Source organism: Lissotriton helveticus, chromosome 1_1 (assembly GCF_964261635.1).
Source record: "Lissotriton helveticus chromosome 1_1, aLisHel1.1, whole genome shotgun sequence".
In the NCBI taxonomy this organism is placed as follows: Eukaryota; Metazoa; Chordata; class Amphibia; order Caudata; family Salamandridae; genus Lissotriton; species Lissotriton helveticus.
Genome location: NC_136057.1, coordinates 240245111 through 240317199, shown reverse-complemented (window position 1 = coordinate 240317199; position 72089 = coordinate 240245111).

Here is a 72089-nt window from a genome sequence, read left to right as displayed (position 1 = left end):
CGAAGCGAAGCTGATTGGCTCTCCGGTGTCTGTAAACATTCCAAACAGTCCGTAGCGGCCGCCATCTTGTCTCTCGGTAGGATCGAGAGACAAGAGGAGGCCAAAGCGAAGGGGCAAATGACCATAAGGGGGCATAGTAGATCCTCGCTGATCCCCTAGGTTTGATGTGGAGGTTTTAAAAGGGCCCCGCGGGGCAAAAAAAATAAATAATAATAATAATCGAACGGCTGAATGGATTTGCACGAAACTTGGTAAAATATTAGGGACTGGTAGCCCGATGTGCCTTTGCTAGGTCTCAATATATGTGCTTCAGTGCATTTTGAGAAATTAACGTTCAAAAACAAGATATATATCTGTAACAGCGCTCCGCTTCGCGGAGATAAAATTATATCTGTATTACCTAGCTGTTGCTAACACCAGTTAGCGACGGCTAGTAGGAGATAGCGACCATCTTGGGCCCCACTTTGCATGTGAGTGATATTTATCACTAATGACATGCAAAGTGGGCATGCCAAGATGTTAGCGACTGGAAACAGTCGCTAACATCGCTATCTCCTATTATCAACTTTTGGAAATATTCGAGATAAGCGCGAATATCTCCAAAAAGTAACAGCTGCCCTGAGCAGTTCTTAGCCATGTTATCCTATGGGAGGTGGATAACATGGCTAAGAGGATTAGCTCGGTAATGCATGAATATCGCTGAGTTTTCAGCGATATTAATGCATTGCGGTCGGTTTTTATCGTATTTGCGATAAACTTTGATAATAGCAACGTTTATCTGCGATAATTTCTGACGGTAAAAAAATCTTTGCAATGCATCGTTAGGGATAAATATCGCTTAACTTTGGTAATATGCCCCAACGTCTGTTAACGTTCGATTCGAAGGAAATCAGGAAGTGTTGAAAAACATTGTCTGCGCCATCTTGTCTTTTTTCAAATGCCACACTTTTGTCGTGCACGGCAGCCATTTTAGATGCCTTGACCAGACCCACTCTGTGCACGCTGTCGATCCTTAGCATGGCTCCCCACCCTCGCAAGCATCTCCCCCAGGCAGTGGTCACCCCCGCTCTCTGTCTTATGCATGGGTAATAAACCTCCCCCCATCTGCGCTGCTCTTTCCTGAGAATCACACCCTGTGCCCGCCCGACACCTCCCTTTCGCCCTATTCACTACTGCACCCTCTGACACTCCTTTTCCTCTGTGTCCGATTGTCCAGGCTGGTCCTAGGGTATCAGCTAGCCCTGCAGATGTAGTTTATGGCCACAGCTGTAAAGATTCACCCCTCTTCAAAGGAGTTATAGTAGATCAAGGCCCACACTCGATGAGATCCGTCACAGCAGAAGCGTTGCTATTATCTGAAAACCATCCTGTATTGTGATTGGGGAGGGGACCGAGCGTGAAGCGGAAGATTCCAGGGATGACTCTTTGTACATCAAAGTTTTTACAATTATGTGTCACATTAAAAATATATAGCACTCCGACAAAGTAGTAAGATTATAAAACTTTAATAATTTATAAATATATACAAGAAAACAAAAATAGTAATAACATATAAACATTTTTAGGGAAAAACAACGAAGTAGCGGTCGGCTGTGCGAATAGTCCCAACGCAGCACAACGTCCAGATTTCCGGCGTGGGGCGGGTCATCAGTAGCAAACTGTTGTGCGAATAGTTCCAAGGCAGCAGAACGCGCTGAAATCTACATGACACGAAAGTGATGTCTAGTAAGTTGCCACCCAGCAAATAACGGCGTGGGGCGTCGCGGGGGGTGGGTCTTCAGTAGCAAACTGTTGTGCGAATAGTTCCAAGGCAGCAGAACGATGGCACCAAGGTGATGTCCAGTAAGTTGCCGCGCTGGTTTTGGTATCCTACAATGCTGCTCCGAATAACGGCGTGGAGCGCCCCGGGGGAGGCGGCGTGAACGGGCCTCTCCAGGTGGAGTGTCATCTGTTGTAGTGGGGCGCCCCTTTACCGTTTCAGTTGCCATTCCGTCCGTTTTTGGTCCACTGTGTCAAAAGCCGCAATTCAGCTGAGTTGCGCCCACTCTTGCGGTGCAGCGATAGTCGGCTGCCACAGGACTCTCAAAATGGCGGCAGGCTCTTTCCTTTTTGGGCCTGGTCCACTGAAATGGCCCTGGGACACCTTGGAAATCGGACGCTTGTCTGCTAGGTCTTGGACCCCATTCTCGAAAGCGTCCCCTCCGCTTTGAGAATTCATCAAAAGTTTTGGGGGCCCCGACTCCTGCAGGCTTCTGGTGGGGAGCGGCTGCCATGATTGCTCGCGGAATGACCACGACGGAGCTACGAGATGGTGGTGCTCTCATGCTGACGCCAGCTTCAGTCTGAAACATCCAGAAACAAGGTGGGGCTTTCATCGTTTGGAAAAAAAAAAAGTTTTCATCCAATGAAAAGTGTTGTTTTTAGGTCATATGATCAAGCCTTCCATCATTAGGAAACCAAAAGTAAAATGAACCAATGAAAAGTTTTATAAACAAGTCACATGACCTGTTATGCGGCATAGGGTATAAAATGCGGAGAAAATACGTTGGCACGTGAGGCGGCGTCAGTAGCGGACCGATGTGCGAATAGGCCGAAGGCAACACAGCGCGCCAAGATCCGGATGGCACCGAGGTGGTGTCCAGCAAGTTGCAGCACTGGTGTGGCCATCCTACAATGTTGAAAGTCGGCGTGGGGCGCCCCGTTGGCCTGTGAGTTTGCGTCAGTAGCGGACCGATGTGCGAATAGGCCGAAGGCAGCACAACGCGCCAAGATCCGGATGGCACCGAGGTGGTGTCTAGTAAGTTGCCGCACTGGTGTGGCCATCCTACAATGCTGAAAGTCGGCGTGGGGCGCCCTGTTGGCCTGTGAGATGGTGTCAGTAGCGGACTGATGTGCGAATGGGGCCAAAGGCAGCGCAACAATATTTTCTGACGAGAAGACACCACAAGGCGCTGAGATGCCAAGATCCGGATGGCACCGAGGTGATGTCTAAGTTGCGGACTGATGTGCGAATGGGGCCAAAGGTAGCGTAACAATATTTTCTGTATGGAAGATACCACTAGGCGTTGAGATGCCAAGATTCGGATGGCACCGAGGTGATGTCTAGCAAGTTGCTGCACTGGTGTGGTCATCCTACAATGCTGAAACTCGGCGTGGGTCGCCCCATTAGCCTGTGAGATGGCGTCAGTAGCGGACCGATGTGCGAATAGGCCGAAGGCAGCACAACGCGCCAAGATCCGGATGTCACAGTGGTGGTTTCATAGTTGAGAGGCACTTCATCTGCAGTGGGGCGCCGAGATCCGGATGGCACCGAGGTGATGTCTAGCAAGTTGCTGTACTGGTGTGGTCATCCTACAATGCTGAAAGTCGGCGTGGGGCGCCCCATTAGCCTGTGAGATGGCGTCAGTAGCGGACTGATGTGCGAATGGGGCCAAAGGCAGCACAACGCGCCAAGATCCGGATGGCACCGAGGTGGTGTCCAGCAACTTGCCGCACTGGTGTGGCCATCCTACAATGCTGCGCCGAAAGTCGGCGTGGGGCGCCCCGTTGGTCTGTGAGTTCGCGTCAGTCAGTGGGGGCTGTTTGAGGATCTGACTGCATTGGAAAGCAATGTGATGCTGTGCGTCGCCCCCAAGATGGAGGTTCCTCGGCTGCAGTGGGGCGCCCCTTGGTGTTTCACTCGCTATGCAGCTGAGTTGCGTGCGCACTTGTGGCGAATAGGCCGAAGGCAGCACAACGCGCCGAGATCTGGATGGCACCGAGGTGGTGTCCAGCAATTTGCCGCACTGGTGTGGCCATCCTACAATGCTGCGCCGAAAGTCGGCGTGGGGTGCCCCGTTGGCCTGTGAGGTGGCGTCAGTAGCGGACCGATGTGTGAATAGGCCGGAACCAGCACAAGGCGCCAAGATCCGGATGGCACCGAGGTGGTGTCATAGTTGAGAGTTCTGAGCAGCGCTTGTAACACTGTCTGAAGCTTATTTGCACCTGCTGCAGCTTCACTATTGCCCTGGTGTGGCCTAAGATCGCCCATGACATAGGCGGCCACCTCCCGGGGTCCGGCGGAACTTTTTTCCTTTTCCTTTCTGCATCTTGTCCCAAATTCGTTTGACCTGAAGACACGACCAGGTCCCTGAATGTGTGCAGGGGGACGCTATTGATTGAATCAAAATGGCGGCTTCACACAAAGCTGACTCAAGCGTTTTCTGGTGGTTTCATAGTTGAGAGGCACTTCATCTGCAGTGGGGCGCCGAGATCCGGATGGCACCGAGGTGATGTCTAGCAAGTTGCTGTACTTGTGTGGTCATCCTACAATGCTGAAACTCGGCGTGGGTCGCCCCATTAGCCTGTGAGATAGCTGTTCTTTGGATTTGGGCCTGGTCCACTAAAATGGCCCTGGGACACCTAAGAACTCGAACGCTCGATTTTTTTTTCCTTTCCTGTACATGCAAAAAAAGGTAAATGCCCGGTATGTTACACGCTTCATCTGCCACGATGAACTCTCCAGAGGAACCGAAAAAATATATAGTTGTGGTAACTATACCATGCATCGTCATATGGAGAGGTGGCACCAATTAATTATAGTGCTGCATAAAAGAGAGATTTGGAGGAGAACCCCTGACCTGCTAGTACATTCATCAAAGAAGTGGCACTGAGAGCTTCAGAGGCAAGGGAAACGGTCCCAAATATTTAGAAGAACTTTGGAAAGATTAAAATGACATGTTTAGATTGTGGTAAATTAATTTCATGTGGGCAGATGAGTGTTACTCTAATAAATACAGCATATGAACATCATCATAGTCGATGGTTGGTAGAGACATTTTGACTATATCCTGGACCTGCCCGTCCTCGCCCAAAATGGCGCCGGAATAAATGGGACTCGTAACTCCTTGTTGTGTACTGGTTGCAGAACCTTGAAATCACGAGATACGTATGCAGTTTTGAAGCACATGGCGGGCGGGGACGAGAATTGATTGAATATTTCGACATCCCTATTGATATTAAGTTCTGATGTGTTATTGATTACTGTACTGTTGAAAGTTTGAATTAACGTCACCCATGGTACTTGCCCGCAAATGTATATCTAGATAATTTTATTGTAACTGGCCCTGTCGTATTTTAATTATAAAATGTACGTCCACCGATTCCGTAACTGTTAGACACCTTAGTTCTTGCAACCTAATGGCCCGCCCGTTACGTTCCTCTACAGTGTAAATGTCTACTCATCACATACGATTACAGTTTGCTCCGTGGCCGGCCCACGTGGTTATAGGCTCGTATTTGTATAATGAAATTTTCACAATAAAGGTTTTTAAAAGAAAACATGGTAGTAGTATATACATTGGTAAAGTTTGTAATAATAGTCACTGTTTTAGAATCATTAAAAGGCAAGTGAAATAAAGCAGACCAATTACATGAAGGGTAAAAGGTATAATACGAAGGAACGCAGTAAAGATAAATGGTCAAGGGCTGTTGTGTTTTCTATTCCTGCAACATAAAGTGATCGATAAGAATCTCATATTCAGGCGTATCGGCGACTAAGACAGCAGGTCGACCCTCTTTTGCTCAACGGCTCCATCATGGGACGAAGAAACGCTCTTTTTCTCGAAAAAAGAATATATTTTACTTGCAGGACAGTTGTAAAATTTCCGGGAAAGTACATTAGCCTGGAACATTATAACATATATTTAAGAAAAAATAATGTTCGGAAGTAATGAAAAGCGTAATTTTTAGGTCATATGAGCAAGCCTTTCATCATTACAATAAGAAAAGTAAAATGAACCAATGAAAAGTTTTATTAACAAGTCACATGACTTGTTATGCTTACGTTACGCGCTGCGCGCCCCGGATGACTTCCGGATGCGCTAACGCGGCGCGTCATATGACGCATTACGCGACAACGCAGGTCCAGAATATAGTCAAAATGTCTCCACCAACCAGCGGTCGGAACACAACTCCTTTCAGCAGGCTAAATAGTTCTGTTAAATGAGAACAGAAGGGACAGGCAACAAGAACCATCAGTGAAAGAGGGGAGGGCTAGTTCTTCTCTACCGGGTTACATTGGGGCGCTACCGGAACTGATCGAATTGGTAGTCTACAGTGTTTCTGGATGTTTCAGACTGAAGCTGGGGTTAGCATGAGAGCAGTATCATTTCGTAGCTCCGTCGTGGCCATTCCGCAACCAATCATGGCAGCCGCTCTTTATCGTTATTTTGGGCGGGGTGGGTGGTGGAGCCGAGCTGTTTTGCAGCCATCATTGTGTGGAGTTCAGTTCATCTCACTAGTTTTGTATTTGTCATGAGGGGTTGTTCCTAATGTTTCTATTTTAGCGAGGTCAAAAAGAGATCCCATTAGTGGCCTACTGATTTTGCTCGATTCCTTTTCTTTTTTTTTACACGATTTTTCGTTATCTGCAAAGACTAAACAGAGTATTGCGACTCTGTGTTTGTTTGTAAATAGAGAATGAACCAAAGAGAACTAATTCTAAAACAGTAAATACTTGGATAACAATCAATCAAATGGAGAGAGAAGCAGGCACGACGGATTACAACGGGGGCAAAGGCCTGCGTTAACTACCTTTCACTATCTGCAAAGAGAGAGTACTCCTAATAGAAATGAGGGGGGGGGGCACCATTCAAAGCAGATCAGTGTGCATAAACACGAAAATGTTTTCACTTACCACGTACTTGACATTCGACAGCTTATGATATTTGCTATTAAAAAACCATTGAAATTCACTGAAAAAACCATAGGTTATAGACCATATATAGTTAGGAATTAGCATTTACAAAACCTTGAAAATTCACTGAAAAAACCATAGGTTATAGACCATATATAGTTAGGAATTAGCATTTAAAAAACCTTATTTTACTCACACAAAACCATTGAAATTCCATATATAGTTAGTTGCACTAACTATATATCGCGCACCTGCAATCCACTGCTGATCATGTCACATATTACATCATTCATGACATGGTCAGTGACATCACTGATGACATCACTGATGACATCTCAAATGACATCACTGATGACATCACTGATGACAACATCCAGTGACTGTATGTTTCTGTAAAGTTAAAATATATCTTACATATTGAAGAATGAGTGGATGTATAAGTGTCTGGATGAAGGATTTAGTAGGTGCGTGACTGACTGTATGAGTGAGTGATTAAATGTGTCTCACTGAATGCATGGGTTAGTGACTAAACTGTCTTAATTTGTGCATCATTATGTCTGTTGTTCTGTAAACTGCTGCATGTGTTGATCATTAGCTATACGAGAGGCTATATGTGTTATTAATTGCTTGCCCAAGTATTTCTATGGGAGATTGAGTTTGTGTGGGGGTGGCTGGAAGGTGTGTGACTCTATGCATAGATGTGTGAACAGTTTATTCACTAGGTGTATGAGTTCAAGAGTGCATGTGGAAACAGCTACATGGGCAGTTGACTGTGTGCATGAGTGTATTGATGAGTGAATGGATATCTCAATGCTACATGTCATAGTAAGTACATATGTAAAACACAGTACATGTGAGAGTTGGCATATATAAATAACTGTGCATGAGAGCCACTGAATGAGTGAGTGGTTGTATCGATCATTGTGAACTTGTATCAGGGATTGTATAAGAGAGTAAATATGTGTTAGTATATGTTTCAATATGTAAGGTGTGTTTAACTGTATAGTTGAAGAAATGGAGGTGAGATTGTTTCTTTGCATGACTGACTGGGTGTGTGAGTAACTCCATGGATGAGTGGCAGTGTGTGAGTGTCTGTATACACTGAGTGTATCTAAGGTTATATTAGAGTCTGAAGAGGTTTATCGTATTAGCACAAGAATGATGTCAAATGAGATGTCATCAGTGATGTCATCAGTGATGTCATTTGAGATGTCATCAGTGATGTCATCAGTGATGTCACTGACCATGTCATGAATGATGTAATATGTGACATGATCAGCAGTGGATTGCAGGTGCGCGATATATAGTTAGTGCAACTAACTATATATGGAATTTCAATGGTTTTGTGTGAGTAAAATAAGGTTTTTTAAATGCTAATTCCTAACTATATATGGTCTATAACCTATGGTTTTTTCAGTGAATTTTCAAGGTTTTGTAAATGCTAATTCCTAACTATATATGGTCTATAACCTATGGTTTTTTCAGTGAATATATATATATATATATATGCACAGAAATCCTTTCAAACGAAAAGAAAGCAGCGACCCAGGAGGAAAAGTTGGAGACACTGGTTTAATGACACAATTGCGAATGCAATTCGGCAGCCATTCTGCCTTCTTCAGCGCCCAAAGCGTCCTACCAGCGAGATGTCATGCTGCAGGTAAGTCCCTCTTTTAAGCGCCTGCTAATGCAAGCCAGCTCCACCCCTGGCGATAGTTCCCACACCTGTGTAGAATCCCGCGTGTGGTGCAGGACTACAGATCCCAGAATGCAACCAAGTGGGGCCTGGAACCTAGGTGCAGGGAGATACCGTAAATGGTGAAATGTCAAAAGCGGGGGGGCAGGGAACAGCGCGAGCCTCTGGAATTGCTGTGATGGAAATACCGCTTTGGTGTGCCAGTCGTCCGGTGCCTCCTCTAGTCCCCCAATACCGTCACAGCCACAATCACCAAAGAGTCATTGAAGCAGGGGATGAGCCACAGTGTGCTCTACCCAGCATGAAATTGTCCATTCCAAAACTGCTTGCTTTTCTCCTCGGCTTCGGTGGCGGGCTTCCAACCATTCCAACTACCGCTGGCAAAATAAACCGGACTACAAGAGTCCGAAGTTCCAGTGAAGCTGGTCGCCCAAAGCGTGACGGGGGTCATCTGCAAAAGCGCCTCTGGATAGCGCTGTAGTATGTGCACAGAAATCCTTTCAAACGAAAAGAAAGCAGCGACCCATAAACATATTATTAAATAAACATATTTAATATTTTTACCGTAGCATAGCAAAATGGTTAAAATTTATTGTAACAACTCTAGTGAGTTCAACAGTAGCAAAAGCGTTGGATAGCGTAGAGGCAACATTTACTATTCCCACTCCAGTGGGTGCAACAGTAGGGAAAGCGTTGGATAGCGTAGGGGTAAAAATTACTATTCCAACTCCAGTGAGTGCAACAGTAGAAAAAGTAAAAACTTCATAAATAAATATAATTAATAGAATTACTATTCCCACTCCAGTGGGAGCAACAGTAGGGAAAGCGTTGGATAGCGTAGGGGTAAAAATTACTATTCTCACTCCAGTGGGTGCAACAGTAGGGAAAGCGTTGGATAGCGTAGGGGTTAAAATTACTATTCCCACTCCAGTGGGTGCAACAGTAGGGAAAACGCTGGATAGCGTAGGGGTTAAAATTACTATTCCCACTCCAGTGGGTGCAACAGTAGGGAAAGCGTTGGATAGCGTAGGGGTTAAAATTACTATTCCCACTCCAGTGGGTGCAACAGTAGAGAAAGCGCTGGATAGCGTAGGGGTAAAACTTACTATTCCCACTCCAGTGGGTGCAACAGTAGGGAAAGCGCTGGATAGCGTAGGGATTAAAATTACTATCCCCACTCCAGTGGGTGCAACAGTAGGGAAAACGCTGGCTAGCGTAGGGGTTAAAATTACTATTCCCACTCCAGTGGGTGCAACAGTAGGGAAAGCGCTGGATAGCGTAGGGATTAAAATTACTATCCCCACTCCAGTGGGTGCAACAGTAGGGAAAGTGCTGGATAGCATAGGGGGTAAAATTACTATTCCCACTCCAGTGGGTGCAACAGTAGGGAAAGCGCTGGATAGCGTAGGGGTAAAGATTACTATTCCCACTCCATTGGGTGCAACAGTAGGGAAAGCGTTGGATAGCGTAGGGGTTAAAATTACTATTCCCACTCCAGTGGGTGCAACAGTAGGGAAAGCGTTGGATAGCGTAGGGGTAAAAATGACTATTCCCACTCCAAAGAGTGCAACAGTAGGGAAAGCGATGGATAGCGTAGGGGTAAAAATTACTATTCCCACTCCAGTGAGTGCAACAGTAGAAAAAGTAAAAACTTCATAAATAAATATTATTACCAAGTAAATTTAATTTCCAATACCAATTACTTTTATTTACCAATTAAATTTTATTTAATGGACAAATATTAATTAATTAACTATTTTAATTAATTTACATAATTAATTAATTATTATTAAATTACTTCCAACCCTATCCCCCTATAAACTCACAACCCACTACAGAAAATAATTTACTAAATATTAATTATTTATCAATTAAATATTTATAATTAACTACCAATTATATTTTAAATAATTACCAATTAATAATTATTTAACAATTATTATTAATTTACATAAATAATTAATTATAATTAAATTACTTCCCACCCTATTCCCCTATAAACCCACAAGCCGCTACAGAAAATAATTTACTAAAAATTAATTATTTATCAATTAATCAATTATTATTAATTACCAATTATATTTTAATTAATTACCAATTAATAATGAATTACCAATTATTAGTAGTTTACATAATTAATTAATTATATTTAAATTACTTCCCACCCTATTCCCCTATAAACCCACAAACCGCTACAGATTTATATTACACAATTATTACAAATTATTAAAAACTTACCTTATTTTCGATTTTTTTGTTGTCTATATTCTATCTAGTCGATATTATGTCTAGTCTATATTTTTGATTCGATATTTTGGCTATTAATATCGATATTACTCGATATTTTTGTAGTCTATATTATGTCTGGTCAATATTTTGTCTAGTCTATATTTTTACCTCGATATTATGTCCAGTCGATATTTAGGAATCGATATTATGTCTGTTTACCGTCTCTGACATGATCGACCAGTAGTTTATGGTCGTCCGTGTCAAAGGCCGCGGAGAGATCAAGCAGGACAAGAGCCTGCGGGGAGCCACCATCGACCTTATTACGGAGAGTTTCTAACACTGTAAGGATCACTGCCTCTGTGGAATGAGCCGGGTAGAACCCTGCTTGATGAGAATCAAGAAATTCAGATTCTTCCACAAAGTCAGTGATAAGCTTCTAGGACCTTAGCAAGGTAAGGAAGAAAAGAGATTGGACGATAATTCGTTAACATTTGAGGATCTGCCCCAGGCTTCTTCAAAAGGGGAATGACAATAGCCTCCTTGAAGATAGCGGGGAAAATACCCTGGAATAAAGACTGATTCAGGAGATTAAGTGCAGGGCTGGAAAGGATAGTAAACATTTCTTTAAAAATACTAGGAGGGCAACAATCAGTGGGAGAGCCAGTTTTAACCTTAGAGAGCAGGCCTGCAAAGGTAGGCTCGTGAATTCTGGGTAATTGCATAAAGGTGCTATGATTTTGAGTTGTGGTCAGCCTAGAAGCCAGATTTTTACAGGCTGGAATGCTGGACTTTATTTTTACAATTTTATCAATGAAGAAGGAGTTCAGAGAATTACAAAAGTTTGGGAAAGGGTCATATTTAATAGAGATTCTCTCGGGGTTGGACAGCTCATTTACTATGTAGAAAATCTCTTTCGTACAATTAGTTGTGGACAAAATTTATGATAAGTGTGCTGCCTTGGCGATCAAGATGGATTTTGTATATATAGAGACATTTATCTTCGGGTAGATAATTGATAATTGCGTGTCCATGTTTTCTCCAATTGCCGTAAGGCTAATTTCTGTTTTTTCAACTCCATGGTGCTGAATTTGGTCTTCCTCTTGCGCTCTGCCTTCTGGCTCTCAGTGCTGTTTGCCATGTCTCACAGGGATCCTGCTAACACTGCTGCTCACTGTGTTTGCTCAGCTCAAGCAGCTTTCCAGAAAGTACTGATGAGTTGCACCTGCCTGGGTTGCCACTCCCTGTGGGGGAGGGTGCTTCCAGCTCATTGGCTGATGTCTTCAGTGTCAGTTAACCTGCTCGACGAATCGGCATTCTCCGATTTGGTATTTTCCGATTCGGAATATACCGAATATGTTCGGTAAATACCGAATCGGTATGTATTATGCGTTCCTATTGGCCTTTTGGCCCATGGGGCGTATTGCTATTTCCGATTCGGCGTTTACCGAATCGGTAGGATCCGCATTTTTATTTACCGATTCGGACGTGTCCGATCCGGGCTATACCGATTCGGTACTTGGCGAATCGGTACGTATCGACTCACGATACCGATTGCTACCGAATCGGTATTGTTCCGAATAATTTTAACTACATATCATTTTCCGATTTTGAAATACCGATTCGGTACGGATCGGTATTTTAAAATCGGTAAATGCGTTTTACCTACTTCGGGCCCCTAGTTGTTTGTGAAAAACTAAGTTACAATCATTATCTCCAATCATATTAAATGCCTCATACAGATCTTTCTGCACACTAGAAACATGTGTACATTTAGAAGTCTTATGTCCCCTGTGATTATATTTATTGATAGTAGTATTTGTTTCTTTAAAAGAGTAGCACACAAACCGACCCCTAACATCTAAAATCTTGACACCTTAAGCATCTCTGAAAATTAGAGATGGGAGTAAAAGTGTTGTAGAAGATTAAAAGGCTATATAGGATAGAACGTAGGGGAGGCAGGTCTTCAGTGCTTAAATACCCGCACTGAGTGGATTATTTAACAAAAAGGCAGACAGTGAGGACATCGGCATGTGTGCGATTAATGTGTTACCAATCACAAACTTCATACATGTTTTTCCAAAATCACAACACCAATTATTGAGTGTGCCAAATATAGTGATGACAACCTATTCCTGAGAATATTCGACTGCACAAGCTTATTTTTTAATATTATTGAATAACTGGCCTAGTCCCACAAACATTTTAAAAATGAAAGGGGAAATAAATCTGCATACCAGATGAATATGACAGGATTTTTTTGAGAGATTTTATCTAGTGCACAAGGAAATCTGAATACCTCTGCATGTTTAGTCATTAAGATTTCTCTGGTTTCTCTGCGGTACTTGTATTTAATTCTACATGCAATCTCATTATAATCCAGTGCAGTTTGTCTCAATTTTCTAGATTTACAGGGACTCCAAGTATCTTGGCAAAAAATCTACAGTGATGTAAAAATGCATGCATGAACCCTTTTTCATGAGTACTAAAGGGAAAAATTATTACCTAAAAATAAACATACTCCTTCAACCTAAACAAAATAGGAAACAGTCCATTTACACTCCCATCATGCCTTTGACTGGAGCATATTTTTGGGCGTTCGCAGGATAGGAAACTACCTGCAACATGTTTTGTGTACGTAACTGTACACAAGGGGGTTTGTCATTTACTTTTCCAGGATACCCCATCCAGAATCATCAACAATGTTACCCCTGACCAAAAACTTCTTCAATTCTCCATTTTTGTAGGAAGTATGCATTTCTAAGTGCAAAGTACACACATCTAATTCAGCTAAAACAGAATCTGGGAAATGGGATGATAAATTTACATTTGTGAACTGCTATTAATGTGCTGCAAAATGGTTTACTGAGACTCATCCATCCTTGCTTTATCCCTTGCTCTACCTTGTGCGGTGCTCTGTTGCTTTTTAGCTTGGTTTGCACCATTGAAATACTCGCCTGCAGAGAACCAAATCCTAATCAAAGCTTATTAAGTGTTGACTGCTACATTTAGTTGTGCATCTGAAATCAATGCACCCTGCACATATTCTACAGTCTCTTGTTGCACATCTCACACCATCACTGTACCTGACTGTCAGTAATCTTTTTCAAGCACAAGATATGCCATCAACCAGTGTCCCTACACCAATGCAAGTACAAGCAGAACTGTTTGACTTAGTATAATAAAGTGAAGATGTAGCGAGATGCCTGTCAGAATCTATCAAATGTTAAACTAAGGTATATGTCACTGAAAGAAAATGAAAAGGAGAAGCAGAGTAACTGAAAAATAAATAATGACTTGGTGGTAGAGTAAACTGCCAGTATCTGGGTACTAATTGAAATGCTAAGTAGATGATTATGTGAAACCTTGAATACATCAATGAAAGAGAAATGCTTAGAGGATTCAATACATTTTTATCATGGGAGGCACAATTTACATTTTAGCTGCAGAGTTTTGTGAAATGTACATATCTTGCAATTTGCAAAAAATCCCAAAATGAACATACCTGTGAAAATGCACTTGTTTTGAATCCTTTGAAAGGTGATTTTTTTGCTGAGCTATTTTCAGAAGAATCCACACATTTGGTAGAGGAAAAACACTGGGCTTGATTTAGAGTTTGCCACAAACATAACAGTTATCCTGGTTGCCTCATTACAAGTGCATTATAACCTATGGGAGTTTTAATAAGGTGGATGTGACACAACCTTTCCAGGACCTCTACATCAGGCCCATTGTCACTTCAATAATACATTTAAAACAGGACAGTGAGAAAACACAGCTGTCATCAAACAAATAAAGATGTGAACTCTGTTGGAAATTTATTGGTTTCCTTATGCACTCTCTTGCTTTCTGTTTTATTCAGTTTTACAACTGAGATACAAGTTCACCTCTCATTTATACCTCTCATTCTTTTTTTGGAATGGTTCTTTTTTATGAGGCAATGCTAACTGGAAACTGGACCTGGGTGGCAGAGTTCATTCTCTCTGGACTCACAGATGACCCAACTCTTCAGGTTCCACTCTTAATTACCTTCCTCATCAACGATATTATAACCTTTTTGGGCAATGTGAGAATGATGGCTTTGATCATGATCTCTCCTCAGCTTCACACGCCTATGTACCTCCTGCTCTTCAATTTGTCCTTTGTCGATATCTGTTATTCACCCCTAAAATATTTGCAAACTTTTTAGAAAAGTGAAAGACAATTTAATTTTCAGGTTACCTAATACAAGTTTTTCTAGCATATACCGTTGTAAGTGCAGAAGTGTTTCTTCTCGCATTGATGGCCTATGATCGCTACACTGCAGTCTGTAATCCATTTCTGTATTCAGTTATCATGAACAGCAAAGCCTGTACCTATCTTCTTGATTGTGAATATTCAGTTGCTATCCTCTTTGCACTGACACAAACCACATTCTCTTTCACCATGCCCTTCTGCAAATTAGATGCAATCAAACTTTACCACTGTGAAGCTCCTGCAGTCTTAAGGATGGCTTGTGCTGCTGCCTCTCTGAACGAGACAGTGACAATTTGTTTGGTCGGTTACCTCTTAATGATAAGCCTCATTATCGTCCTTTTCTCGTACACTTACATTGTGTTTGCCATTCTGAAGATAAACTCCCGAGAAGGGAGATGAACAACCTTCAGCACTTGCTCCTCCCACTTTATCTGCGTCATCATCATGTTTGGCACTCTTCTCTTCAGGCATGAACAACCTACCTCAAGTAACTTAATGGCCCAGAACAGAGTGGCATCGGAGTTGTATGTAGTCATAATTTCTATGTTGAACCTGCTCATTTATAGCTTAAGAAACATAGGGGTCAAAGACGCACTTAAAAAAGTGACAAAGAGAATAGGATCTAAAATTCTTTAAATGTCATGGTAAAACACTTATGGTCTCACCTCTTCCTGTATTACACCTTGCAGTGTATGCACAACATGTTATGTTACTGGACAACAAGCATAAACAGCCTTTACAAAATCCTCTGCCAAACGACTGTTGATAGAAAGTGTTTCTATGGACCACTAGCAGTAGTGGCCCACGTAAAATACTTACACATACTGTTAGCATCAAATTTCAATGTAATTGCTGCTAAAGATACAATTTATTGAGTCTAGTCACCTGTGAGAATCATCCTTTTAATACTGGACAACTAAAGTCTTAAAATGTTGAAGATTTTGATTAATAAGTGACTTCACTAAATTCTCCAAAGTATTTGTCATCACCGATAAATGCTTGTGTGCAGTATTATAGCTCAAAAAATATTTATATACATCTTTTATTGTACACTACAGTTTGGAGTACTAACTAGTGTATTGGGCTGTTGCCTTTAGGTGGGTTGAAATGAGTCTCTGTTGGGTATACATCATTGTTTATTTCTACACAAAGCTTTAGGGATGTGTTTTCAGGTCTTCTGCTCTGTTAACCTGTATCTGCTCTTTATTGATTGCACCTGGCACACTTTTTATCGTTCATCAAACATCCATTGACTTAATTTTGTGTTCAGCCTGTTTTACCTTCCTTGTACTTTGAGTTGCCCTATTGGCAGTAGAACCCTTGACCTCAGCACAGAGCATTTATTCATGTTATATGGTAATGGATCTGCTTGAGGTTCTGAAGTAAAGAGCACTCCATACAAAGTTTCTAGGGCTAGACTATGACCGCCTGCTAGAGCCAATCTAACTTGACCTCATGTGGACTGTTGCTGACATGGCAAATTCATGCTCTTTCTGCGGATGGTCAGAAGTTACCAACATTGAAAAAGAACACAGAGGTGTGTTTTCTCCACTGGAGTTGTCATGCTTAAGGCTTAAATGAAATGCAAAGAAACAGTTTTATGGCATCAAAGTAAACAAAATAAGCCAGCATTTTTGCAATCACAGGCCTCAAGGCGGGCCTCAAAATGGTGCAAGCCACCATCTCTGCCAGAGAGATTATGGCTGAGGCATGGGACATGCAGCCTGCAGATGATGTCCCTGCAAAAGCAGAGTTTTAATGTGCATGCGTGGGAGGGAAAAACTTACCTCTGTGCACCACAGAAAGTGGAGGTGGCTTCCACCACAGCTTAAACAGCAAAGCAGTGGTGGGCCACCAAGGTGGTAAATGCAGCAGCACAAGAATATAGTTTTACGGGGAAGGGAATCCCTGACACTTAGCGACAGGCAAGGAAGTCCAAGCGGGCAGCATCGTCGAGGTTGCCTGACCTTTTAATGGCCTGTATGACTCCATCAAAGAGGAATTGCAGTCATGGCTCACCAGGGGCATTGATGGGGCAACCCAACTCCAGGAGTAGTCTGGCATGTTGATCCATAGCAGGAAGACCCCAAAAGGCATCCACGGCAATGAATCAGGGCTGAGAGGCTCTTGGAGAAAAGATGAGCGGGGCGCCTTATAGGCGGAACCAACAGGATTTTATAAGGAGCCAAGCAGCCAGGAGTCAGTGGGCTATAAAAGGCAGGAAGCACGCATGTAGAGGAGACATCTCATGATGTGAGGGTGCCAAGAGGGTGTTGAGGATTTCAGTTTAGAAGGGCCAGATGGTGAAAATAGTGCATGACTAAGAACAGGATGGTCAGGAAACTCATGGTGTCAGTGCGCTCTATAAATGTCATTTAATAATAATAATAATAATAATGGTGCTCCACCAACTGAAGGAGATGCTGGTCTTGAGGAAACAACTGAAATGTTTGACAGGCAAGTGTAGGATGGGACTTCAAAGATGAGCAGTGTTCAGGTCATCATAAAGGGAGTCTGCAGAACAGTGAATGCCAGAGGTGTCCTCATGACTAACAGGCATGAGTCATGGAAAAGGGTGAGTGAAGATTGTTGAATAGATTGTGGGAGAGTTCAAGACCACAACAGAGAGTGAAGGGAGCGCATTGTTGAGGGTGGCTAACAAAGCGTCTATCAATAGGGTGTCACTGGTGATGGAACAGCTGAGCAGAGAAAGGCACATGTAGGTAAAGGGCCCATGAGGCATCAGAGAGAGTAAGATGAAATGATCATGAGCCTTCGCCCTGGAGGATGGGAAAAAGGCTCAGTGGATGCTGGGCCAGTCAGGAACCCCTGAGGAGGGAGAAACTTATACGCCTGTACTGGGAATGGGTGGACCAACGTGACATTAGTCGAACTAATATGGACAAATTGACAACTGAGTTCTACTCACATAAGCAAAGTAGATACTAACCTCCAGATTAATCATTGTCCCGTTTTGCGAGTCCTTAATAGCAATTATTAAGGAATCACTATTAAGGACTTGCAAAACGGGATTCATGTAGAAATCGCAAAACAATTTGCGATTCCTACAGCTTCCTTATTTGCGATTAGCAAATTGCTAATCGCAAATAAGCAAAGGCCTAAAGGCCCATAGGAATGAATGGGGAGTTATTCCTATGGGCCTTTAATCGCAAATAAGGAATAACTCCCCATAAGGAGTAATAGCAAATAAGGAATAACTCCCCATTCATTCCTATGGTCCTTTAGGCGATTAGCAATTTGCTAATCGCAAATAAGGATGCGATTTCAAGGGTGCCAGGGGTGTCCAAAGGACACCCTGTAGCACCCCTGAAATGAAAATGTAGACTGATGTTGCGCACACACATGTCCAAAGGACATGTGTGTGTTTAACATACAACTTAGAAAAATGCACTAAAGTGCATTTTTCAAAGTTTTCGTTGTTTACCACGAAGTCAGACTTCGCGGTAAATAGCGGCCAAAATTTGCGAATTCGCGAATTAAAAATGATTAATGAATTGCATTTAAGGAATCTCAAATAGAGATTCCTTAAATGCAATTCCTCGCAATTTTGCGGTTTTGCTATTAGCGATTTTTGCATTTGGGATGATGAATCCCAAATGGAAAAATTGCGCTCGCAAAGGGCCAGATTCTCAGAATCTGGCCCTTTGCGAGCGCAATTTCCAATGATTAATCTGGCTGTATGAGCCCTACCTGGACTTAATAAACGTATCGAGAAATAGAATACTCTGTATGCATTTCAGGTACAGTTCTCTCCCAGTAGGGGAAGTGACTGTAAAATGGTCCACCAACAATGCTAAAGATTGCCCCAGCTGTAGGGCCCCTATGGAAAGCATTGCCCACATGTTGTTTGCCTGCCCGGCGTACAAGCTGCTGTGGCAAAAATAGTTGAGCCAGTTTTGCCGGCAGCTTGGAACATGGGATCACCATGTTGCATTTAGTGTTTTTAAAACTGATACCAGACCTTTTTTATCCTGTTGTATGGCAAAGTATTTGGGACAAGCGTGGCTGATACGAAGAAAAGCACTTGCAAAGAAAACATAGTAGTAGTTTTAATTGTACAGACAGTGGCTAAATCTGTAAATTAACAATAGTACTGCCGTAAATACTATCGTGCAAAAGCACTTCATTTCTTCCTAAACACTGTCAATTAGCCTAAGTATCTTGAAAGTTTTTTTTATGCATTTTAAAGTAAGGAATTATTATCTAGTTTTAACATGATTTTATGATGACTAACTGTACTTATGTCACTGTATCTTTTTTTTAAATCTATATGTAGTTTATGGCAGTGCTACCTTTGTTCTATGTCGCTTTTATGACTTTTGTGTCGAAATAAAGCTTGTGATGATGATGATGAAAAAGTGTTCAGAAGAGAAGACAAGAAAGCTGGAATGGAGCGAAAGAAGAAGGGAAGAGGGCGATAACAGGAGAAGGAAAACAGGACTATTTTATACCACAGCACAGGACATTGATAGTGGGCATCGGGCTGAGATTATGTGATGTATAGAGTGGGAGGATGAATGAGTGAAAGGTCATAAAGGAAATAGGGATGGTGCCAGGAGAGATCGGTTGGAGGGAAGGCATGTGATGGTTCCAGGAAAAATGACAGAAATCTGGGGGAGTTTTATGAAGAAAAAAGGGCACACAGGATAAGGTGGGTAAACATCGTTTACAACGTGGTGTTTATACCGCACGACCTTTACCACGCTGCCATTACAACGCAAGTCGTTACTACAACTTGCGCTGGATGGCGCTGTTGGTTAAGGAATATTGTAATTTTGTAGTCCAACACCTTCCCTACTGTTACGTAGACTGGTGTTGGAATATAATATTATAAGATACCTCAATCTGCGCCCTCCAACGCAAGTCGTTGTGACGACTTCCGTTGTAATAACCGCGTTGTAAAGTACAGTGATCTAAAAGATCGCGTTGTACTGACATACATACATAAGGTGACACAGGAAAGGGAGATGTATGACTTTGCAGCAAATTACACTGTGGGGTCAACAACTGTTGAATTACTGTGAAAGAAAGAGTGATAAGGCACTGGCAAAGCAGATGACATAAAGGCAGGTGTGGTATTTTGATGGAGTAAACTTTGTCATCGGTGTTGAGATCTTCTTGAAGACTGCCGACTACGCCAGTGTGATATTTTGAAAGTAACAGACTCCAGACTTCAATAGGATTTGATTGAAGTTTATTATTAACAGAAGATCTCATCCATCCAGGTTACACTAGTCATAACTGTCACCAACTCTGTCTACAGTTCCCTTGCTCTATGACATATATACATTCTAACATATGGTGCAATAGGGACCATAAAAAGTGGGGAAGGATAAACAATATCACATACCATAGAGAGGAGATTGCAGGATGCTACAGCAGGGCAAAAGGAGGGGAAGAATAGTGAGGGAAAGGAGAAACAATAATGGGCAACAGACAGGACAGTGAGACTGCCCTTCATGGGCATAGCATACCTCTAGAGCTACAAAAAGTATACAAAAAAGTGATTGATAGAATGCTTGAATAAATCTCAGCCACTGGTTATAACTTAGGGCTGCATTCCAATCCATTGTTGTTCTGCACAGCATTTCAACATAGGGCCTCATTACGATGTCGGTTGGAGTTTCCTCCTCCCAAAACCGACTCGGAATCAGTAGCAACCGACTTGCGGTCGGAAGTGCCGCATGACCAATTGTGATGCTTCCAAATACTATTTGGAAGGACTCCCATTGACTTCAATTGTAGCATGTGTTCCGAACACACAGGCTCCTATCGGAAAAATGGGTGTCTGCAGAAAACCTTGCCCCCTGTCGCAGGGTCCCGCAAAGTCAGTTTCTGAGAGCCTTTTTGTGCCTGGCAGTCCGACTCGGAAAGGCTGTCAGAATCTGATATCTTAATCGGTTGGTCAGAAACGCTGTTCATTGAGCTGTACGAATTGGCTCCAACCAAATCAGATTCTCCGAATGCCAGTCGGAACCAATTTGGAAAGACACAACAGTTCCCTTTCTGGCCACGAGCATCATAATCAGTTGGTCGGAATTGTTTACGACCGAGTCAGTTGAAAGGGTTCCGACACAGTCTAGCAGAATCTGACTGTAGGCTGAGCCTTTCTGACCAATATTAAAATCAGGCCCTTAGTGTGCCACTGGAACTAACATATACCTGGTTGAAGAGACCTTAGAAGGGTGAAACCAGTCCTAGGTTCTTTGTGTTCTGGTTCAGGGAGGACATGGCCTGGCAGTTCGGCGTGGACTGTTTCCATGAGGAACAGGGTGAAGACTGATTTGCATATCGCAGAGTCCAGGCTGAGGTCATTTGTTGTGCAAAATAACGATGGAATGGGATGCGTCCCGAGTAAATACTAGTGGCTGAGATGAATTCAAACATTCCATTTATCACTTGTATGTGTACTTTAATGGTGTTTTTTTCGGGGTATCCCAAGTGTCTGCTTGCATATTTAGTTACATAGGAGTAGGGCGGATTCAAAGAGGAAGGGAGTTTGGATAAAACTGTGCAGTTCAATGAGGGAAAACAATTACCATGTAGGAGCATGCAAGGATTGTGTGATGTCGAGAGGTAGCAGACTGGGATAAGCAAATATTAGATATGCTTGGGATGTGTTTGCTTTTGGGTGCCTGTCCAGAGTCCAGTTTTGAAATCAGTTTTGAGTCCCAATTTATTTAGAATGGGAGAAGTAAAGGCAGTGTTTGGGCTTTGACAGCAGGAAGATCAAAATCAAAGAGACTGGGAAAAGGGAATCAGGAAAAACGTGGGAGCAAGAGCAATTCGGTACAATATTTGACCTTTCTGTGAAGCCAGATTGGCTATGTGGAGGAAGAAATAATTGTGGATCGGTGGTCATTTCATTGAATGAATGAATGAATGAATGAAAGAGCTCATAAAGTGCATGACTCACCCCCAAAGGGGTATCTCCGAGCTGCAGGCAGAAGTAAGAGAGCTAGTAAACGGGATCAGATGTTAAAACGTTCCGTCTTCAGGAGTTTTCTGAACATTAGGAGAGTAGTACACATGCGTAAGTGAAAAGAGAGTGAGTCCAAAATCGAGCAGTAAGGTACGAGAAAGTTCTGCCACCTCAGCGAAGTTTGTTGAACCGAGGGACTATAAGGAGGGCCTTCTCCCCCGAGCACAGAGATCTGCTTGGTAGATAGCGTGTAAGTTTCTCTGCCAAGTAACTAGGGCCACTGTTCTTAAGTGCTTTATGAACTAGACAGCAGATTTTAAATCTAATTCTTTTATGAATAGTAAGTTAGTATAGACGTCTTAGTAGAGGGAGAGGAGCAGTTCTGGGTGGCAAGTTGAGGGCAGTTGCGCTGACGTGTTCTGAACCACTGGCAACCTGTTCAAAAGAGCTTCATTTGCAGCTGCTAGAAGGGCATTGCAGTAGTCAAGACAACTGATTACCAAGGCTTGGATACTGATACAGGAAGGAGATGGAACACACTCCTTAGAAGCCTAAGAGTATAGAAACAGGTGCCTGTTAGATATCTCAGAGACAGAGAATGATCTAGATAGGATCCTACATTCTTTGCAGTCCTTGTAGGGGAAGGGGCTGGGCCCATCTCTGAGGACCACCATTCAGGGGACAACTGTATTTGTGAATGGATGAACATTAAGACTGTGGTTTCATCAAAATTAAGTTGGAGACAAATTATCATCAACCAGCTAGAAATTGCTCTCATGCCTTCGGCAAACCAATTTTTGGTTGCATCCGCTCCCTTGTCAAATGAAAAAAGAAGCTGGGTATCATCAGCATATGCGAAGGGAGTAAACCCATGGTCTCTAATTATTTTAGCTGGAGCGGCCAAGTACACATTGAATAGTGTGGGACTAAGGTGTGAACCATGTGGACCCCCTTCATTAAAGGACTAACACAAAAGTGGAATGGAACTAAGTTTACTGTCTGTGTCCACTGCTCCAGAAAGCTAGAGAGCCATTGATGTGCTAACCCTTGAAAACCAGTTCCATTGAGTCTTTGAATGAGCTTATGGTGGGATACAGTATCAAAGGCTGTGAACACGAACAGAAGCACTAACATATGGCCTTATTATTGTCCACAAATAATCTAATAATATATGTAACACCAATAAGGGTAGATTCAGTGGAGTGATTTATTTTAAAACCGGACTGCGAGGAGTCGAGGCAGCCTTGGGATTCTAGGTATTCCATGAGCTTTGCATTAATATGTTTTTCAAGCAGTTTACTTATGAGTGGAAGAAGTGAAATGGGACGGTAATTGTACAGTGGGCAGTGAACGAGCCAATGGCAGCCATATGGGCTGGAGAATGACAAAGTGGATTTAGTATATCATAGATTGTAATGGTATAATAAATGTGTAAAGCGCACGTACACCGGGGAGGTTTCATAGTGCTACAATGCTTAGAACCCAAGTCCAAATGCGCAGTTAGAAGGCCTAACAGAATAGCCAGGTTTTAAGATGGCCTCTAAAACTAAGGAGAGTGGTATAGAAGAATATTTCAGAAGGAAGAGAGTTCCAGAGCGTGGGGGCCAGAATAGCAAACCTGGCACCACCAGTACGCTTTAATCTAAAAGAGGGGGTGGACAAAAGTAACTTATGTGCTGAACAGAGATTTCGCATGGGAACGTGCTAGTGGATCAAGTTGTTCACAAATTTAAGGCTTTTCCCATTGAGTGATTTAAATATGAGGCACCCAACCTTAAAGGCACAACGCTGGATTACCCGTAGCCAATGAAGTTGCTTCAGGAGAGGAGTAACATGAAAGTGTCTGGGTTGATGAACAAGCAAATGATCCGCCTGGTTTTGAACCAATTGTGGACATTTTGAAAGATAGAGGGGAATATCAAAATAAAGTGAATTGGCATAGTCAATGTGAGGCATGACCATGGCAAGAATCACCTGAATACGAGGTTCGTAGCCGAGAAACATGCAGATCTATTTATTTTCCTGAGTTTGAAAAAAACAGGTAGAAATCACTGACCCTATCTGAGGCTTCATCGTGAGTCTGGCTGATGATTACCCCAAGGCTCTTGGCTGAATTTGAAGGAGAGGGGGGCTGGCCTACTTCCCTGGGCTAAAAGTGAGGCCCCAGGGATTCTTAGTAATGCTGCCAGTTAGAACCAACTCCGTCTTGTCCGGATTGAGCTTAAGATGATTGCTATTCATCCACTGACTTATGAACAGCATGGTGGACTGAATGGCGTGAACCGACTCCGGAGAGTTGCTAATAGGGAAGATGAATTGAAAGTTGTCAGCGTAGTTGAATGTGCAAACCTGCCGCTCTTTCAGGGCTCGGACAAGAGGAAGAAGGTACAGATTGAATAACAGGGGAGAAAGCGAAGAGCCCTGAGGTACTCCGCAGGAAATTCTTATTCAGTGAGCAGTAAACGGCGCTGTATTAACTGCCTGAGACAGGTTTTCCAGAAAGGAGATGATCCAGCCAAGGGTAGGTCCAGTGATTCCCGTGTCTCTGACGGATCACTGACATTATATCGACCACAAAAATATCGAGATACAATATCGAGGATAAAATATCGAGGGACAAAATATCGACTGCCTATCTTCAAACAGGTAAGTGTAACAATCACCTTCAAGAATCCAAGTGATGTGTAGAAGAGTTTATTCACAGAGACAGCTTGGACAACCACCTTCAGCATAACACCAGTTACATCTGAGTAGATGACCACATAGAGAATGTTACATTGAGAATGTACAATAACAATTCTGTCCTGGAATGTTATACTAACAAGGAATACTACACACCTTCCCCCTTAAAAATAAATTTTTTTTTAAAAAAAACATCAGCCAACAAAACTAAAAGAGAGAGAAGATAGAAGAAAAAAAAAAAAACTTTAGCATAAGTAATCGTGTAGCTTCACAGGAATTTGTTTGATGCGAGAACTTTTCCTTTGTGATATATGAGGAATTTCATTTTGTTGGAGAGTGTAACGTTGGAAATTAGGATTAGTTTCTTGAACATTGGAATTATTAGCAACTTGTTCATTAACAATTTGGGAGGTTTGGTGAGATAAATTACATGTTGGAATATTAATGCTAGGAACTGGACTTTCCTGTAAATAGGTATCAACCATTGCAGAGTATGAAGTGGTATTTTCCTCGACAGGATCTTTAGGTACTAAAGAGGGAATAGGTGGACATGAATTATCATCATTAAAAACTTTATTCCTGCATAAAGACACTATTCTAAAATTCCACACCTTACCTCCTTCAACACGAATGGCTTTAGAGAAGATTTCAATTACTTTGCATGGATCTGACCATTTGTTCCATTTATTCCCTACAGATCTTCCAAACTTGACTCGTACAAAGTCACCTATTTTGATTTTGTTACTCTGATTTTTCAAAGACAAATATTTGTTTTTCATCTTCTCCTGGTATTTTAAAACTCTATCCTTAACTTCATCACAATTAAAAGAAGATTCAAATGGGAGTTTAGTTTTTAACCACCAAGGAAGAAGCTTAGAACCAGGTTTTCTACCTCTAAGCATCTCAAAAGGAGATAAACCAGTGACTGAATTGGGTGAAGTTCGATAAGATAACAGTGTAGCACGTAGAGATTTTCTCCAATCAAGATTACTCTTAATGGCCAGTTGGATGGACTCCTTGATAACCCTATTGAAGCGTTCTGTTTGACCATTGGCCTGAGGGTTATAGTTGGATACTCTTTTGTGTACAATTCCACATCTATCAAGAAATGATTTAAATTCTCTACTGATAAATTGTGGACCATTGTCAGATACTATTTCAGCTGGAATTCCTTCCTTACAAAAAATCTCATCTAGAAACTGAATAACTTGTGTGGAATTAATCTTATCTACAACTTTCATTTCAGGCCATTTAGAAAAGTAGTCAATCAAGACTAATGCAAATACTTCTCTATTAGAAGATAAAGTTAATGGTCCTATAATATCAATGCCGAGTTTTTTCCAGGGAGAAGTTACAAATTCGATAGGGGAAATATTCGTAGATAAAGGCTTTACGGTCTTGTCACTTTTGGCACAGGGAGAGCAAGAACTTACCCATTTATCTACCATTCTATCTATTCCTGGCCACCAGTAAAATTCACGGATGCGTCTTTTGGTACTGGACATTCCCATGTGGCCTTCATGTGCCATGGAAATAATTCTTTCTCTCAAAGTGGAAGGGGAAACGATCTTGTCACCTCTGAGTATGAAACCTTGGTCAAACATGAGTTCATCTTTGATTTTATAGAATGAGAGCACATCACCTGAAAGATATCTTTCTTGGGGCCAACCATGTTGTAAATAATCTACTACACCTGATTAACATGTGTCATTAGACATTGCTTCTCTCCAATCTGTTTCAGATATACCTTGAGATGAACCAGAGGTGTCACATTCATTAACATCGTTAATATTGAATACAATATCAGAATCACATTGTCTTGGACTCACTGAATTGATTAATGGTAACCTTGACATACAATCCGCGTGTACATTGAGACGGCCAGGGATGTACTCAACAATGCATTGAAATTCTTGTAGTTTTGCTGCTAGACGGGCTAAACGTGCAGTTAAAGTTCTACCGCCTCCAGCTGCTAACATATTTATTAAGGGCTTATGGTCAGTTCTTAGGCGGAACCTAGTGCCCCAGATACATTGTCTATAATGCTCACAGGCCCAGGTGCATGCTAAGAGTTCTTTCTCTATTGTGGAATAGTTATATTCAGCTCCACGCAGTGTTCTTGAAGCATATGAGACCACATATTCATCACCTTTGTTATTCTGTATTAAAACTGCACCCAAGCCGACATTGCTTGCATCCACACATACTATGCATTCTTTACCCAGGTCAAAAGGTTTAAGGAACGGAGCATTAGCTACTTCTTGTTTCATCAATTCAAAAGCCAGTTGTTGTTCATTGCACCAAACGAACTTTGTGTCTTTCTTCAGTAGAGATCTCAACGGGTGCACTTTCGAGGCATAATTTTGAACAAATTTGCTATAAAATTCCGTTAGACCTAGGAATGACATTAGTTGTTCCTTGTATAACGGTGCTGGTGCTTTTAAAATGCTCTGTATGTGGTTAAATTTAGGTTTTATACCTTCTAAAGATATTTCGTGACCCAGGTATTCGACTTTGCTTTGTCTAAATTTGCATTTTGTTATGTTATTGTTATGTTATGCTGGTTTTTTTTATAGCGCACGGCTACTCAAAGAGTGTCCCGGCGCTTTGGTTGCAGACCTATCTCATAACACAACAAGAAAGAAGAGAAATTAAAAAAACAGAAAATACAGAGAAGAGAGAGAAACAAAACCCAGGGCGCAGCTAAGAGGTGAAAAGCCAAGTTTTTAGCCCTTTCCTAAAAGCCAGTAAGTTAGACGTGCTGCGTAGCACCACTGGCAGCGTGTTCCAGAGCTGGGGGGCTAGCAATCTGAAGGAGCGGCCTCCAATACGTGCCCTTTTGACACGCGGAACATTGGCAAGGTACAAGGACCCTGACCTCAAGGACCTGGCTGGATGATAAAAAGCCAGCCTTTTTTGAAGGTATTTCGCTCCGGTGAAATGCAGCGCCTTATGTGCCAACGTCAAGGCCTTGAAGATTATCCGCTTCCGAATGGGAAGCCAGTGCAGTGCCCGCAGGAGGCCCGAGGCTCTAGCACGGTGAGATAGTCCAAAAATAGCCCGTGCTGCCGAGTTCTGGACCACCTGTAGCCGTTGAAGCAGATATTCCGGCAGGCCAAGGTAAAGAATGTTCGCATAATCAATACGTGACCCAATTATCACCTGCACTGTGACCTTCCTGTGCTCCTCTGAAAGTAAAGGGAGGAACTTACGCAACATCCGGAGCAGGCCGAAACACGTGCCGGTAAGGCCGATTATCTGGGAGCGCAGTGTGAGGCCCTTATCGATCTTAATCCCAAGGTTTTTCGCCACCTGGGAAGAACTAGCTGGAGGAAACATGTTCTCCGGCCACCACACCTTCCAGTCCGGATCTACACTGCACCCGAAGAAGAGGACCTCAGATTTATCCGAGTTGCACTTGAGGCTGTTGTATTGAAACCACTGAAACACAGCCTCAAGGCAACCCTGGATCCTCTCTCCGTTGAAGTCCGCACCCTTCTCACAGGTGAAGAGCAGCTGGGTATCGTCAGCGTAAGAAACGATCTGAGCCCCGAAAGTCTCCGCCAAAGCCGCCAGAGGGGTCATAAAGATATTAAAAAGGGTCGGGCTCAATACAGAGCCCTGAGGGACCCCGACACCCAGTGGCGCCATCTCGGCGGAGCACGCGGAGGCCCAGACCGTTTGTCGACGGCCCGTCAAGAAGGAGCGAAACCAATTGAGCGCCGTCCCCCCAAGACCGATCTCAAAAAGTCTTGCGAGGAGACCCTCGTGAGGGACGGTGTCAAAGGCCGCCGACAGGTCTAACATCACCAGCATCGCCCTGCCCCCTGAATCCAGCACCTCCTTAATCGCCTCCGAAACTTCCAGGAGAGCTGTTTCGGTGCTAAGATTGGTGCGGAAACCTGATTGAGTAGGGTGCAGTAGACAATTTCAATGTCAAACCTTTTTCTTGAACACTTTTTAATACTTTTTCTAAATTGGCATCATGCTCCTCATAACTCTTTCCATAAATAAGAATATCGTCTTGGAAGGCGATAGCACCCAAGCAACCTTCTAGTACATGTTTCATTAATCTTTGGAAGACGGAAGCTGCACTAGCTAAGCCGAATGGCATTCGGCAATACTGAAACATGCCTTCCGGGGTAATGAATGTTGTTAGGAATTTTGATTCTTCATGGAGTAATACTTGATGGTACGCACTAGTAAGGTCTAGTGTAGAAAACACTGAGGCACCTGACAAAGTGGATATGAGTTCATGGATATGGGGCAAAGGATGTCTATCAATCCAAATTTCATTATTTAAACTTCGAAGGTCAACACACAAGCGGAGTTCGCCATTACTTTTGAGTGACAAAACGACTGGCGAAACCCATGGAGACGATTCTACTGGTTCTATGATTTTCTTGTTAACTAGATCTGCTAAAATTCCCTTCAATTTTTCGCGGTAGGCTAAAGGAACATTCCTTACTCTATGCCGGATGGGAATAGCTGAATCTTTTAAAATAATACGGTGTTTGAAGTTTGTAAAGGTCCCCAAATTATCAGAAAAAATGGATGAGAATTTACTCTTCAATTGGTTAATGAAGTCATTGTCAGGAGGAACAACATAAACAGGGGGAGAGGCGTTCGGATCTAGTTTGATGCCAAGATCATGTTGATGAGGCCAACATAATAGGGATGCACCCTTAGAAGAAACATAAACTTTCCCTTTAATAGTCCTGTCTTTGAACTTGATGTCAGCCCACATGTAACCTTCAATATCAATTTTCTTACCTGTGTATCCACCGGGATGTACATCGGATGGTAACAATTCAGTAGAATGCCAATGACGATCAAAAACATTTTTACCAATTAGAGTGTACCAGGCACAGGAATCTATTAACATAGGAATCTCTACACCATTAATAGTAATAATGTCAGAAGGAAATCCTTCGCATTTGGAATCACCTACGCATAATAAAGTGTTAATTTCGGAAGGTTGTTCAGTATCCTCATATTCTTCATAAGATAAAAAGTTTACTTTCTGAGGTGACCTACACATTTTGCTAAAATGTCCAGATTTTTTACATTTGACACATATTTTGTTCCATGCAGGACATCCTCTATAGTTGCCTACATGGTCATTGGCACCGCATCTATAGCAAATAATTTGAGACTTTCTGATAGGAAATTTATTTTCTTTCCCTGAATATTCCTTTTTAAATGGGATGGGTGTTTTCTTAAAATTACTGAAATTTTTTACTAGTGAGACTTCAGGAATAATTACCTTATTTTTAACGTCTTGGTTTCTGATTTCATTTACAAACATTTCTGACTGTTCAATGCCCTTAGCGATATTTAAAACAGCACTGAGGGAAGAATCAGTACCCATCCACAAACGTTCCTGAATTTTCTTACTTTTTGTGCGCATCATTATTTGGTCTCTAAGTACTTGTTCAAGATTTATAGTTTCAAACGCGCAGGACTCAGCTAGGGTGCGTAAAGCGGCTACGTAGTTTTCTATAGATTCATCGTCTTTTTGTATTCTGGAGTAAAATTTGAATCTTTCCATCACGACATTTATCTTTCTTCCAAATCTAGTGCTTAGTTGTTTTATGACTATTTCAAATATATTTAAGTCACCTGAACCAACATTTTCAATAGGAGGTAAACTTTTTAACTCTTTGAGTCCTGCACCACCTAAACAATTTTTTAACAAAGCTAACTTTCTTTTTGGAGAACATCCATCTTCTTCAATGACATCGACGTAAGCTAAAAATGTGGGGTACCAAAGATCCCATTCTACTTTTGGATCTCCTGCAGTAGGTAAAAAATGAGCTGGGGAAACAATATTGCTAGACATTATGGATCTAAATTATTCACTTATAATTAACTGATTAAATTTTTGAGACATGTATACAAAATAATAAAAGTAGTCACCGTTGTCAGTAGTGAAGATGGTACTTGAAGTGTCCACAACCAAGTCTTTCAATGTTCTGTTTTCTTCTGTTTTCTTTTCGTTTTTTTTTTTTGTTTTTTTCAAATTAAATGCTTAAGTTTAAATTGTTGAAGTGAATGGAGTATTTTGTGGTGAAAACGAGGAGTTTTAATGGTTGGTTTTAGTCGAAATGGTTGTGAGGGTGATCGTTGCTCCGTTGTTATGGAAACAATGATGTTTCAATGGTTAAAATGGTCGCTGAAACGCATGCGTGAAGACGCGATGCGTGGTGACGTCACAGGGAAGGGTCGTGTTTCTATGTTGTAGGTCGGCGTCAGCAGAATGCAGGAAGCAGTGCGCAAGAGGCAGCGCGTGTTTAGTGAGTACTTTGTTATTTTTCGAAGATTGTCGTTGTGGTGCAATTCAACGGCGTGTGTTTGAACGACGCTGCATTGTACAAGGCAGAGTAAAACGGGGAAAAGTGGTCTTTAATGTCGGAGTTGTAGGCTTTCTATACACGCGTTGCGCTGACAGTTTGAAAGATTATTAAAGATGGTTTCTCAATTGGGGGAGTCTTGCTTAAAGTATAAATAAGGTTTAACTCCCTTAAGGTTTAACTCCCGCTGGTGCAATCAAAGCACTATATATTATAAACAGCCGCTGGTGCAATCTTCGTACACACAAACAGACATTTAAATACCTGGTTGAATTGAGTTGTGCAGGCGAACGCTGTCTGTTTTCTAAAGTTTCTTCAAAGTAAATTTTCTTTAGTATAAAGTCTTCTCTGGATAACTGGGTTAAAGATCCCGATCGTCGCCAAATTTATGTAACAATCACCTTCAAGAATCCAAGTGATGTGTAGAAGAGTTTATTCACAGAGACAGCTTGGACAACCACCTTCAGCATAACACCAGTTACATCTGAGTAGATGACCACATAGGGAATGTTACATTGAGAATGTACAATAACAATTCTGTCCTGGAATGTTATACTAACAAGGAATACTACAGTAAGTACTAAAATATCGACTCAAAAATATAGACTGTCAAAATATCGTTTTTTTAAATGTCTTTAAATTAAGTTAAAACTAATATAATAATAAATATATTTAATATAAACTTAGTTAAAATTATTAAATAAATGTAATATTAATAAATAATTAATGTAAATTAAAAAAATATATAACATAAATAATACATATATATATATATTCACTGAAAAAACCATAGGTTATAGACCATATATAGTTAGGAATTAGCATTTAAAAAACCTTATTTTACTCACACAAAACCATTGAAATTCCATATATAGTTAGTTGCACTAACTATATATCGCGCACCCGCAATCCACTGCTGATCATGTCACATATTACATCATTCATGACATGGTCAGTGACATCACTGATGACAACATCCAGTGATTATGTGTTTCTGTAAAGTTTAAATATGTTTTACATATTGAAGAATGAGTGGATGTATAAGTGTCTGAATGAAGGTTTTAGTAGGTGCGTGATTGACTGTATGAGTGAGTGATTAAATGCGTCTTACTGAATGCACGGGTTAGTGACTAAACTGTCTAAAAGTGTGCATCAGTATGTCTGTTGTTGTGCAAGCTGCTGCACGTGTTGATCAGTAGCTATATAAGTAGCTATATGGGTTATTGATTGGTTGCACAAGTATTTGTATGGGAGACTGAGTGTGTGTATGGCTGGCTGGGAGGTGTGTGACTCTGTGCAGATCAATGTGTACTTGTATCAGTGATTCTATAAGAGAGTAACTATGTGTTAGTATATGTTTCAAAAATGTAAGGTGTTCTGTGTTTAACTGTATAGATGAGAAAATAGAAGTGTGATTGATTCTTTTCAGGACTGACTAGGTGTGTGAGTAACTCCATGGATGAGTGGCAGAGTGTGAGTGTCTGTATAGGTGTATGAGTGCATATGATAGTGTTGTAAAGATGAGTGATTGTATGTATGAATGATTGTATGAGTGAATGTGTGTGTAGACATAGGAATCAGTGAGTGCGTATGTAGTAACTAGTATTGGTGTGTCAATGGTTTCAAAAATGATACTCTCTATTTAACACTGGGTGTAACGGAGGTTATATTAGAGTGTGAGGAGATGCATTGTATTATCACATGAATGATATCATCAGTGATGTGATCATTGATGTCAAGTGAGATGTCATCAGTGATGTCATTTGAGATGTCATCAGTGATGTCATCAGTGATGTCACTGACCATGTCATGAATGATGTAATATGTGACATGATCAGCAGTGGATTGCGGGTGCGCGATATATAGTTAGTGCAACTAACTATATATGGAATTTCAATGGTTTTGTGTGAGTAAAATAAGGTTTTTTAAATGCTAATTCCTAACTATATATGGTCTATAACCTATGGTTTTTTCAGTGAATTTTCAAGGTTTTGTAAATGCTAATTCCTAACTATATATGGTCTATAACCTATGGTTTTTTCAGTGAATTTTCAAGGTTTTGTAAATGCTAATTCCTAACTATATATGGTCCATAACCTATGGTTTTTTCTGTGAATTTCATTGGTTTTTTAACAGCTAATATCTGTAGCTGTAAAATGTATTCTTCTTTAAATCCAAAAATATATTTTATATGTTTATGAATAATTTTTTTTTTAAATATTTTTTTTTCTTCGTTCCCGCTTCGCAAATCGGGAAGCTTCCCGTTAGCTGACCTTGATGCCGCGAAATAGACCGCGAGCCGGTAAACGTTTCTTTACCGCAAGTGCCGCGTTACAAAACAACATCGTGACGCCTCCCGTCCGCATGACGTTTCACGTTGTCGCGTGATACGTCATATGACGTACTACGTTAGCGAACTGGTACGCGAAGCGAGTCGCAAAGCGCAGGTTTCTGGAAGCAAACCGGGAGGCCCTGCAAAGCGCTTAACGTAAACACAGCAAGTCATGTGACTTGGTAATAACACTTTTCATTGGTTCATTTCACTTTTGGTTTCCTAATGATGTAAGACTAGGTCATATAATCTAAAATGAACACTTTTGATTGGTTGAGAACTCTTGTTTTTCCCAAATGATGAAAATCCCTCCTTCTTTCCTCACTCTGACTTTCATCATTGTGAGAGAAAGACCCTTTGTGATCACTGAGCAATGGCTTCTTTAGTAGCTTCAGCTGGTGCTTCCCCACCACCTCCACCACATCCAAGGAAGAGTGGACCACCTGCTCAAGTTATAATTCAACAAGAAGAAGAAGAAGAGGAACAGGAGGACGAGCACGAAGAGAGGCAGTTTTTGCCTGAGCAGCCCAGGACGTCTCACCGGAAAGAAAACTTCATTTGGCAATTTTTTAAAATTCCCAAAGGTCAGAAAAAAGTAAATGCAAGATACGTAACTTGCCTTATATGTCAAGATAGACTGTCCAGAGGGACCGACAAAAAATACAGTTTCGGAAACTACACAATGCATCGCCATATGACTAGGTGGCATCCTAACAACTACAGTGCTGCACAGTTTCGGAACGACCTAGATAATCTCCCTATTATGGCCAGAAGATCTGTTGTACCGGAAGTAACGGGACCAGAGGGCAGGGAGATGGTGCCAAATATACAAATGAGATTTGGTGAAGTAAAACACACCTGCGTATTTTGCGATGGATTCATTTCCTACGGAGAAAGAAGCATCACTCTGATCAACAGAGCTATTGACTATCATATGCAAGTTTGTCCGAAACGCCCAAAATAATAAATACTTCTTTTTTTTGTTTTGTTGCTCCTGTTGAGCCCTTTACAATGAATCGTTTTCATTGCCCCCTCCAAGAAAAACCCCAAAAAATATAAAACTGTTCCGAAAAATTCAAAAACAGTAAAAAAATGTTCAGAAAAATAAAAAAAAAAGTTCTTTTCAGAACTACCTCCCCGTTATTAAAAAAATGGTACAATATTTGGAACTGTGCCAACCTCTATTTCTCTTAGTTCGCTTCCTAGTTCGCTCGCCGGTACGCGAACTGGAAGCGAACCAAAAACAGTAAGTATAAGGGAGGGAAACACACACTTATGTTAAAATAAAGACAGCTATAGGGGAGTAAACTAGAGATACTATTACCCGTAATCCACTGCTGATGATGTCACATATTACATCATTCATGACATGCTCAGTGACATCATCAGCAGAGGATTGCGGGTTTTTTGACAACATGCCTTATCCACGGTTTAATAACGCTGCCTTTTGCTTTATATAAGTTTTCAAATTGTATGAAATATATACCAATAGGTCGTTATGAACCTTTAGGTAGTGCTTTTCTTCATGAGGTCTGGTCGCTTCCATACACATACAGATGTTTCAAAGATGATCAAGAAGTTTATCTGAATGGAGAGGAATGCACTGAGACGCCAGATCATTCACTAATGTGTAGGCACATACAGTTACACGGTTCATGCAACAAACACCGACCAAATATGGCTTGCGTGTTGCAAGGCACGCCAGTTCCTGCTATCATCCCCACGTTCAAGTTGTTGGAAAATGGTAGTTATTTGATGCTCAATAATGAAGATTGTTCTGAGTTAATTAAAAGTATTCCTTTTATCGTAACAGTAAGTGAACGGGTTATTTGCTGCAGAAATGTTCTATTTCCTCCCACACATGAACATAGGGAGTTTTCAATCTGGCCACAAATACCAACCTTGGGACACGTTTCAACGGCATGGCAAGAATAAGAGCTCTTTTGTCTCAGAGAGAGGTGGCCTTGAGTTCGGCCCGTGAAACTTTCGTACTTCACATAGCGAACACCCGTACAGAGGTGCACACCCTTTTCAATTAAGATTTGCCTTTCAATTTCAGCAACATGTTTCCGACTATCTTTAACGCATCCTCCACAAAGTCCCTGACACACTTTTTTAAAGTTGTTACCAGTGGTCTCGTGACTTCATTTGAGAAAATCTTTGGAGTCATCCCTGCTTCCTTTCATTGTATTTTCTGCACTCTGGTTCGTGGATTGGCATTTTTACTTGCATTACCAGCGGACGCTCTTGTGCTTTTTTACATTTTTAAATATGGATGTCCCTCCTATGCAACCTCCGACCCTGCAGCTGCTGACACTGTTCCGCAATCGCATGCTAGAATATTATGGCACAATGCCGTTGGCGATATTAAGCACGGCATATGGATTATCTTTTCGGTTCTCCTACTTCACCTGTGTCCAGCCTGTATTTCACTGCCTGACCTGTGATTTAGATTGGGCCATTGATTTGTGTCTCTGCGGACCGGTTTCTCCTGACGTCGACTTTAATCAGCTGATGACTCCTATCATTACTCACGAGTTGGTTTGTCCTGGCGAAAGGATTATGGCTGTGGCATTGATGCATGGACTACTTGGTCCCTGGAATTTACTGGCGGCAGCACAGTCTTTCTTGGAAGAGAGCTTTCTTGAAAACCCACCGAGCTGTCCTCTGATGGTGATAGAGGATCCGGTGCTGGGAGAGCACGTATGTTCTTTTCCGCTTTTAAATTGGATGGCTGAACTGTTTTCGGATGAAGACGGTGACTTCCTATTGGAGGCTGTTGCAGCTTATTTTGCATACACAGTTATGTCATAGACCTTTTTCATGTTTGATATGCTGAGTACTAGCATTTCATTGACAATTCATTGACTTATTTGTCAAGTTTTTATTATTTACCTTGCCTATTGGCTTAAGACTCGATAAAGTACTTGGCTGTTTTATTTTTCTTTAGCATTAAATTTTCCTAGTTTTTAATGCTTTACCTTGCGGACCGTCCACATATAAACTTGCAATCTGCTCTCATGAGATGGCACTTCTATTATCTTATTCAGTTCGTTTCCGGATCATGAGGAGGTGTCATCTAGGTCCTGGATATCTTTACACCGTGTTAAGTTAGCATGGGCTCATTACCGGTTTAAACGCCATTTTTCCTTTTTTGCAACTTCTGCACACGACACTTAGTTGTTGCTTTAGCTTTCCACCTAGTAGTTCATCGTGGTTTACATGAGAATAATATGTTATTGGTCTACTATCTGCTTTACTTGTTAAACTATATCTGTACAGCGAGTGCTAAAGTTTCAAGAACAACACGATACAGAATTGTTATGAGGTCTGATCTCCACGACTTCATACTCATAACATAAGTGCAACTTCTGCCAATTCTGGGCATGAGGCGGGTTTTATATTGCTTTGCCGAACACACATACACAACAGTTGATGCGGTTCACATGAAGAGAGAGCTGGTGTATGGTGATGTGATTCCTTCAAATCTAAGACACTAAAGTATGGGCACGCCCTAAACCAACACAAAGAGACCGTCTTAGCAAATAATATAATATGTGTATTAGGGAGGGTGAGATATAAGCAGCCGCGGGCCGTGGAGGGAGTTACGATGGGGCAGGGAGGCGGGGAGGGGGAGAAGCAGGGTGGAGCCCTCTCTACCTTGCCCGTCCCCCTCCCCGCCTCCCTGCCCCACCGTAACTCCCTCCACGGCCCGCGGCTGCTTATAAGTGTTGCTAACTCTTATTCATTTACAGCATGTTAACATACTGTCACCATTCGCTTTTTATGTACTAGTAACTATGCTGGTAATTTTGCTACTGATAATATGTGTACTTGTATTCTCCACCCTGCTTCTCCCCCTCCCCGCCTCCCTGCCTCACCGTAACTCCCTCCACGGCCCGCGGCTGCTTATAAGTGTTGCTAACTCTTATTCATTTACAGCATGTTAACATACTATCACCATTCACTTTTTATGTACTAGTAAACTATGCTGGTAATTTTGCTACTGATAATATGTGTACTTTTATTATCTAAGGTACTACGCCTGAGAAGACGGCATTAGTAAATAAACATTTCAAATACACATCTGTTCTTCTTAACTCCATGTTCTGGTTTCTAAGAAATCTATAACGACCGACTGTTCATGAGTTCCACGTATCCTGAGGTACTATAAGTTCATATTCTGGATTGTCTAAACATTGAGAGTTTGTTATATCCAATGTGACACTGTACCTAGCTTGCTAAGGAGTTTTTGATTACTAACGTGAGTTTTGGGACACCCTAATTCGCCGAGGTTCCAATCCTCTGTCCACAGTTCTGTGTGACAACAGAAACCCTGCGACAGGGGCACCCCCGACCCTTGCTGGAGCTTCATCACACTTGCGATACAACTCCAGCAATGCATTCGCCGAGGTTCCAATCCTCTGTCCACAGTTCTGTGTGAGAACAGAAACCCTGCGACAGGGGCACCCCCGACCCTTGCTGGAGCTTCATCACACTTGCGATACAACTCCAGCAATGCGCCACCTTTACGGCACAGATACATCACGCATCTGTGCGTTTTTGCCCCATGATGCGCCGCATTGTAAATGCAGCACACCATAGGTGACGGAACAGCGGCACAGAATGACTAACACATCCCTGGTGATGCGCCAGTCATCATAAATGTATCCCTATGCTTCTTATCTTGTTAGAGATGAACCGCCATATATATCATCAAAGTTTTTTGCATTTCCTAAATAGCGAACTTTAAGGAATAAATAGCGATTCTTTACCATTCCTAGTTTGCGATGAGCTATTTGCTAATTAGCCGAATGTAGCCCAATGAAGCCCAATGTAGCCCAATGTAGCCCAAAGATGGCCGCCAGACACACAAAAAAACAAATGTAGCCCAAATATCAGCCAGATGTAGCCCAACTATAGCCCAGTGACAGAATGACCAATCAGCTTCGCAAACCTCCGTTACGCGAAGCGGAGCGCTGTTACAGATATATATCTTTTTTTGAACGTTAATTTCTCAAAATCCACTGGAGCACATATATTGAGACCTAGCAAAGGCACATCGGGCTACCAGTCCCTAATATTTTGCCAAGTTTCGTGCAAATCCATTCAGCCGTTCAATTATTATTATTATTATTTTTTTTTGCCCCGCGGGGCCCTTTTAAAACCTCCACATCAAACCTAGGGGGTCAGCGAGGATCTACTATGCCCCCTTATAGTTATTTCCCCCTTTGTTTTGACCTCCTCTTGTCTCTCGATCCTACCGAGAGACAAGATGGCGGCCACTACGGACTGTTTGGAATGTTGACAGACGCCGGAGAACCAATCAGCTTCGCTTCACAAAGCTCCGTTGCGCGAAAAGTCCGCGAACCAGAGCGCTAACCGGTCCGCTGTTACAGATATATATCTTTTTTTAAACGTTAATTTCTCAAAATCCACTGGAGCACATATATTGAGACCTACAAAAGGCACATCGGGCTACCAGTCCCTACAATTTTGCCAAGTTTCGTGCAAATCCATTCAGCCGTTCGGGCTAAAAGTGAGGCCAACCGCCCTATGGAAAACTCAATGTTAAAAACACGTTTTGGGACCCCCCTTTTTTCTCGGCCCCCACTGGACGAACCCCCCCCAAATTTTCAGGGGCTGCTCAGAAACAAAATGTGCCATTTTCCTGAAAATTTCAGCCAATTCCGTCCACAAACGCCAAAGTTATTAGACATAGAATTTTCAAAAAACCCATAGAGAAAAAATCCTAACTATATATACCTACTGGCGACCGCCAGTAGGTAATGTATATATATATATATATATATATATATATATATATATATGCACAGAAATCCTTTCAAACGAAAAGAAAGCAGCGACCCAGGAGGAAAAGTTGGAGACACTGGTTTAATGACACAATTGCGAATGCATTTCGGCAGCCATTCTGCCTTCTTCAGCGCCCAAAGCGTCCTACCAGCGAGATGTCATGCTGCAGGTAAGTCCCTCTTTTAAGCGCCTGCTAATGCAAGCCAGCTCCACCCCTGGCGATAGTTCCCACACCTGTGTAGAATCCCGCGTGTGGTGCAGGACTACAGATCCCAGAATGCAACCAAGTGGGGCCTGGAACCTAGGTGCAGGGAGATACCGTAAATGGTGAAATGTCAAAAGCGGGGGGGCAGGGAACAGCGCGAGCCTCTGGAATTGCTGTGATGGAAATACCGCTTTGGTGTGCCAGTCGTCCGGTGCCTCCTCTAGTCCCCCAATACCGTCACAGCCACAATCACCAAAGAGTCATTGAAGCAGGGGATGAGCCACAGTGTGCTCTACCCAGCATGAAATTGTCCATTCCAAAACTGCATGCTTTTCTCCTCGGCTTCGGTGGCGGGCTTCCAACCATTCCAACTACCGCTGGCAAAATAAACCGGACTACAAGAGTCCGAAGTTCCAGTGAAGCTGGTCGCCCAAAGCGTGACGGGGGTCATCTGCAAAAGCGCCTCTGGATAGCGCTGTAGTATGTGCACAGAAATCCTTTCAAACGAAAAGAAAGCAGCCACCCATAAACATATTATTAAATAAACATATTTAATATTTTTACCGTAGCATAGCAAAATGGTTAAAATTTATTGTAACAACTCTAGTGAGTTCAACAGTAGCAAAAGCGTTGGATAGCGTAGAGGCAACATTTACTATTCCCACTCCAGTGGGTGCAACAGTAGGGAAAGCGTTGGATAGCGTAGGGGTAAAAATTACTATTCCAACTCCAAAGAGTGCAACAGTAGGGAAAGTGTTGGATAGCATAGGGGTAAAAATTACTATTCCCACTCCAGTGAGTGCAACAGTAGAAAAAGTAAAAACTTCATAAATAAATATAATTAATAGAATTACTATTCCCACTCCAGTGGGAGCAACAGTAGGGAAAGCGTTGGATAGCGTAGGGGTAAAAATTACTATTCCCACTCCAGTGGGTGCAACAGTAGGGAAAGCGTTGGATAGCGTAGGGGTTAAAATTACTATTCCCACTCCAGTGGGTGCAACAGTAGGGAAAACGCTGGATAGCGTAGGGGTTAAAATTACTATTCCCACTCCAGTGGGTGCAACAGTAGGGAAAGCGTTGGATAGCGTAGGGGTTAAAATTACTATTCCCACTCCAGTGGGTGCAACAGTAGAGAAAGCGCTGGATAGCGTAGGGGTAAAAATTACTATTCCCACTCCAGTGGGTGCAACAGTAGGGAAAGCGCTGGATAGCGTAGGGATTAAAATTACTATACCCACTCCAGTGGGTGCAACAGTAGGGAAAACGCTGGATAGCGTAGGGGTTAAAATTACTATTCCCACTCCAGTGGGTGCAACAGTAGGGAAAGCGCTGGATAGCGTAGGGATTAAAATTACTATCCCCACTCCAGTGGGTGCAACAGTAGGGAAAGTGCTGGATAGCATAGGGGGTAAAATTACTATTCCCACTCCAGTGGGCGCAACAGTAGGGAAAGCGCTGGAAAGCGTAGGGGTTAAAATTACTATTCCCACTCCAGTGGGTGCAACAGTAGGGAAAGCGCTGGATAGCGTAGGGGTAAAGATTACTATTCCCACTCCATTGGGTGCAACAGTAGGGAAAGCGTTGGATAGCGTAGGGGTTAAAATTACTATTCCCACTCCAGTGGGTGCAACAGTAGGGAAAGCGTTGGATAGCGTAGGGGTAAAAATGACTATTCCCACTCCAAAGAGTGCAACAGTAGGGAAAGCGATGGATAGCGTAGGGGTAAAAATTACTATTCCCACTCCAGTGAGTGCAACAGTAGAAAAAGTAAAAACTTCATAAATAAATATTATTACCAAGTAAATTTAATTTCCAATACCAATTACTTTTATTTACCAATTCAATTTTATTTAATGGACAAATATTAATTAATTAACTATTTTAATTAATTTACATAATTAATTAATTATTATTAAATTACTTCCAACCCTATCCCCCTATAAACTCACAACCCACTACAGAAAATAATTTACTAAATATTAATTATTTATCAATTAAATATTTATAATTAACTACCAAATATATTTTAAATAATTACCAATTAATAATTATTTAACAATTATTATTAATTTACATAAATAATTAATTATAATTAAATTACTTCCCACCCTATTCCCCTATAAACCCACAAGCCGCTACAGAAAATAATTTACTAAAAATTAATTATTTATCAATTAATCAATTATTATTAATTACCAATTATATTTTAATTAATTACCAATTAATAATGAATTAACAATTATTAGTAGTTTACATAATTAATTAATTATATTTAAATTACTTCCCACCCTATTCCCCTATAAACCCACAAACCGCTACAGATTTATATTACACAATTATTACAAATTATTAAAAACTTATTTTATTTTCGATTTTTTTGTTGTCTATATTCTATCTAGTCGATATTATGTCTAGTCTATATTTTTGATTCGATATTTTGGCTATTAATATCGATATTACTCGATATTTTTGTAGTCTATATTATGTCTGGTCAATATTTTGTCTAGTCTATATTTTTACCTCGATATTATGTCCAGTCGATATTTAGGAATCGATATTATGTCTGTTTACCGTCTCTGACATGATCGACCAGTAGTTTATGGTCGTCCGTGTCAAAGGCCGCAGAGAGATCAAGCAGGACAAGAGCCTGCGGGGAGCCACCATCGACCTTATTACGGAGAGTTTCTAACACTGTAAGGATCACTGCCTCTGTGGAATGAGCCGGGCAGAACCCTGCTTGATGAGAATCAAGAAATTCAGATTCTTCCACAAAGTCAGTGATAAGCTTCTAGGACCTTAGCAAGGTAAGGAAGAAAAGAGATTGGACGATAATTCGTTAACATTTGAGGATCTGCCCCAGGCTTCTTCAAAAGGGGAATGACAATAGCCTCCTTGAAGATAGCAGGGAAAATACCCTGGAATAAAGACTGATTCAGGAGATTAAGTGCAGGGCTGGAAAGGATAGTAAACATTTCTTTAAAAATACTAGGAGGGCAACAATCAGTGGGAGAGCCAGTTTTAACCTTAGAGAGCAGGCCTGCAAAGGTAGGCTCGTGAATTCTGGGTAATTGCATAAAGGTGCTATGATTTTGAGTTGTGGTCAGCCTAGAAGCCAGATTTTTACAGGCTGGAATGCTGGACTTTATTTTTACAATTTTATCAATGAAGAAGGAGTTCAGAGAATTACAAAAGTTTGGGAAAGGGTCATATTTAATAGAGATTCTCTCGGGGTTGGACAGCTCATTTACTATGTAGAAAATCTCTTTCGTACAATTAGTTGTGGACAAAATTTATGATAAGTATGCTGCCTTGGCGATCAAGATGGATTTTGTATATATAGAGACATTTATCTTCGGGTAGATAATTGCGTGTCCATGTTTTCTCCAATTGCCGTAAGGCTAATTTCTGTTTTTTCAACTTGACGGAAAACCAGTTTTGGGCATTGTGACGACAGGAGGTATGGATTTTCCTGAGGGGTGCAAATTTGTTGCTACCAGCCAACAACTAGCTGGTTAACTGTTCATCAGCCTGGATGATGGAACAGTTGACAGGAGGAAGTGAATCAAGTGAATCAAGAAATAATGTTTTTTTGAGTTTATTCCAATTTCTGTGGTTACCTCCTCCTGGGCAAGGTGATTTAATAGGGAAATTGTCAAGGATAGTAAATTTGATTATATGGTGGTCTGACCAGGTACATGGCGATACTGATATGGGGGACATAGATATATTGATTGTCCAGATCTGATCGAGGATATGTCCCTTGATGTGAGTAGCAGTGGTAACTTGTTGTATCAGGTTTAGTCCTGAGAGTAACTCACTGAGTTTGGCCAATTGGGGACCACCTGATGTTTCATTGGCCCAATAATTAAAGTCACCAATCAACATGACATTCCCATTGGTAGTAACTAGGTGCGCAACCTGTTCACCTAAAGAATGAGGGAACAGGGCCATCCTTTGAGGAGACCTATAGCGCAGGACACACACAAGCGGGGTAGTGATCGGTTCAAATTCAAAATTAGGCACCATATTGTCCACTGAGAGTAAATCTAGAGAGGTAAGAGTAGAGTATTTGTAGTTGTGACGGGTGATGATAGCTACTCCTCCGCTCACCTTTCCCTGGGGGCGGTTGGCTTGGATGATATGATAATCAGAAGGGAGAGCAGCTAAGATATCTGGAGAGGATTCCTGAGATAACCAAGATTCCGTAAGCAAAAGGAAATCCGGTTGCTCAAATTTAAGCAACAAGAAAATATCCATTTGGTGCTTAACCAGTGAGCGGGTATTCAAATAAATAACAGAAAGCTTCTGAGTGCCATTGCACTCTTGGGTTTGGGGAAGAGTCGCTCTGTGGATGGCACATAATTCAGGGAACACTGATCTAGGCTTATGGGGCTTATGGGGCTTGTGGTCAGAACTGGACAGGTTATTGAGGGCATCGATCATTTCCCTTGGAGGCTGGAAGGGTGGGGGCTGGTTTTGCAGCTGTGAGGGGTGTTTTTGCTATTAGGGGCCAGTTTTGCAGCTGTGCTGCAATATTGACCCCAAGTAACAAAAGCAGCAGTGCTTCACACTTGCATTAGCTCCCCCAAAGCCACCCCTCCTGAGGGGGCTGGTCCATCGAAATTGCCAGGGCTGCTTTGCGTTCCCAGTCAGGGCCTGCATGTGGTGAATTCAATTGCTGCTGATGCTGTGGCACTTGAGAGAAACCAGGTTGAGTCTGAACTTGATTATTGTGCACCTCGAGGAGAATGATTTGGTGAAATTGTCAGATCTAGAGCTGCAAAAATTGTTTAAAAAGATTTTTTTAAAGGACACATGGGAGGAAACCGAAGTGATGTGGGTAAAATGGCATGGAGGGGCATGACATAATTGTGGCTATTAAAACAACAGGGAAGAAGGCAAGCAGCAAGTATTACCCTATTAATTTCAGCAAGATGGGGGTTCACCTTTCTATTGTGGGTAACAGAATGTGCCTAATGAACTTGATAGAGGGACCGCAAGATTAGAGGGAATGCATAGGGGATCAAGAATTAGGGGTAAAAAGACCACCTCAGGTGAGGGTTTGTCTGGTGGTGGACAGAGTGCTCAGGTAAAGCAAGTGGATTGAAATAGTATGTTTAAGTAGGATCGAGAATCAAGAAGCAACACTGGAATCTGAAGGTATGGCTGCCTGGGCCTCATGCATTCAGTTGGAAGAAGAAGAAGTGGTGATGTAAGTATGGAAAATGAATATGTTTACTTTTGGGGAAAGATGCTGATGTTTGCCAAAAGCTGTTGAAAAGGGTGGTGGTGGGGTATTGATCAGGGTGGGGAACTTAAAATGTACTGTTAAAACAAGCAGTGTGATTTTTTGAATGTGCAACTAACCAGGAAGCCCCAACGTGGGAGCCAAGGTCAGAGCCTGATTTTTCTTCACATATGCATTTTCAGCCTTGCTAAATCACTGAAAAGCTTGGGAATGTCTTTCCTGGCAAATGTAGTAATGGTTTAACTATTAATTGTCAGCAATACACAGTCATTACAAAAAGGTCTGCATCTGACACACAGTCACAATGCATGGCAATTAAGTAAGGGTCCAACTCTTTCAGATAATAAGTGCTGTTCTCCTGGCAAGAATCAATGGCCAACATATTTAGCTCATGGAATATAACCAGCAGTTTTTCTTTCGATAACATGTGCCCTTTCATAGCCAGTTCAGATAGGAGATAAGCTGAATTGCCTTGCGCTGGTCTAATGTAACAGAGACCAATAAGAATTAAGTTAGCATTGTCTCCCAAGAAAAAAGAAACATGTCGAAATCCTGCTTAAAGGCCTTGGAGATGACTGAAGGGAATCTTTGTGGTAGACAAATCCATGTAAGTTGAGAGAGCGGTGGAATGTGAGCAAGAAGAGGTAACCTCACCCTTATATTGTTTGCAATTAGAAATCGTAGTCCAATATGTTTTCAAAGGGCATCTGGCACTGCATGCATTAAAGAATACTTTATTGCACTTAACTCCCCTTCATATCCCAAATCCTTTATTGGCCATGACACCTTCTTCACCAATGTCTATGTCACTTCTCTTAGCACTATCAATTGTAATAACATATTCCAATTGGTTTAGTACACCTCAAACATACTCTGATATTCCTCTTGAAACTGTGTTGGATTCTCTGAAGCATTGGGGAATGGTATCTTTATAATCATTAAGGGCCAGATGTAGGTAAATCTCATTTACCGATTCATAAATACCGAATTTTACCGATTCGGTATTTATGAATCTGTAAATGAGATGTAGGTAAAAATTCGGGATTTTTTACCGAATCAGTAAGATTCGGTATTTACCGATTCGGTAAATACCGAATCGGTATTTGCTATTGAATCCTATGGGCCTTGAAGCCCATAGGATTCAATAGCAAATACCGATTCGATATTTACCGAATCGGTAAAAATACCGAATTGCTAAGGGGGACAGGGTGTCACTTTGACACCCTGTTGCACCCCTGTAACTGGCGTTTGCACCATGTGGCACACAGACATGCCCTTAGGGTATGTCTGTATGCCACATGGCACAGGTGTACATGCACAGATGTGCATGTACACAAGAATTCGTAATTTACCATGCAATTGTATTGCATGGTAAATACCGAATTCTAAAGGCCCTGTAGCACTGTTAGAAGTGCTACCTACATCACAAAATAAATTTTCGGTATTTTTACTGAATGGTATATTTACCGAATTGGTAAAATTTACAAAATCAGTAAATTTACTGATTCTGTAATTTTACCGATTCGGTAAAATTACCGATTTGGTAAAATTACCGAAAATGTACGTTTTTCTAGCCCCTACAATTCCATATCCCTTTACCGGTCGGAAACGGCCGAAAATCGGTATTTTCGGCCGTTTCGAACTGGTAAAGGGCTACCTACATCTGGCCCTAGATCAGTTGTTGCCCAAGACACAAGGAATATGTATTTAACCACTGGGTAGTCCCTCGAAGGAAGGATGACCGACAGGGATGGATCCTTGTCATTGAAATTGCTCAAGAGGGGAGAAGGGAGAGGTCACCTCGAAAGTCACCTTGCGTTTTGTTTTAAAAGTTCAAAAGTAATGGATGGGTTTCTCCCTTCAGTCTTAACACCCCAAGGATGAAACCGGGCACGTGCTTGATTGCTCCTTGATAGTAGAATTAGCCTCTAAACTAATCGCTCTGTCACCTTCTGCTTGCATTGCAGAATTCAGTTTTGCATAATCTTGTTGTTATCTCATTGTGCTCTATTTGCAGCTAGTCAACAAGTCGCTGCTACATTTCCAGGTGCAAATCGGCTACACCCCATCAGCCAGCATGAGTAATATATTTTCAGTAATTCTTTCAGTCCTGTTGAAGGATCAGGGGTAATTGGTAGGAAGGATGCTCAGCAGTAGGAGAACAATTCACTGACTGATTTAGTACTCTAACCTTTCCAGTTTATCTTTCATGCTCCCAACATGGGATTCATGTTTTGGTCTGTTGGTACAGCGTATGGGCAGGAGTACCTTTCGGTGACAGATTTTCACATTTAGATTCATCGTGCCCCCATACCTTTAGATTGCACTGCCCCTATTGTGATTGCTTTTAATCTTTCACATACAGAAAAAAAAGAAAGGAGCTAGCACGAGTTTGCTGAAGGCCATTGAAGCCCATTGACCTACCAGGAGGCTGCGGGAGGACGCAGCAGGCGGCGGCCACACCACCATGCTACCGGGGCACTTTAAAACGGACCTCGCGTCTCCCGCTTCGCGGGAGACGCAGCGCGAGTTTGTTGAAGGCCATTGAAGGCCATTGACCTACCAGGAGACTGCGGGACGACGCGGCAGGCGGGGGCCACACCCCCTTGCTACTGGTGGCCATTTAGCCAGCTTCTACTTCCGGACCTGCGGGACGCGCGCGCGGTCGCGTGCTGGGCAAAGCCCAGGCAAAGGGCGGGCCGTCTGTGGCCGTCCGGGGCCAGAGGAGGCCGAGCTGGGCCGCTTCATTTTTATCGACTCTTTGGGACATTTTAAGTAAGACCTCATCACCCAATTAGTGACCTTATTGACTCGATTTGTAATAGTTTGAACTTTACAATGCTATTGCATACATCATATATATTACGTTAATTTTCATGTATTTTTGTCTTTTGCTCTGGTAACCATACGTTATAGGAAGATGAACTCACGTTCCAGCAAATGCAGGAAATCATTGGTGGGAGGGACTATTAGAGGGACATTAGACCAGTTTATAACCAGGGCGGCCACAGTATTGGAACATGAGATAGCCATTACTGAGCGCCGTCTGTCTTTAGAACCCTTCTACAACAAACGCTCATCTTTGGGGCCCATCCAGTTTGCGACTACCCCTCCGAAACAAGGTACCGGAAAAGATTTGATAGTGATATTAGTATCCCCCCACAGGAACATGATCTTACAGCATCACCAGATCTAAGTAGGGAGCTCGACACCAATTTTCTAAGTATTGAACCCCCATTAGGAATTATTACCGAGGAGCCCATACTATCACCCCCTTTAAAGCCCACCCCTAAGAATAAATTACAAAATAAATCATTGGGGCAAGGGCCCGTTATTGAAAAGAAAACGCAGGGGGATAGTCAAAAGGGTAGGCGTGCAAAAACATCTAAAACATGCTTAAGCCCCTCCAGGGATTCACCAACAGAAGCAAAGAAAAATCTGGCTGTGACCTTACCTCCATTATCCCATCCTAATCAAGACCTAATGGAGAAACTCGGGCACCTAGTGAAATCCCTATTATTACCACTCGTGGAGAGAGTGAAGAGGATTGGTGAACAACTAGGGTCTATAGCGGAAGCAACAGCTTCTAACACTGAATTAATAAAGGAGCTGGTAGTTAACAAGCAGAATCTGAATACATGTGGGCAATCGAGAGGGACAAAAATAACTAATAAATCAAGTGGATTGGATTCCATAATACCACCTCATGAGAATACACCGGCTACCTTGAAAATTGATGCTGGCCACACAACACTTAGTGATGAAAGTGTCGCAGGTGCAGCTAATAAACTGGTTAACAAACATGTACACACTGTCAGGGAAAACCCAATTGATAAGATCTTAAAAAAAACTTCACAACAAACAGATTTGCCGCCAGAAGCGGCCTCATACGTTGTAGTATTAACTGGGGTCCCTGAATTGGCAGGCGGGAAAACAGACGGTTATTAAGAACTAAAAAATAAAGTAGTCTACTGGCTGAGAAAGAACAGGCCGCTACCCCCTAACATAGATGGAAAAATTCTGCATGTGAGAAGATTAGGATGGGTGGGACACAGACCTAAAGACATACAGGGGGGTGTCATTATTGTTAATTTCAGGAACCGTAGAGTAATTGCCCACATTAGAGACTGGTATCTGGAGAGAGGTGGGGAAGGAATCTCAACACAAGATCTAAGCTATTTTTACCCCGCTCCATATTTACTAAACCACCAAGACACTGGAACCCATATGAGAGTAAAATAGTGGGCCCTAGTTTTAACATCTCCACTTCCAACCGCTTTGCCATGCTCTCAGGTTTGGAAGGGGTAGATCGACCTACTGCCAACATGCAGGCAACCCCTAACCAACTGCCTAGTGATTCTCCACATTCCTATTTGCTCTCCTGGGATAGTACTACAGCCAATAATGCTGACCCATTAGGGAGAACGTTTGCAGCTCGAATTTTGCATATGGCTGTATGTAAGGAAACGGTCCATAATGATATCTCCTGGAATATTGCTGGGCTGGCGGACAAGGCCAAAGACCCAAAGTGGGTAGAGTTCATGAAGTTATTTCTGGTAATCTGCCTGCAAGAGACCTGGATGGTGGCATGTGATACTTTTTTAGAAGGCTACAAAAGTTTATTTGTGCTGGCTGAACCATCACGAAGTGGCAGAGCCAAAGGGGGCCTGGCTCTGTACAATGACTTAGCCTTGAACTGTGTTGTTAAATCCTTAACTATTAGCAATACTAATATTCAAGCAGTCACCATAAAAAGAGGGAAGGTAATGATGACCCTGATTAATTTTTATAATGCTGTCTACATCAGAGGGGAATGTAGGATTGCTGAATTGGGCGATTTTATCAGGCAGCACTGTAAAGATCTCTCTCATCGGATCCTCATCATTGGGGACTTTAATGCGCACCCTTGTGGGAATCCTATGAATACTGCTATGGGTGTATTTGGTTGCCACAGGATGGAGGGTCTCCATTTTGAACATTCATGCCGGGGTGACATGCTGAATCAATTATTAAATGAATTTGATTTAATTTCAGCTATGTCCTTGGAGGATGTCTGTAGTATACAGCCTGTTCCCACATTTAAAGGTCATTCTGTTTTTTTTTCATTGATCATATTTTACTCTTCAATGGCCTACAATCAAATATATCAGACTTTAAAAGATTAGAAAGTACATATAGCGATCATAACCCTGTTTGTATTTTATTGGATGGTAACCTTTTAAATTTGCGGGCAAAAATAACAAAACAAGGTGTTTTGAAATGTACGGATGGAAGGGGTCGGTTAAAATGGTCTATGGTGAACTCAGACCTACTTTATGTCAAGATCCATAAAACGTGTGCCCCTCAGTGGTCTCTGTGTGTGTCCCCTGCATCCCTTTCGCCAGACATCCTTTTAGCCTTTGACGGGATTGTGTCAAAAGTAGGCTATATGTTGACTGTCGCGCCCTCAGGCCCCTCATGTAGGGACCCGAGGTGGTTTGACCAGTCTTGTTCAAAAGCAGCCCGAAAGCTAAAGGCAGCTCTGAAGAGATGCCCTAGAGACCCCCTAATGATCCGGTTTTTACGCCTGTCCTACAAAAAGGCCTTTGCAAAGCGTAAGGCAGAAATCAAGGCTAAAACCTGTCAGGAACTGCTATATCCCAACACTCTCTGTAATAGTGAGAGATTTTGGGGAATTATTAATAAACCACTGTTTGACAAGGCAGGGGATAACTCAGTTGGTACCAATATCACTGAAGATGAGTGGGTATCTCACTTCAGTCTTATTTTTAATAGAAACACTCGCCTGACAGAAGTGGATAGAGATGTCCAAAGTGTAACTCTACCACTCTTTTCAATGAGTGAGTTGAAAAAGGCATTTTGGGTCCCGTTTCTCACCGCCGTGCTTAATGCAGCCGCCGAACATGGCTGCCCTAGGTCATGGGGTTCTTCTACGATAGTGCCAGTATTCAAGAAAGGTGACCGTAACAGCACCACCTGTTACAGGCCGATCTCACTCATCGACTCTATGGTCAAGGTGGTGGGAGGAGTAATCCTGAACAGATAGACAGACTGGGCCGATGAACACAGGGTCATTTCAAAAATGCAATATGGGTTTTGGCCAGGTCACTCCACAATGGCGCAATGCCTCAATCTGTACATGGTCATCGGGAAATACACCATGGCCCGGCAGGGCACCATCCACATGGCGTTCATGGACCTTTCCTCCGCGTTTGACTGTGTCAACCGGAGGAAACTTTGGGAGTCCTTGGGCGCCATGGGGGTGGAGCCTACTTTGGTTAACCTTTTGAGGGACTTGCATCGGGACACAAAGGCCAATGTGAGGTACTCGCAGGACCTTAGGGTGTCGATGGATTTTAGCGTCCAAAGGGGAGTAAGGAAGGGCTGTATCCTGGCCCCTTTTATTTTTAATCTATAAATTAATGACTTGGAGGAGTATCTACTAAAAACTGGAGCTGATTATCCTTATGATGGCCGCAAGGGCTTGCCTGTTTTATTATACGCACACAACGCTGTCCTCTTGGCCAGGACTGCAAGAAGTCTCCAGATCCAATTAAGCGCTTTTTACAATTTTATGGCTGCCCGTGATTTATCTATCAATAACTCCAAATCCTATATAATGCAGGTGGGCCAGCGTAACAAGAAACTGTACCCATATAGGGTTAACTGGGAGAAGGACCCCATGAATAGAACATTCTCCTATTTGGGAGTTTTGTTCGACGACCAGCTAAAATGGGGACCACTACTCCAAAGGAAAAGGGGTGAGATAACTCGGGTAAACGCAGCTATATTTCATTTTGCTAGGAAAATGGGCAAGCGACCTATTGCCGCACTGTTGAAGATATATCAGGCAAAAAGTGTGGCACTAGGCAGCTATGGCAGCGAACTCTGGGGGTATGTGGCAGCCAACGACATTGTGGTGGCAGAGAATAATTTTTTTAAACAGCTGTTAGGAGTTCCAAAGGGTACTTCCAACTTAATAGTGCATGAAGAAACTGGCACACCTTTTATTGGTGATACCCTAGCACTACGGCCATTAACCTTTTGGTTAAAATGTTGGCTTAATAAAGATTTGGTCTTAAATCACCGGCTTTTAAAGGAAGCTCTATCCATGGATTATATGCTTAATATCCCGTGGTTGAAATACTTAAAGGATTGTTTTCTTGCACTGGGGCATTTAGAACTTTTTTAAATCCAGATAAGATCACATCTGCTGATGTATAGTATGTGAGAAAAACCTTCTCTTTATCACAACAAATGATTCGCGAGGAGGTGGAATTAAATAAACTCAGTATTCGCAAATATGTCATGTTGAAAACTACACCTTTAATGGAGCCTTATTTATCATGGCCAAAATCGGGCTATGAACGTTTTTTGTTAACTAGGTTCCGATTGGACTATTTTCACTTTTTATTAACTGTTCCCAGGGGATCTCATAGAGGCCAAGTGCTTCCATACTGCGGCTGCGACAGTAAATCTCCGCAGGATCTGGTGCACTTTTTTTTTATTTGTTCCCTATATGATGTACCCCGGAGGTTGTTTTTAAAGCCCCTTTTAAAAAAACTGAATTTCACCCAGGTTAGACAAGCCCTTTGTTACTTGCAACTTTTAAAGCTGGAATGCACTTTATTTTTGATTGCCTTTTTAAAATCAGCCCGAAAACTTAGAAATCGTAGGGAGATTTAATGGCTTATAAATGCTACTATTATTATATTTGCTCCACAGTGATCGTTGTTATTAATATGTATTTTAACACATGAGCATTTTATGGTTGTATATCTAGTTTTTAGCGTGTATTACCTTTTTAAATTGTATTATTGTACTTTTCGGAAAAACCGAATAAAGATTTTCTGATCTGATCTACTCAAAGGAAGCACTAAACAGCTTTCAAGAGAAAATAGCATTAATATATGCAAATACTGACTCTATTCTTCTCTCAAAACCCTGCTTCCTTTGCCAGGTTTAAAAGCACGAATATGCTTGCTAAATTGTGCAATTTACAACATTAACTATAACTCCTGGAGCTATTAGACCTAACAAAGTCATCAGACAATTTGTACATAGTGAATACATGCAAAGTGGTGCAATATATTTTCACACATTTCTCTTCACAATGTTTTGAGTAGTATCATTTATGCTTATGAATATACTGGATTTCCTATAGCAGAATAAAATATGTTTAAACACCTGGAATATCCACAAATGTAAAAGTGAGAGAACAGATGCAACCCAGATACCGTTAACTGTACAGGATGTGGTGCCCCATGTCTTTGAAGTGCTGCAATGTGGCAAAGTTGTTTGATATAGAGTCCATGGTTGTAGCTACCAATCGTGCAACAAGCAGCAACATAGCAAACAATGTGGGAGGTTAACTGCATGCAAGTTTCAGTTGTGATTTGCTCCCCAATTGGGTGGTGTCAGGTGCATTTTTTTTCCTTGTATTATGGCCCATGCCGCCTGTGCTACACTGCTGTTGCAAATCCTTATCTTTCTTTTGTGGTTGCCACAGAAGAAACGTAAACCTCCCGGTATCATCTGATCACAGTATATATGATGAATTTAATAAATCTTACAATCTGATTGGAGAGAGCATATGATGAAAATTCGAAATTAAAAGAAGAAACACAAATATTAATGTATGTAATGATAAGACTTATATGATGACATCCTCGTGTTAGTAATACAGGAATGTTGAGTGCTAGTGTGCTTAACAATCTGTTTATTCATTAAGTTGTGACTTCAAAACTGTATAATAGAAAACTGGTGTGCAATGTGACACTCTGCAGAAATTAATGTTCTGCTTTGACGTATATTTCTGATGCCCAAATATAGATATAGGCCTCATTATAAGTCCTGTTGTTATTTTGGTTCAACCATTAGCTGAAGTTACAATAGACACTGTATCCCCATGTATTTGAAGTATGTCACTCATGCAAATTGACAGCAGCAACAGGCTGAGGCCCATTTTGCTCTTACAATTCTATTATTATATTAGGAGTATTCTCACCCATACAGACTTGACTTGATTGACTTACACCTGAATGTAAGAACTTGGGGCCTTATTTATGAAGGCCTTGCGCCGCCGGTGCGTCACTTGTAACATGGGAAAAAGTGACGCACCGGCGGCACAAGGCCTTCATAAATAAGGCCCTTGGTCTATTAGAGTGAGTGATTACCCAACTCAAGAAACAATCACAACCCATGTAAAGGTGAACCACTAAATTTACCAGAGTTCAACCCTGTGGTAGCTACTGAGTGGGGACAGTGAGAGAAAAATGGACTACAAAAGGCAAAAGTTCCAAAAAGCAAATGGTGTGAAAGAAGGGGGGTAATGACAGAGAGGAAGATAGGCAGAAGGTAAAATACAAAAAAGTGGCAAAGCAGAAAGCAGAGGAGGAAGATAGGCAAAATGGAGCAAATGTAAATAGTCAAAATACAGAAACAAAAGAGCAAAAAGTGTGGAATGAGAAGCAGAAGAAAGGCAGGAGGAAATATAAATTCGACCTGATGCAGTTGAGCAAAGCAGGTTCTTAAAGAGCTGGACCTGGTTTGCGGACTGGACACAAGTAAGGCAGTTAAGCAGGTCTGGGGAGACCCTTCTTAATAGCAAGTCCACACTGATCTAAGACTGTATGGGATGGCAGAGGAACTCCAGGAGCCAATGGACAGTGAGCTGTGGCAGAAAGAAACACAGGAAGCGGCATGTAAGTGCATGGTGCAGAAACGCAGCAAAGAAGGCAGAAAGGTGATAAAGGAGGCACAAAGGTGAAAAAGCTAAGATCCGAAAAGTGGAAAAAGAAGGCCACGAAGTTCAAAGAAGAGTGGACTGAAAAGCTGAAATGATTTTCAGTATTCACAATGAATCCAATGAAAGAATTAAACCCCATATTGCAATCAATGCATCAGTCTGCAGGGATATGAGTCAAAGTGTATGCGGAGCGATAATTTAGAAAAAAAAACATTGACAATCATCTAGCTCTTGATAGACAAATATGAATGAGAATTTCATGGACAAAGCTGACACTGAAATTAAGGACAATAAAGAAGTATTTCTGACCTTTCACATTAAAAAATCAACTGAAAGGTGGCCACAAAACAAAGACAAAGACAAAGAGGCAGAAAATTAAAAAAAAGTCAAAGATTGTTGTGTCTGAATAATATTTGAGCAATCCAAATGAAGGGTCCAGAACTCATTGCACATTTCAACAACTCACCAAAACTTCTACCTCAGACAGGAGTACAAACAATAATAACAGAATAAGTAAAATGATGCAGGAAAATGTTACACCAGTATGTTCACATAACAATATAGAATAATAAGACCCCAAAAAGAGACTCAGAACAAACAAATCCGTGTTCCTGCTAATTGCATATTGGGACTCAAACCCTTCTAAATAGGTCTAAACCTCTATTGATTTTAAATGTTGCCCAGAAATATACGTTAACAAGATGAATCACCAATACTATACAGAGTAGACAGAGGCCCAAGGGTCCTCCAGAAATATTAGTGATGGAATCATTGTAGGTGCAGGCACCTAAACCAACAGTGAATTTCCAAGAAAATGTGAGCAAACAAATTAACATAGCTAAAACTGATTCAGAGAGAAGGATATACACAAAGGGCCTGCTTACGAGTTTGGCGTATGTCTTAAACCTTCACAAACATGACAGATATCCTGTCCGCCGTATTACGAGTTCCATTATGTTCCATTGGATATATTGGAACTCATAATTCTGTGGATCCGATATCCGGAACACTCGTAATCAGGCACAAAGTCAGGAATCAAAAAAGTCGACTCATCAAAAGACCATGACTAGAATTGGATTGAAGCTGCAACTAATCCTAATCTAAGGTGCACAGTTTCTGATGACAACATCACCCATCTGTTGTCTTGGAATTTTGTTCATATGAAAACAGCTGGAAATCTTTAAAACAATTGAGAAAAATAAAATAGCAATAGCTGCCACGCAAGAAACATGAAAAAGTATAATTGTGGTATAAGGGATTCTTTGGTCTATATCAGCAAACAGTGAAGGGAAATTGTGGCCACCCGGCAGGAGGAACAATTATACCAGTAGCATGAAAACAGATCAAAGGATGAAAGAGCTCTAAAGGAAACCATGGCTTGTTTGACAGTAGCAATCTCTGAAGCAAAGAAAACATATTGTAGTTTCAAAAAAATGACTACAAAGAATAAAAGCGAAAGCCCAATCATTAATCTTTGCCTTTAAACAGCTCTGCAAGAAACTGCAATGCCGGGGGCGTGGCTTGCCCGTAACGGAAGATGGCGGCGTGAGCCCGGAGCTCTGACGCCGACCTCCACTGTACCGCGATATTAGGCGGTATTCTGCTTTTTCCAGCACCTTTAATCATATCCCTAGGAATCGGAATGTAAAGGGATCCCAACGCCCTTACTTTCACCTTCATACGAGCTGTTTTGGTGGTTTTGCTCGCTCCGGTCGGGAGACTTGGTCCCCGCCGCCATTTTGTAAGCGGTGCGCACTTTTCCTCCTGAAGCACCCGACGCTCTCTCCGCTGTGGACTATCATGCTGAGTGTCTGGAAAGCATGTTCTCAGTGAGCGGTGAGTGCAAAATGCCTTAGCCTTTCTTAGGAACCGTTTTTCACCCTCTTGCTACAGCGGACTGTGCCAACTTGGTCCCGGCCGCCATTTTGTGCGTGGTGCGCACTTTTCCTCCTGAAACGCCCGACGCTCTCTCCGCTGTGGACTGCCATACTGAGTGTCTGGAAAGCCTGTTTTCAGTGAGCGATGAGTGCATAATGCCTTAGCCATTCTTGGGAACTGTTTATCACCCTCTTACTACAGCGGATTGTGCCAATTACTTCAGCCGCCATTTTGAGTTCGTCCTTTTACTCGCTGCCTCATATATTACGCTCCTCCTGCTGTTTGACTATGAAGTTGTCAGTTTTGTGACTTTTAAATTGGAGATAAGGTTTGCGCTCATTTTCAACTGAACCTGCACATCTGTTGTTTTCTCACATCTGGCTCTTGCAGCCTTGTCATTATATCTCTATGTGCCTACCTATCTCAAGCTCCCTCCTCTGAGGCCGATAACTTTAAATCCTGCATGAGCAAGCTTGCAGCTTGGATGAACGAAAACTGCTTCAAATTAAATGGCACAAAAACTGAGGTACTCATAATAGGAGGAAAAGACACAATATGGACGAAAGACTGGTGGCCTTGAGGAAAATTGAATTTTGCCTTGTCATGTGTCCCTACGTGTTCCCCATAATATGTTATATGTGCATGATCAATATGCATATGTTCCCTTGACCGAATAAAGACGCAATTATAGTTGTGTCCAACGTTAGTATGTTAGTTATCCAGTCCCCGTGAAAGCAACGAGTATTAGGCCTATGTTGCCAACGTTGTACATTGTGCACGTTAATTCATTTGAATTGTCCCCGTTTCTAGGCCTCAAAGGGCCTGAACACCAGATTCAAGCTCCAGTCTCCTGAAACCACTCTGAGGAGCGATGCAGCCCCTCCCGCATCCCTGACCCTTCGCTTACTTTCTGCCAAGCAGCGCGGTGCCCAGCCAGGCTCTGCCTGCCTGTCTGCCAAGAATATGTTATGCCTCTAGTTATCAGTCCAGCTTCCCGGTTTCACATTCCTAAGCTAACGAACCGCATAAACATCTTCATCTATAGTCTAGTCTTCCTGTCTCCATGCAAGAGGATTACTGTATTAATATTCATAGAAGATTCATAGCACACGCAATACATGAAGAATATATGCATGCACCAGCTTTAGTGTCAAGTAGCCTTTGCTCTGATGACTTTTAGATTCTATCAACATGTACTCCAAACACCAGATACCAGATATGCTATAGGTACATGTTGTCCTGACATCGCAGACTTTAGTCTCCTCTTCTAGTGCAGAAGTCAGAACCCCCAGCTCTCCCCAGTTACACGTCATGGCCCGTTTGCGCGCACCACTAGGTTAAAGGTTCCAGCTGCCCAGGTAGCCCCCTCCATGTATCCACCCATTTATGACACTTCTGTGACGTTCTCATCACATGTCTTCGTGCACGCCCTGTGCACGCCTTCTTTTTACGCCCATGTGTTCTTATCTTACGTTTGTCATTTGTTACGCCTACTGTATGCAATGTAATTGTACTGTTTTACTATATATATCATGTACTGTTAATGAGACGTTGCAGCTGCCATTCCATGCCATTCTATTTCAGGCTGTTCCGATCCTGTCCCTTCCCTTGTGCCTGATTAAAGCCTGTTCAACTCAGATACCCCGGATCCTGCCTCTTATTTATTGAGCTATCTGTTTTATTTAATGCATAGAAAAATAGTACCGGTAATTAATTATTTATTTACCACATAATGGCGCCCGAACAGGGACGAGCCCCTTCCCCACGCGCCGGAGATGTAACGCAGGCCCCCTGACCCTTCTACTGCCGTGACGGAACTCTATCGTGCACATGCAGATATTTCTGCTTCATCAAGTCTCCCTCAGGCCCACGGAGGAGACGGAGACTGCGGTCCGGCATCCAGACGAGGCGGTGAGGAATGCGGTTCGTCCCGACCAGAGCCCAAGCCAAGAGAGCAAGGTCCGAGGTATCCGGAGGCCCACCTGTTTCCGAAGCCCGAAGTTCGAAGCGCATGCGTAGTAACCAGACGTCGTAGCAGTCCAGTCCAGTCCGAGGCCTTCAGTTCTGCTTCCCGGTGAGTACCGTTGCTGGGGGAGTATCTAGACGGGGTCATTAGTTTGTCTCCGGTCCGATGGGTTTGGGTACGCAGATCCAGTCCGACGTGTCCATCTAGGTGGATACGGTATGACGTGTCTCTTTATGAGACCGGTATGTTCTGTACTGTTTTAGCAGTGCATCCAGTAATTCTAGTAAGTCTGTTCTCGAGAAATTCAAGCGTTATGTTTTCAGTGTATCAGGTAGTATTCTGTTCGAACTGTTAATAATGTATTTTTATGTCGTGGTATGAGTGATTTGTTTGCCATTTCATTACTGTGATTATTGTGTATTGTGTTTAATTCAAGTACGACTCAAATATGCCTCTGTTTTCAAAGTTACGTCAGATAAAAACCAGAAAAGGGTTACTCGAAGAATCAGTTCCTGTCCCTCCTAGGGACAGTCCTGGACACTTTATGTATCACAAGCATGGCTTAGATGCCATATTATATCTAGACTTATGGGTGGATTATACAAAGAATCTTGAAGAGAAATATAGATGGCCTGTATCAGGTACATGGGATGCCGAGTGCATCATGCGAGTAGAAGAAGCATTATGGAAAAAGAAAGCCAGACAATCCCAGAAAGATGCCATAGAGTTATGGCGCAAAGAATCTCATAGAAGAACCGAAAAAGAATTCAGAAAAACAGAATTAAGTAGGGAATCTTCAGAAAAAGCCCAAGAAAGGGAACTTCTAGAAGAAGGTGAACGAGTTAGAGCAGAACAGTCAGACAGACAGAGAAATGCCCTTATGAAAGGTATGTACCCTCTTCTTGCCGAGGGCTTGCCGAAGGCAACCCCGGAAGTACCCTGTAATTTACCGCCACCATTGGTCCCGACTAAGCTACGTCATAAACCGACTGCAGCTGAAATTTTTCTTTCATCCTATTTGGATGATACAGTCCCAGAATATGCAAAACCTATTCCGCCTGCTCAACTTCAGCACCCTGTTAATAATGTAATTCCTGTTCCTCCAGCCACTGGTCCCGGGGACCCCGTTAATGTGCCAGTACCCCCGGACCAGCCCACATTACGTGTGCCCGTTTTACCAGTCACTTTACCAGCACATTCAGTATTAACGGACGATTCTAGTTCAGGAGGAGCGGGGGGAGGTGCTCCTACCACCCCGCCTCAAGTAAAACGACTGACGCTGAGAGACGCAGCGTTACAGCGCACGCCAAAGGTATCTACACACGCAGCCCTCAAGCAATATCTTACAGACTGCATATATGATTCAGTACCAGGCGAAGATCACATGATATTATATTCAGTACGTTTGAGACGAGTTGCCAACTTTTTGGCCACCCTGCCTGACATGAAAGAACATCTAGACAGAATATATCATTTTATCCGAACAGGGGAGAATTCAGAAAGTATTCACGAAGCTATGGCACACCGAAAGGTCGAGATTCAAAGTATGATTTTACAGTTCTTGATTAACTGTTTAATAAGAGAACAGGATTATCCTGATAAAGACAAAGACGAGATGAAAGCCCTGACAAGATGGAGTGACAATATAGCCGAGGGAAAACATAAGACACAGAATAGTATAGAAAGTATGTACAGGAAAATTCGTAAGGAAATTATAAGTATACACCAGAAGGAGAAAGCAAAAAGAGCAACCGAGAAAGAGAATGACTCTTCAAGTGAAGAGGTAGACACCGAAAATCCCAGCAGAATAGCGTATGTAGGTAGAACGAGACTTCCCGATAGACATTCACGCCTAGATTACAAGAAAGTTTTTTCTCCTCCCGTACCAGAACAGTGTTCTCTTGAACAGGTATTCCAGGCTACAGATAAAGTTCTGAAATTACGAATAGGTTACAGTGAACTTAGTACAATGCATGAACAAGAACTAGCCCGATCAGCAGTCCGGTGGGTTAGTGATTCTGTCACGTTTCCAGACGAAGTAGTGGCCCAAATGTTTCTGAAACTGCCCCCAGCCGAGCAGCGACTGGTGGGTATGTATATGATCCAGCACCTCATTACACTGTATGAGGATCAGCATTCTGATCCAGGTCCCTTGTATGATGTTTTGAACGAGTTATTACTAAACAGATGGAAAGGTCTAGGTACCGATCTAATTAGTGTCATTCTAGAACAACGCCATAAATACAGAACGTTCCTGAATCCGCATTTTGTTCCTATTCCACCCCCAGTAAGAAAATCATTCTACATAGACAAACAGAATCCGTTGCGAGAAGTACATCCAGTTAAGGGAGAGGGGGGTGAGCTCGAACGAGTATTTGTTTACACCCCTATCACGAAAATAGAACTCTTAGAAATGAAAAAGTTAATACCCTGTCACGATAAAGATCCAGCAGGGTTCCATCGAGAATTAAAAGACATGCTCCGTATGGGAGAATACACGTATCCCGATATCATTAAAATGTTAAAGGTCCTGTTGCCTGCGGGCATATATGAAAAACTTAAAGAAAAAGAATGGGAGGTGGGAGAGAAAAAGATAGATTGGACCGCATTAGAGACTGAAGATAACACACGAGTTCCAGGTACCGGTCTTGGGGAAAAAGCTAAAGCATTGCCCGAGTTGCTAATACAAGTCTTGCCAAGATTACTAGCCACGAAAAAGGAAGACTGGGATGCCATCTCAGCCTGTAAACAGAAACAAGACGAAGACACTAGTGATTTTTATTCTAGATTTGAGAAATGTTTCATTATTAATAGTGGTCTGAAAACAAGTAGTGAATCGTATCCACATCTTTTCGTTACCAAACTAGTTGAGAATTCTTTACCACAAGTTAAAAATCGAGTACTGAAAGTCGAAAGTACCTGGCAAGCTAATACTCCGTCACAAATGCTCCAGATGCTACAGTATCACCGGAACAGAATCAGGGAGGAGCAGGAACATGAAAGGAGACGTATGAAAGACACAAAAATGAAAGTACTGGTTGCACAGTCTGTTCCACAAGACAGTCAGAAGAGGGGTCCGAATCAAACTAGTCATTCTACAGCTCCCGTTAAGGGGACATGCAATTACTGTAAACAGCCAGGTCATTATATAAACGAATGTGCAGTTCTGAAACACAACATAGCTACAGGTAAGACGAAAGAGAGACCACGTCCTCCTAGACAAGAACAAGTCTCGCAGAATTCTCAGCCACCGCAGAACGCACAACAGACAGTTACTGTACCGCAGCCTATAGCTGCCACACAACACGTTACACAGCAGATGTACCAGTACGCACAGTCAGATTATCCAGAATATCAGCAGTATTCATGAAACAGCCTAGAGAGGGAGGTTGGCTTGCCTCTCATCGAGGTTCCTGTAGATCAAGAGGGTCCCTATGTACACAGTCAAGTATTAGGGAAAGACAGAAAGTTTCTGATTGATACAGGGGCAAGTAGGACTACCATCAGTCATGACGAGGTTCCAGGGGCTCCACTCTCAGGCTCAAGAAACGTTTCCCTTGGATTTTCAGGAAAGCCTATTGTTAATGAAATATCGAAACCAGTTTCCCTAGAAGTTGGTCCATTGTCCCGAACTACAGACTTGTTACTTACGAAATCATGTCCAGAAAATTTACTAGGTATTAAGACACTGAAAGAATTAGGAGCAGTCATATGCTGCTCCCCAGAAGGAGTGAGATTGTTTTTACGTGATTTTAAAGGTCATTATGTATTACGTGATTTTGATCCAAGATTATTGAATGTACCTCAGCATTTATGGGCGCAAGGTCCAACTGATGTAGGTTGTATGCACATTACACCCTATCGTGTCACTCTGAAGCAAGGTGTTGTATTACCACGAATCCGACAGTACAAATTGCCACCTGAGGCTGTAGCAGCCTTATCACAAATTATTGACGAGCTCATTGCTCAAGGAGTGGTTGTAGAAACTGACTCCAATGTATGTAATTCTCCTATCATTCCGATTCTTAAACGTACTGATCCCAATGCACCTCCAGTTTATCGATTAGTGATTGACCTTCGAAAACTCAATAAATGTATCATACCCCAGTACCCAGTGGTTCCAGATATTTCTTCCCTATTGACTGCCATTGATTTCGAAGCTACGTTCTTTACTGTTATTGATCTCAAGAACGCATTCTTTAGTGTCCCCATTCACCCAGACAGCCAGTTCCTTTTCGGTTTCTGTTTAAATGGAAGAAGCTATAAATTCACACGAGCTCCTCAAGGTTTCACAGAAAGTCCTAGCATTTACAGTCAAGCACTTAAAAGACAACTAGACAATATTCACATGCCAACTGACACTGCCCTGATGTCGATGATCTATTAATCACAGCCCGTACAGAACGTGACTGCGAACAAGCGTCACTTACAGTCCTGTATTTTCTGGCCGAGATGGGGCATAAGGTGTCCCCTTCGAAGCTACAATTCTGTGTCCAGCAAGTGGTGTACCTTGGACACTTACTGTCCAAGAGGGGGAGACAGTTGACACCAGACCGTATCCAGTTAATAGCACATCTTCCACAGCCCAAGACACAGAAGGAGGTACGAGCTTTTATCGGCCTCACTTCTTACTGCAGACAATGGATTCCTCAGTACGCATATCTAGCCAAACCACTGATACAGTTAACGACAGAGGAGGCGGCCACATTGACTGTCCTCCCTTGGACCCAAGAACATACACTTGTTTTCAATGAGTTAAAGAAAGCTTTATGCCAAGCACCTGTTCTAGTGACACCAAACTACAGTAAGCCTTTTACACTTTTTGTCACTGAACGTGATGGTACTGCATTATCTGTTCTCACACAAGATCAAGCGGGACAATACAAGCCCTGTGCTTATTTCTCTAGCACACTAGATCCGGTGGCCCAGGCTCTGCCTGCGTGCCTCAAGTCAGTTGCAGCCACAGCTCTAGCTATCAGACAGAGTGATTCCATAGTGTTAGGACACTCCCTGACAGTACAAGTTCCACACTCCGTGGAAGTTCTTTTAAACCGAACACAGACTCAACACTTGACAATTGCACGTTTAACAGGTTATGAACTGACACTGTTTCAGCCACACATAGAAATCAGACGCTGCAACATTTTAAATCCTGCTACACTGTTACCCTCGATTACATCGAATCCTGCCACACATGACTGTGTGGAAGTTGTTAACACCATGACAAAGCCAAGACGAGACTTGACAGACATTGCATTATCTGATCCCGACCTGACGCTTTATGTGGATGGTTCATGTATGAGAACAAGTACAGGAGAACTAGTAGCCGCGTTTGCAGTGACTACTGAAACTGAAGTTATAGAAACACATCGTATTGACACCCTGTCTGCTCAAGCAGCAGAGCTCGTTGCTCTGACCCAAGCCTGCATACGAGCCAAGAACCTGAAAGTAAACATATACACAGATTCACGTTATGCATTCGGAGTCGTACACGACTTTGGAGTGCTCTGGCAAGAGAGAGGTTTCATGACTTCTCACGGAACCAAGATTCAGCATGGCCCCCTCATTCAAACTCTGTTAGATGCAATACATTTACCGACAGCTATCGCTATCATGAAGTGCAAGGCACATACGAAAGTCACTGACATCATTTCCCAGGGTAACGACCTGGCAGATCGAACAGCCAAGCTTACAGCTCAGACTCCAGACATTCCAGTTAACACGACACAGACAGACATTCCAGTTCAGACGACTTGTATGACAGTTAAGGACCCTACACAAGACGTATTAGATATACAGTCACATGCTACTCCCGATGAAATCAAGAAATGGTCTGAACAAGGAGGGGTCCAGACAGATCAGGGATGGGTGACGAAGGGAAAAGCCACATGGTTTCTCCCCGACTCTATGGTTCAAGTCATTATTAACACCGCACATAGTCCAGCACACTTAGGAGAAAAAGCCATGTTAGACAGTATTCAGAACCTCTGGTTTAACAAGCATTTACGAGCAGCAGCCAAGCAGAAAGTGCGTACCTGCATGATCTGTTGTCAGTTCAATCCAGGTAAAGGTGTCCCGGGGGAACAAGGTGGATTCCATCCTCCTGACCACCCTTTTGAAGTCCTCCAGATGGATTATATTCAGATGGATCGATGTCGAGGTTTCAAGTATGTCCTCGTAGTTGTATGCGCTTTGTCCAGATGGACAGAAGCATATCCAGTCCCAGATTACACTGCCGCGACCACTGCCAGGCAGTTGGTTCGTGAGTATTTCCCCCGCTATGGATTACCGAGGGTCGTGTATTCAGATAACGGCCAGCCATTCTCCTCCGAACTCATGAAACAAGTATCCCTTCTGTTAGGGTACCAGTGGAAGTTCCACTGTGTACGACATCCCGAAGCAGCAGGTCTCGTCGAGAGACATAATCAGACCCTGAAAATCCGCATTGCAAAGGTATGCGCAGAGAAAGGCGTAGATTGGATGGTAGCACTGCCAGTCGCCCTTTTTTACATGAGAATGGTCGCTCACTCCCGTTCAGGTCTGTCCCCTTACGAGGTAGTTTTCGGTCGTCCCCCAAACATGTGGGGTACACCTAGGCCACGTACAATTACCGATGTTGACAGTAATATGCTGACAGATTCCCTGGCTTCCTTGATGTCTGCACTACTCTCTTGTCGTTCACAGGTCGCCGCTGCTTTTCCAGACAACACTCAAGTGAAACCGCACGAGGTCATACCAGGCGACCTCGTTTTGATTAGGAACTTTGATCGTTCAAGTCCGCTGGAGCCCCGCTGGAAAGAACCAAAGCTCGTTCTGATGACAACAAGGACTGCGATCAAGGTGGAGGGCCGCAAAGGCTGGTTGCATTCCAGTCACGTGAAACGATTTCATGGACTCCCTCCAAAGACTTTTTTCAAGGACTGCCCCGTTCTCAAGGACTGCCCAGATACTGACTCTAAACTTCCCCTGTTAGAGAACACTCCGCAGCAGGAGTATAAAGAAAAATTAAGGTCTAGTAAGTCAGCCAGTTTAATTGTCTAAGTCCCTCTCGGGTGAAACGGTTAGACAGGTTCCTGACATGTATGAGATAGACCCACATAGTGAGAGAGTTAGTCGAAACTCTAAGAGAATACGTTATCGGAAAAATCTTCGAAGTCGATGTATTGTTACTCTATTAATTATGTTATTTCTGAGTCTTACGATTACAGGCATAAGTTATGTTTTACATATATATTGTCCTCCTATCGTTTCACATGTACATTTTTCCTGTAATGTTACAGTAGAGCACACATTTAGTGAACTACCTCCTCACGAGTTATCCTATCGTCTTGCCATGCGCAATAATACTTTTATCCGTATGTTACACTATTCACACCAGACTAGCAATGCCACAAATTGTTGGGTGTGTGGTCGACTCCCCCCTTTCCAGACACCGAAGGGAGTTCTGCCACTCTTTCCCTATCCGTTTTCACACAATGGTTCGTGTGGAGCATGGTCCACGTTAACGTCATCCTCAAACGATATGTCCCTTCTGAATAGAACATGTTTCCCAGACAAGGAAGGTCTTTCCCATAGAACAGGGTTAGATCTAGAAAATGAAGTATATGATCTAGGTAATTATTCCTCGAATTTCATGGTTTTGAATGTTCAGTCCGAAACTACTCCAGATTTGCCTGCTATTACAGTTCTACCAGTGAAGGGCGAATTATGTGTCAGAAAGAATGGTTCAGTACATCTAGGACATAGTGATTGTACTACTGTGGTCGAGTATAGTGACAGTGGGAAATCTACTTTCAAAGCCTCACGTCATTCTTATTTTGTTTGTGGTCAGACCGCATATGTACGTCTGCCCCTAGATTGGGATGGAACATGTTACATTGCCTTCCTACTGCCACCAGTTTTCCTAGCCCCATCCGATTATCACAGAAATACACATCTAGTACACGCCAGACATAGAAGGGAGATCGAGTCCCCAATTGTCGATCAAACTGAAACTGCCTTAGAACAGTATCAAGACTTCAATAAAGGTTTCTTTTTCTTCATAGGTCCTGTCCAGAATAGTAAGCTAATACGTAGGCTAACCAGAACCCTTGAAGCAGTAGTGAATGAGACTACTTCCGCTCTAGGTAACTTAACTGAAGAACAATCTGCTATGAGATTTGTCGTGCTTCAAAATCGTCTCGTCCTTGACGTCATACTGGCCGATAGGGGCGGAGCTTGTAGAGTCATCGGATCTAGTTACCTCCCGAATAGACTATGGCAATGTGCTGCTGCTGGGCACATCTGACAAAAACATCAGAAAACTACAAGTTCTGCAAAACTCAGCCGCACGCCTAGTGCTAAGACTCCCCCGTAGAGCTCCTTCCAAACCTGCCCTGGCCTCCCTCCACTGGCTGCCTATCGGGAAGAGGATACTATTCAAAGCACTCCTCTGGTGCCATAGGATCATTCATCAAAAAGCCCCCTCATATATGTCCGACTTAGCTTTACCGTACGAGCCTAATAGATCTCTCCGTTCCAAGGGAATGGGGCTGCTTAAAACATCGCTCCCTAAAAAAGCTAGGATGGGAGGTAAGTCCTTTCGCACCCTTGCTGCTAGGAAATGGAACACCCTCCCCACGCTCTTCAGACTTGAAAAAAATGAGGCCTCCTTTAGGAAATTGCTGAAAACATATCTTTTTACCCTCTAACTGCCTGTTTTTTTTGGTCTCAGCCTTCTAAGACTCTCTCTCCACAGCGCGGGGACACGCCGGGAGGCGTCACCAGGCGCTTTATAAGCCCCTTTAATAATAATAATAATATGTTTCCTCAACATCATTGGATCTCTTGCATGAACTGCTTCACTGATCTCCACTCTTCTTCTCATTTGTAAACTGAACGCCGTTCTATATGTATTCAGGTTTATTGAATGGCCTTGTGCTACTCTTTATCAACAGTGAAAGTTCTACACGAGTTTTCTGCCTTGATTAGGACTTTGCTGACTTTTATCTCTTTATTCAAGTACGTGCATCAGATTACGTCCAGGTTTGTGCATTGCTTGCTTCTTGCCTCTTCGTATGGGGAAAATCCGCAATTTGAAACTTTCTACAGTCGCCAAGCTGCCTGCTGGCTCGGACTCTGACTCTCCATCTCGGGATATGGAAGAAGCTATCATGTCAAAACCTGATACATCACATGGCGCTATTCCTAAATCTCATATTGGCGGAAAAACTCCTAACAGCGTGGCTTCCACCAAACGTCTTAAGAAAGACCCTCCTTCGCCTGGAAGCGCCTCAACTCCTTCGTCCATGGATCTCGTCGTGGAAGAACTACGTGCTCTTAAACCCTTTATGGAAGCCACTACTAAAAATATGCATGCCCTGCAAGACAAATGGGCTACCCTGGAATCCCGTGTTCTAATCCTGGAGCAAACCTCAGAGTCTTTTCATTCCTCTTGTTCTCATATCCCTACTTTGGAGGCTGAGATCCTTTTGCTTAAGAAACAGAAAGAGGATTTGGAAAACATAAACCGTAGAAACAACCTCCGCCTATACGGACTTCCTGAACTTACGGAAGGGTCCAATCCTACTACTTTCTTCCAAGCGTTTCTCTCAAAGATCCTGGATGCCCCAGCTTTGGCCTCCATCAACATTCAGAGGGCTCATCGCCTTGGTCCTAGAGTTTCTACTAAACCTAGAGGAGTCATCATGCTGTTTCTCCAGTACACGGATCTCCTGCAGGTTCTTTCAGCTGCTAAGCTTAAAAAACAAATCATATGGGAAGGCCATCGCCTGTATCTTTCTCAAGATGTCTCCAAGGCCACCGCAAATAGACGGAAGAGGTTCCTGGACCTACGCCCGCAACTCAGAGCCCTGAATGCACGTTATGGTCTTCTACATCCATGCCTTTTCAAGGTCACGTATAAAGACAAAACCACCAACTATGAGGATCCTGCCGTTCTTCAGGCGTTCCTTCATCAACAGGGCCCCGATGTCATGGATGTCTCCAGACCAGGATGATTGGACTTGAGGATTCTTCAATTTGTTGATGTTGTTCTTTATTTGTAATTCTTTTCACTGTTGTCATTTATCCTTCTATATCTTTTCCTATTTTTGCTCCTTTTTTCCTTCCTTCATATTCCCTCCTCAACTCATACATTTACCCCTGTTTTTCTCTTCTTCTATATTGCAGATACCTCCCTCCTTTCTCCATTCCCGATGTAATCAATGTTTCTGCATACTGCCATTTGGATCTGTGATTTTTGAGGTCTGGCGTCCGCTCTTGGTGTTGTCACCAGCTTCCCTTGATGCATCCTCCCTCGTCTTCGTTTGCGTTCTCCGTTTTCGTAAGTATGTCTCTCAGTCGTTCGTTTTGGACATGTACTGTCTTCTTGACTCTGATTGTTCTGTCTTTTTTCTTCTTCTCTCAATTTTGCTTTCTCTTCTGCTTATTCCTTCCTTTATTCTTATCTGTTTCTCTCTTTCTTCCTTCTCCCTTTTCTCTCCTCTTTCTTTCTTTAATTCCTCTTCTTCGCCCTTGCCCTTCTCTTCATCTATATTACTCACTCTGCATTACTCTTCAGGTTTTCTCTCTCTTTGATTTCGGTAAGCATGATATTGCTACTTGCTGTTCTTTGTCATTTCATTCCGTGTTACAACTTGGAATGTTAAAGGATTAAATAATCCAATTAAGAGGCAACGGGTGTTATCACACCTAGCCAGACTTAAAACTGATGTGGCCCTGCTCCAGGAATCCCATCTTTCGGAGGAGGAGTCACTAAAGCTTAAACGTTGTTGGGTGGGTCATGCTTTTTGTTCTCCTACTGTTGATAAGAAAAATGGGGTATTAGTCTTGTTTCATAAAAAGTTAAATGTTTCCTCGATTTCTCACGATTGTGATGTTAATGGTCGATGGGTCATTGTTAAACTTCTCATTGATAATATTCCTATTGTGATCTTTAATGTTTATGCTCCCACTGGACTTGATAAAACCTTTTGGCCTTCAATATCCGATAAGTTAGCCTCTCTCTCTGAGGATTACATTATACTTGGTGGTGACTGTAACCAAATTATGGACCCATTTCTAGATCGTCACTCGAAAGTTCAATTTGTCCCTTCCAGGATGCACTCCCAATTTACTAACACAATTCAGAATAATGCCCTAGTCAATATCTGGAGATCATGTAACCCTGACCTCAGAGAATACAGTTTCTTTTCTCCCTGCCATCACTCCCAATCCCGCATTGACCATATTTTTCTCAGTAAATCTTTGACCCAACATGCCATTCGCTCTGACATAGGCTCCATTTTGATCTCTGACCATCCCCCTGTCCACGTTGACGTTGATCTTCTCCCTTTTTCTCCCCATTCTGGCAGGTGGGGATTTAATAATACCTTACTCCTCGAACCCATTTTTGCTCTGAATTTACTACTTTTGCCACAGAATTTTTCTTACTAAACCATACCCCTGATTCACCCTTTGTCATGGTTTGGGACTCTTTCAAAGCAGCCTCTAGGGGTTTTATTATAAGTTATGTCTAAACCAGCATCCAGTAGGAAATTGCTGATCTCACATACATTTCGGGGGAAACCAAAGGATAGTCAGAAGAAATTAGTACCCCTTTTCTTGAAACAAAAGGGTGATAGGAGCAAGATACAAAGAAGTCCTGATTTGCAGTCGAATATAGATGGGTGTAACACTCAACAGGAAATCCTATCCCCTATTGTAACAGATTTAATGACCCAAATTGAGAAGTTAGTAAAGTCACTTACTTCACCGATAGTGGAAAGACTAAAGGTTCTAGTTGACAAGGTAGGAAACTTAGAACATCTCGGCTTAGCCCACTCAGATATGCTTGAAAACATGAATGTACCTGTTAAGCCCATCGCCCCAAAGGAAAAACCACCGATTAAGCAAGCCAATGGAGACCAGAGAGCAAATACTCGCATTACAGCGACTGGTCCAGTTAATACCCCGCATAATGCTGCACCTAACAGTCATACTGTGAACACAGGGCAAATAGCCATTGTAGATAAACCGAAGAAAGCTAACATAGAATCCACTAATTTAGGCAAGGCAGCCCCTATGCAAAAAAAATATAACATAATTCCCGAGGTTATAAACCTACCCCCCGAATGCAGTGCTTACACAGCAATACTTGCCAATATCCCAAAATTAAAGCCCACCCAATTTGAAAACCATGCAACGCTAAAAACAAGACATTGCATTGGCTTTACACAAATTGTGGTTTTCCTATGTATGGGGCGAATCAGATAGTAATGGTCCAGAGAGTAGGGTGGTTGGGTCCCAGCAAAAAAGAAATTGATGGCGATTATATCGTTATCAATTTCAGAACACCAGAATGGGCAAGGGACTCAATTATGAATGCACCATTACCTTCTAATTCGGAATACAATACCACTCTACTCCCGTTAGATTATTTCTACAGGAATCAGTCAGGCAAGCAACACAAAGCCCGAATGTTAGATCATTCCATGGTTAATCACTACAATACAGTCCATAATTTTAATACCATGCCCAGGTTCAGAGATAACTTTCTAATTCCCACGTACAACAGATTTCAGGTATTCGATCCAATAGATGAGATAGATTGACTCAGCGATCAATCTGTATCTCTACAAATTGATATCATGAAAACTGTTGGTATTGGAAAGGTCCTTCAGGGACACATAGCCTCCCCTAAGGAGACTCTGTGTAGATCTGAAGTTGATCTTGAGGTGGTTGGACTAAATAGAGAGGATGTGGTTTGTGAGGAAGGAGTAGTGAGAGGTGGCACGCACACATCTGCAATGAGAGCGGCAGATGTTAGCTCAATAGATAGCCTAGCAACAGTCCACCCCCACATTACTCCATGTAATGCCAACGATGAAGGCCTTTACATCATTTCATGGAATATTGCGGGAATTACTGGAAAATTAGCTACCCCTTTTTGGGAAAGTTTTATTAACCAAGGGTATGATATAATTTGTCTCCAAGAGACATGGACCAGAGAACAAATTTATGTGGAGGGATAAACATCATATTATGCGGCTGCCGTATCATCCATAGCCGGTAGGGCAAAGGGTGGGTTGTTAACTTTGGTATCAACTAAGCTGACTGAGTTTAAACTTGGCCATTGCTATGAGGTTGCCCCGTATGCACAGATATTACACTTAGAACATGGAAAGGGTTGGGTCCTGGTAATAATTAACTTTTATAATAACATTCCGGGAGCTAACCAGGTATCACTAATAAAAGATATAGGGAAGGAAATAGAAAGATCCTTACTGCAATCCGGAGACCCACCAGTCATCGTCTGGGCAGGTGATTTTAACATGCAAGCTTGTAAATATTCACAAAGGGGGATTTGTGGTCACCTAGGTGGGCAGGATAGTAGAAACAGCACTCATTATAATCACTTTCCGCATACCATTTTTGGAAACGCATTAAACGACTTAGTTGCGAAATTGGATTTGGAGTTGCTGGACTGCACAAAAAATAGTGATGATAGAGAATGCCCATCATTTAAAGGAAGGGATGCCCATTCTAATATCGACCATGTCCTTGTGTTCTGTGGCTCGGTCTACTCTAATTTATGGGTGATTGAGCAAAGTGACCATAATAGCATTTCACTCACACTATATGGTTGGGGGTGTAAAACCTCCACCGACGGGAAATATATACAAGGGATCTCAGCCGAAAGACCAAATGGCATGAGAAATAAATGGGCTAACACCAACACCGATCAACTCACGATGGATGTCCATTTTAAATGTACTTTAGAAATAAGCTACTGCCTAGGCACCGAGGTGATCCCTGCCAGACTCCTCGCTAATTTTGAAAAAATCAATGTGGTAATCGAAGGCCTATTGACTGCTAGGAGCCGGAGGCCGAGAAAAACCAAGGAGGTCTGGTTTGATCAAAATTGTCACAAAGATAGAAATTCGGGTGCACTCCATTTTAAATCATTCAAATTCCAATGAACTGGTTTAAATTAGATTCTTGCGTGCATCCTGGATATGTGGTACGCCCTTCCACCACATGTAGTAAATATACAACACTGAGTACTGGGAGCATAGTTCAGCTCCCTGTCCAGAAGCACAGC